The sequence below is a fragment of the Pelodiscus sinensis genome, chromosome 3, assembly GCF_049634645.1.
Source record: "Pelodiscus sinensis isolate JC-2024 chromosome 3, ASM4963464v1, whole genome shotgun sequence".
In the NCBI taxonomy this organism is placed as follows: domain Eukaryota; kingdom Metazoa; phylum Chordata; order Testudines; family Trionychidae; genus Pelodiscus; species Pelodiscus sinensis.
The window spans coordinates 165,562,407-165,634,495 of NC_134713.1; the positions used below are offsets into that span (position 1 = coordinate 165,562,407).

Below are 72,089 nucleotides of genomic sequence, written 5' to 3' on the forward strand. Positions count from 1 at the left end.
CCAAAACTGCATCTGGTGGTTATAGGCTTGTGTTGCCAGTGTCCCATAATTCACTTATCTAGTCCCTCCCCGCTTTCATGAAATAAAGGGGAGGGAGTGTGCTTGCACCTTTTGGTGCCCTGATCGCCTGCACAGATGCTATAGCAGTGTGAGCATAGAGCCTGGTTTGCAGCAAACCATTGTGATGGTGATGGGTGTAGTGGAGTGCCTAATGGTGCAGTACTTGAAGAGCGTATGCATGTCACTCCTCCAGGAAGAGGACGAGGATGAAGCTCAGTGTGGCATGGAGGCGCTGCTCATGCAAGGCCTAGTGCTGATGCACAGCTGCCAGTCAATTCTTTGGACATAGCGCAACACTATTTCTGGTGCTGTGAGACAAGCGTGGTCTGGTGAGACCTCACTGTGATGCAGACATGGGATGGTCAGCAATGGCTGCAGAACTTCTGAATGCACAAGGCCATGTTCTTGGAACTTTGTGAATGGCTTGCCCCTGTGCTGAGCTGCCAGAATACCCGAATGACCTGCTCTGACCATGGAGCAGCATGTGGCGATTGTCCTATAGAATCTTGCAATGCCAGACAACTACTGTTCAGTGATGAATCAGTTCACAGTAGGAGCTGCTGTAATGCAAGTAGCCCAGGTGATCAATAACATTCTGCTATGGAGGATTGTGACTCTAGGGGTGTATCTAGACTACAGAGAGATGTAGATTAGGCACAGTGAAATTGCTAATGAAGCAGAGATTTAAATATCCCACACTTCATTAGCATAAACATGGCCACTGCTTTTTTCTAAATGGAGTTTTTTTCAAAAAAAAGTCAGTCTAGATGTGACTCTGTTGAAAATAAAGCCTTTTTCGACAGATCTTGTATTCCTCAAAAAATGAAGTTTACAGGATCTGTCAAAAAAGGGTTTACTTTCAACAGATCCATGTCTAGGCTGCCGGGTTTTTTTTTCAAAAAATTCAGTTTCGAAAAAAGTGGCAGCCATGTTTATGCTAATGAACCATAGGATATTTAAATCCCTGATTCATTAGCAATTTTGATGTGCTTGATTTGCATCCCTCTGTCGACAGAGGGATGCAGTCTAGACGTAGCCTAGGAAACAAGGACACCATAGTGAATGGCTTTGCCAGGATGGGCTTCCCTAACTATGGTGGAACAATAGACAAAACACACGTCCCCATCTTGGCTCCCAACCACCTTACCTCAAAGTCCATCAATCTCAAGGGGTAATTCCCCATAATATTGCAGACATGATCTGCAGACATGTTACCAAGCCGTTCCACGCCTCCCGTGCTGTGTAGGCACAGAGTGCACCGCACATTACACCCCATTGCCTGTAAAGTCTTAGTGTAGACCAGGCTTTAGTGACATTAGGGATCTGGGAATGTCAACTAACAACTAATTTCTTCCTTTATCTGCATCAAGGATACTGGATGTAGGAAATGGGTGGTTCACTTCCTCTTCAGTGGTATTCATATGCTGCCATTGTCAGGGGTGCTTTATGAAGAATCGAACTCAAGAACTCTTTTAAACTTCACCAGAATAACTGAACAAAACTACAGTTCCATTCCAGCATAATTCAGAGGCTAGTAGCAAAGCTAGCTGTTCATGACATTTTCTCAAAATGGCCATTTTCACATCATATATGTGATAGCTTGGGAGATTACCTCCTTCAGCAAGATTACCTCTGACAGCAAGATGAACAGATTACATCGGGGTGCCCAAACTTTTTTCAAAGAGGGCCAGATTTGATGACGGGAACAAGCGTGAGGGCCGACCATTTTGCCTGACATTCTTTGAACCATTAAAATTAAATGCAAATTAACTATTTTATGCAAAGTTTATTGCAAACGGCATACTTTTCATTTCGTCACATGGATGACAAATCTAAACAGGTGTTAAATCACTCTGCCTTTCATATCTGAAGGCCAGATGAAAAAAAAATCCAGGAAGCTGAAATATATGTCAGGAACATTGTAAAGTACATTACATATTATTGGTAATAAAGGTTGTCTGTCAACTTTTAAGTTCAAAAAATATGAACAGGAACATAACACCAAGTATACATGTTGTGTCCAAATATATTTATAACTGATTTAGACCAACTGACATTAACTGAGATTTTACAATGTATTCATCTCAATACATATGGATTCGTTGGGGGCCATAAAAGATAGATATTGCCAAATTAGCTGTGGGGCCGTATTAAACCGGAACACGGGCCGCAATTGGCCCGCGGGCCGGACTTTGGACATGCCTGGATTACATTATTTGTGTAAGCCAAGTAGCACTGGCAGTCACAATGGCCGGGATCAGCAACTTCAACTCAAGCCCTAGCTCAGAATTTCTAGGATCACTATATATATTAAGAGGCATTATTTCCCCTTTTGCAATGAAAGAGCTTGTGTATGAAGTCAGACAAATTTTATTAGGAGGAAAGGGAACACAGCATCAACTTCAGGGAAACACAGCAGTTATATAGCCCTATGAATGATGAGAAAAATGCTTCTTCATAATAACTTTGAAGCAGGCTGTTATCTTGATTCCCTAATTGATTGTATGTATGTCCCATAGCCAAATGCCCTTTGTACCACATTGCTTCCCCATCTGCTAAACTGTATCCACAGTTTGGTGTCAGTGAGTAATGTAGTCTCACAGTGATAGGTACACTTTGCAGGCTTGTCTCCATCCCCTTGGGAAGTGCTGCCTGATTCTGCTCAGAAGCTCTGTCACTGAACCCAGCTGTAGTGATTTCAGTTTTAGTAAATGGTTGGGTAGAGGTGTCCTCCTTCTGCTGCCGCCCTCCTAGATGGGATGAAGTGCCTCTTTGCATTATCTCTAACTGAAGGGTTGCTTCTGCATCATTTCTCATAGGGACAAGCTCTTCAATGGAGAAGAAATAGTAGTATAGGACCCTTAAGCCCACTCCTTGGCACACAATAGCCTCCCCCTCCCCCCACCTACCAATCAATTCTGTTCCACTACCAATCAATTCTAAATTTGCGAGCACTTATGATGATTCCCAACATGTCGCTGAGGGAATTCTGTGTAGAAAGATTATATAGAAGTAGTTCTCTCTGTAGCCATACTGCTCTTTATTCCCCAGTAGTTGGGGAAGAAAGCTTCTGTCCATCTGAAGTTATGAGTAAACTGCTTATTCGGGTGAAACAGCTTTGTGAGTATTTAGCTTTTTTCCCCCTGCAGATGGGAGCAGAGAGGTCCTTCCCTTTTAGAGCTTCAAGCCATAAGCTTTACATTTAAGTAGGCTGAGTAGGATTTTTTTAACGTATTTATTTGGTATTTGAGGAATCCCAGCCATAGACCAGGACTAGGGGAAGGTGCTAGGTGTTCTACAAACACACAATTATTTTGTGCATTATGCACATATTACAGTGCAAAGAACTATTTTTCACTCTTTTGTGCTATATCCCTAATGTTGCTTCAATGCACAGTAATTCTGAAATCTCTAGTACCTTAAAAGAGAACGCATGCAATGTTAGTAGTTTAGGATGATTGAATAAGTCCTTGAAATATTTATACCAAAATCAAGGTGAAAACCATGATGGGTCATATTTATACTTACCAACTTTCCATACAACCTTTTATGGATGGTATGTCTGAAAAATAACTTTTTGTTATAGCCTGATGTGAAGCAGACATCACAGAGATTAGTTGAAACAAAAACATAGTGGTGAAAACTAGCTTTATTTTATGTATCTGCATTAAATGGTAGTTTGGGGGCGGGGGGGTTAGGCTGAAGGGTGCAACATAGATTTTCTTCCAGCTTACATTACTTCAAACACAGAATCTGATACATAAAAACATAAAATTTACAAGTCCTAGAGAGGTAGCCATGTTAATCTGTATCTGCAAAAACAACAAGAAGTCCTGTGGCACTTTATAGATTAACAGATTTATTTGTACATAAGTGTTCATGGGTAAAAACCATTTTGTTTGATGCATTGGAGTGGAAATAGTGTGAAAATTTACAAAATAGTATGTGAAAATTTACAAATTGATAGGAAACTACTGCCGATTTTCAATCAAGCAGTCAAAAGAAGATGACAAACCCGTTGGGCCTATGTAATGACAGGCAAGGGAATGTTCCCATGTACAGAAATATATTTGATGTGATAATACTGCATTTGTGCAAACCCAGTTGTGTTCAATTTTCAAAGGAAGTCAGGAGCAGAACCCTATGGTTTGGTTCTGTTCCTGAGTCCCTTCTGCCCAGACAGGGCTGAAAGTGAACCATCCTCTGGGGGTTGCTTTGAAGTTTGATTCTGATTTCTCAGACCAGCTGGATCCTCCTTATAGCCTCAATACATCTCTGTTCCCCAATAATTCCTGGAACCTTGCCTTTGCACTCTAGTTATCTTGAAGGGGGAAGGAGTCTCACTCAAAAAGAGGGTGCAGCTGCTGAGGGAAGAGAGTGGTTGAATAGAAAAGATGTCTCCCAACTCTAGTCCTGATTAATCAAAGCACTAGAATGTGTGCTTCACTTTGAATTCAACAGGACTACTTTGAATTAAGCACATGCTTTAGTGCTTTGTTGAATCAGGGCTGATGCAACAAAGCATCAGCCCTGTCTTCACCAAACTGTTGAAAATGTGAAAGTAGTTTGAATGTGAACCAAGACATGCAGATATCACAATGATGAAAACTCTAGAAATGCTGAGGCTAATGTATGTACCTTTATGATCTGGGTTATGTATTCTGAACAGTTTTCTGGTACTGAACTCTGTAATTATAGCTCATTATTCAATTTTTGATGTGTTGCTTGGACTATGAGTTTTGTTTATTTTATTAACTATATTTTCAAATCTCTGACAGCTTTCTGGTATATAATAAGCTGTGCAATGGTTTGTAAAATGAGAACTTATTATACGTTGGTGTAGACACAAAAAATACCCCAAGGACCACATTTTCTAACCCAAACCCTAGAATGGCTTGCAAGAATTGCATACACAAAATTGAAAGAATTCTCTATCTGCTTTTGTCTGAATAAACAGATAATTGGTATGCACTGAGCAAACAATTACATATGAAATAGACTGGTACTCATTTATAAACATAAATACTGTGCCCATTTTTATATAACTGTGTTGCTTGTGCAAAGAGTTTTAGTAAGCTGTAAGAAAAAACTTAAAAGACAATAAGCAAAGGTTGGCATATAAAATACAGAGAAATGTTTTGTACAGCCTCTTTAGAGTCAACTATAGTAATATATTAAAATATTGCATTAAAATGTATGCAATTTAAAATATATTTATTATCTGGTATTAATGCAACCTTAGTCATATTTGGTTAATCTACAGAGATCTGTATAGATTTTAAATTAATCACAGCAGGATTATGATTTAATAAAAACACATAAAATGAGTCACTTACAAAAATAAATTAGGATCTTAAAGAATTTATCAAGTTTATTATAATTAAAATATTGACAGTCTTTAAACTGTTGGTCTCAAAGACTAATACAGATATTAATTAATTAATCCTCATTGCTATCTTTGTGGGTTATTTTTTATTAATGATACTTAGCTCTTTTTAAAATGATTTTTCATCCACTGTGTTCAGAGCATTGCACAACAGGGAGTAATTAGTATTAGCTCCATTTTATAGATCGTGAAACTGAGGTATAGAATGGTAAAGTGATGTGCCTATAGTTTATAACCAGTTTGTGTCAGAACTGGGCATTTAGCCCAGGTCTCCTGACTCTTACTTCAGTATTCTACTCATACAACCTCTATTCAACTTTTGTTAAGAGTTAAATAGAGGCACAAGTATGTTAAAGAACTAATTTAGTTTTGAGTTCTAAATGATAGAATCCTAGAAGATTCGTGTTGGAAAAGCGGGTCACCTAGTCCAACCCCCGCTCAAAGCAGGATCAACCTCAGCTAAATTATCCTAGCCAGGGATTTGTCAAAACAGGGCTTAAAACCCTCTAGGGATGGAGATTCTATCATCTCCGTAGGTAACCCATTCCAATGCTTCACAACCCTCCTAGTGAAATAGCTTTTCCTAAAATCCAACTTAGACCTCTCCCGCTGCAGTTGAGATCATTGCTCCTTGTTCCGTAATCTGCCACTTGCTATGATTGAGAACAGCCTCTCTCCATCCTCTTTGGCATTCCTCCTTAGGAAGTTAAAGGCTGCTATCAAATCCCCCCTCACTCTTCTCTTCTCTTCTGTAGACTAAATAAGCCCAAATCCGTCAGCCCTTGCTCATAAATCATTTATTTCTCTTACACTTAAGTTTAATTTCTTGAGTAGTAAGTTCTAAAACATCTAACTTGTCCTGGCTGGAGTAATTATTCTGATGATTTTTAATATATATATATATGTTTTTGTTTTTGTTTCTACTGGTGATGCAAATCTCTGCCTCAGTGCACAAAACAAAATGTATTGCTCACATAGATAGAAAAAAAAAGGAAACGTGCAACAGTGCAGGCACAGCACCACCCAAATGTCAGGCAAACCATCTTGTAGGGGGCCCATTGTCTAGTCTGCCCCAGGGCCTGGAATTGCTGTCAGTAGGCCTGTTCTGAAGCTAGAGAAGAGACATCCTAACTCAAGCTCACTCCAAGGCAGACACACACACGCTACATTGACACACACACAAAATATAACACTCTAGAATTAGTTTCTAGGGCCCTGGTTGTCATATGGTTTGTGATCCTGGGGGTAAAAAATAAGAATGAATTCAAGCCAAGCTCTTGTATGTATCTATGTCTCTGAATTACTTTCCTAAGATACTGGCATACACTAGCAGAGAGTGGAATATTTGTCAGTCCCTGGACACAATGTATTTGCTGAAGCTCAAATTTAAAGAGAATTAGAAAGTCTCTTCATGTTTAATATTAAAAGAGAGACTGTTAGAGTTAATGTAATGTTAACAGAGACCACCTCACACACACACACACACACCCCACCCCGTCACCATCGTAGGCTCTAACTTGGGAATTCTGGAAATAAATACATGATCCTCTTCTTCATGATCTGAAAGCCTTCTACTTCATGATCTGCCAATGCTGTAGAAGAACCCTCAATCTCTAGAACAGGGTTTCCCAACCAATGGGTCAGGACCCAAATATGGGTCGCTATTAAATTTCAAAAGGGTCACCAAGTGTCTCCCCAGGTGGCTCTGCCCCCCCCCCCTCTGTTTTTGAATTGCCTTGGGTCACCAAGTCTTCCTGAATTGTCAAAACGGGTCTCCATCTGGAAAAGGTTGGGAACCACTGCTCTAGAAGGTCTAGGTGCCACTAGAGGGGGACAGAGTACCACACTAGGCAGGCACGGGCTACATTAACGTCATGAAAAAAATTACTCACGGATAGCTTATCCACTGAAAATATAGCTCTGGGAATCTGGCCAAACCATTCAGAACTTTCTTATTCAAGTACTGTTCACATATGTGAAAGTTGTCTGCAAGACGCTTGGATTTACATAATGAATTTTCCCAATTTAAAAAAAAAGTTTGAGGAAAAATAAAAAGGTAATTTGTTCATTTAAAAAAATCCATAATTATATGGAATTTATATGGAGTTATAATTCTCCAGCAAGAACCATCTTTTACAATGTAATTAAGAATAACTCCCACACACAGGCTGAGCACTATATAATTAGTAACATTACTTCAGAAAACCTCTGTTACAATTCTGGTCGAGACGTTGGTGTCCTTGGTGTAAAGTTTTGTAGCAAGGAGATTGTTAATGCCTCTTACAAGAGGGAGAGTGTTCTACAGAATATGCAGTGTTTTATTAGATTGTTGTCAAGAGAAGGAAATTGATTACAGTTATCATAGAGTCACAGAACTGGAAAGGGACCTCAAGAGGTCATCGATTCTAGTCCCCTGTCCTCACGGCAGGACCAAGCACTGTTTAGATGATCCCTGACAGGTGTCTGTTTAACCTGCTTTTGACTATCTCCAGTGATGGAGATTCCACAACCTCCCTAGGCAATTTATTCCACTGCTTAACTACCCTGACAGTTAGGAAGGCCTCATTGATAACACAGCCATATGTGTGATAGCTCATTTTTGGAAAAGGATAGCTCCCCCAACATTAATAAATGGAGAAATAAAATATGGGTAATTCTTTCAATGGAAAAAATGACAATCCTTACATTAGGATCAAAGAGGTTATGTAATGTATGACTGCCATTTTTGAGAACACAAGTCTTTAAGGTAACAAGTATAAATTAGAAATAAGGTTTATTCATATTTTTGAAAGTTCATGCATGTTAATGATAAAATAATAATCAGGAAACAGGGGAAAAATTACCTTGGCCCAGAGGGTACTTACTTTTATCAGTTGCCTGATCTGGAACCATTCAAACCAGGCCCCCATGCAGATAAACGTTTTCATTCTTTAGATGTCAAGGAAGGCTTAAAGTCCATTTGGGATGGGACAAAATTCTTTAGGAAAATTAAAGGTAGGTTTGTTTTGTTTGTTTGTTTGTTTGTTTGTTTGTTTGTTTGTTATGCAGGTTCCATTCAGGGCAAGAAGGAAGGAAAGGCAACCCCTTCACTCTGATTAAAATATGGTTTAGAGCATGCCTATCGGAGTGCTTTGCAGAACGGTGACATATACCAAGTAAGGGTCACTTATTAGGTAGAGCCATTATTGAGTACAGAGTTTCCCAAATTCTGGCCATTGGATCAGTGGTGGTCACAAAAGCACTTGATAATCATCATATGATGCTTCTCTCCTTGTTTTCAGTTGCTAAATTGCATTGAAAGAAGAAAAAGTAGTTGTACTTTCCTGATGTTATTTATAAAGCAAGCATTTGCATTAGTTGCTAGGGGGATGTCAAATGACTATAGATGAGTGGGAATGTGGTTCATGAATGGGAGGGCAGATGTTCCATATGCATATCTAGTTTTTGAGATACACGCCTTTATGGAAATATTTGAGAACTTCCATTTAATGATTTGAGCACAAGACTAGGAAGCCAGATTACTTGAGTTTTAACACTGGCTCTGAGTGGCTCTCTGTGGCCTTGGATATGTCACATTGCTTCAGTTTCTTCACCTTTAAAATAGGAATACTCCTATTTACCTACTTTAAAGGTGTTACTGAGAATGAATTAATGTGTGCAAAATACATTGAATATACATTGCTCTGTCCTATGAAAGCATTGTATATGATTATTCATAAAGAGGAATAGTTGCATCTATCCAGTGGGCACTTGAATATCTGCTCTGTATGTCTATGTAAGTATTGTTTCTGTGCCTAAAAATTATATGGACCAAGCTATGTTCTTCAGGGCTGTGAAAGATTTCACATCCTGACCATTGTAGTTAGGTTGATCTACAGATGTGAGTTCCCTCAATCTCACTACCACTGTCAGAGATATAAACCCCTTCCATCAGTGTAGGAAGCTTTGTCACTGTAGCTTCCTACAATGTAGTTCCACTGTAGCTTGGATTTGCTCTCCACTTACTGAAGATTTTGCTCTCCGCTTTCTTTCTTTTTTTGGGGGGGGGGAGAAAATATTGAGTAAAACTCACTTATTGGACAGATTTCTCTGCTGGTGCAAGTGCTAGATCATCAGCTGGTATAAATCCATGTAGCTCCATTGATTTCAGTGAACTATTCTAGTGACTTGGCCTAATGGGCATAGCTCCACTGACTTCAGCACTATTTTGCCCCTTCATTTCGCTAGAGAAATTGGCTTACATTTTAATTGCTAGCTTGGTAATTTAAGAGCAAAGTGTCCATGGAAGAGAGTAAAAAGGGAATAATGTACAACAAGGTACATACTTTTAATTTTGCTTGTCAGTTTCATTTTGCCTTATCCCTTCCATACTTATTTTAATTTCTGTTGAAGATAGTGTGTAAAAAAGATTTATTTGCAACGCTTTTCACTAATCTGAAGAGAATAGAGCAGCATCTCATATTGGTGGATGAATTATTGTCTTTTTGTCTCCATTTAAATTGGTGGGACAGTAAGAATAAGCAGTCTGTAGAAAAGGGATACATTAGTTCAGTGGTCTCCAATCTTTTTAAGTACAAGATCACTTTTTGAATTTGAGTCAGTTCAGGATCTACCTCAAACCCAAATACTCCTACCCCACCCCTTTGCCAAAGCCCCGCCCTCCTCATTCTGAGAAGATGGGGTACAGAGGAGGGAGTCAGAGTGACATCAGCACCCCTGGCCTCTGTCTCCCCCAACCTGCGCAACAAGCAGGAGGTTCCCAGAGAGCAGCTCTGAGGCTCTGGGCAGGAGCAGTGTGGGGAGGCGCAGCTGAAGTGCTGGCACTTGATAGCCTTCCAGCCAAACGAGTCAGGGTCACCTGTCAGAGGCTCCAAGATCTACTGGTAGATCCCGATCTACTGGTTGGTGACCACTGCATTAGTTCATATAGTATGTTATTGCTGGTCCATAGTAACATGGAAATAATTGTCAGTGAATTATTTCTTAGACAATTTTCTCCTTTTTCTGTTATGTGAATGTTTATGAACAACTACAATAATATTTATTATAAATTATTTGGTTAATGATTTTGGAAATAATTCTTGGTCTGTAGATTGTTAGCAAGCAAGTCATTGCTAATAATCAAAATCTGAAATATGCATCCAATGAAAATTAATCTATATATGTTACATGTATTTTATTCTGTTCTCTATTGGATGAACATAACTTGGTTTCTGGTGTAAATGGTTATATTTAAGAATTCAGAAAACACTTTCTGCCAGTATTCTTCAAAATTTGCTTAATATGTGATGTTTCTACAAACTTGCTTGCCAGTAAATGTAATAACCATATTGGTTGTTTATAAGGAACGCAAAGGGAATTGAATCAGTTCATAGGAAACTCATTTAAAAATTTAACAAACATTCAAAGAACTCTTTTATTTTTCCTCCTCCACTAATTGTTCACTTCTTCTTTTAGAAGGAAACAGTAGTTAACTCTGATTGCAGGCAAGGAAACCTCTTCAAAATTCCTGTATATGCAATTTCACTCACAGAGAAGAAAAATTGTGTAAAAAGTTGTACCTGACATTGTCAGTCAGCAGGAAACCTGAAAAGAGATATCACGATTAGGCTGTGAAAAGTGACAATACTGGAACATTTTTATATGACAGATAGAGCTATAAGGCACAGGTCATTCCAGCATTCAAGGGGCAAACTTTATGTTACTGATATCCCCAGGGCTGCAAAGTCTAAGCACTGAGCTTTGAAAACTGACAGGCAATTTGCTAATGCAGCTTTCTGACAACAAGAGGTGGGAGCAGAAATTTTAGGATCACAATGTAAAATGCAATATATCTATAACTGATCTCTCTATGTATCCTGTATGAACATATTGCATTTTGAATTGTGTGTCTATAAAACTTGTAAAATATAGTGTGTATCTATAAAAGTGAGGGAAGGAGGTGTTATATAAATGTCAAAGGCCCTAATGTGATTCTAAATCAGAAAGTTTGACTAGTAAAAACCAGTACTACAGTAATGTTAAGCTTATATTTCACTGGATATTACTATGTGGAATTCCAAATAGGCAATATTTTAGCCACCTAATTTTATGAGTCATTTTATGTGTCTTAGAAGACATTTTACTCATGTTGACCATCCATAGGCACAGTTCCTCACAGGTCCTAGTGTCTGTGGTTCAACATTCCTGGCCAATGAGCACTCTGGAAAGTGTCAGACAGCATTTTCCTGCAGCCTGCACCACTTCCTGCAGCTCCCATTGGCTCAGAACAGCAGATCTTGGCTACTGGGAACTGTCGGGGGGCGGGGGGAGGGATTCGTGTGGACAGTCAACATCAGCAAAATGTCTTGTGGCCCACCAGCACCTTATCCTGTAGGCTGAGAGCCCCTGCCCTATGCTGAACTTGCAATTCTGTCCTTATAACATCAAGATCTGTCATCATGGGGTTGATTTTATTGAAATGATCATCTGCAATTATTTTTTTAAAAAGTTCCGTTATCAAGAATGTCAACTTTTTTATTTCACTTTGATTCTAAACAATGCCACATTTTGAAATTTCAGAATCCTTCAAAAATGGATTTTCCCACCGCAGCCAGATCTAGAGTCTGGTACAACTTTTGGAATATTTCCAAAGAGGGTGATGTATGTTAGGGATGTGAACATGTATCCAAGTACATGATTAACCAATGAGCCTGGGCTCATCAATTAACCGTCATGGTTACATGCACTGTATCAGCTGTATCAGAGGCAGCAGCAAAGGGGGCAGGGGAGTTGGGACCTGGTGTGCATGGGGAGCTAGCTTTTAAGCCAGCTCCCCACGCATGCCAGCTACAGCAGAACCATTCTCCCCTACCCTCTGAGTTGCTGCCTCTTGCAGGTGGGGGAGCTGAGCTGGTGTATGCGGAGAGCCATGGATACAGAGGCAGCAGCGGGCGGGGGGGGGGGGGGGATGAGTGCCAATGCTAGCAGGGAGTCAGCTTAAAAGCTGGCTTCCTGCGAGCACCAGGTCCTGTCATTCCTGCTTTTCCGCCCCCCTCCCACCATGTGTAAACGTGTAACTGCTGAAAAATTCAGCGGTTACACGTTTACACAAATAAATGCATTTTAACACCGCTAATGTATGTCATAAGCTTCTTTGGCATCTTGTTCCATAAATATTCTTATAGCTCTACATTTCCCCTTAATATTTAACTTACACTGTCCATGCAATATCTCAGCACATTTTCTTCAGTACTTAGTGAAACTATTAGCATAAAATTAATATAATAAGAATAATCATTCTTTTAAATTATCACATTGTCTAACCCAAATAGCCCTTTTTATTGCCTCATGAATATTGTTTTCCAAACTACTTCTCATTTTTGTTGTTTTCTTTTGAGTTCTCCAATGAGTGTGTGTGCATGTGTGTGTGTGTATTTAAATGTGGCATTCATAACAGCATTCAGTGTTCCAAATGAGGCTTGTCCAGTAAAGTACATCAGAATAATTACCTTATTTCTTTTGCATGTGACATTCCTATTAATACAACTTAATATTGAGCATTTTGCCGTAATGTTACATTGTTGGGTCATATTCACTTTATTAGCCATGTAAATCTCAAGATCCCAGTCTGTGCTAGTATGCTGCTAGGATTTATTATCCTACAAATACAATACGATACAATATAAATGTATTACAGTAGAGCCCAAGGGCCAAAATCAGCATGTTAGACATTGTATCGATATATAACAATCCTGTTAAGCAATATTTTTGATAAGCTCAAGGAGAGGATGCCAAGTATTGTTCTATCTGTGGTAACAGTAAAAAGAAAAATCAGAACTGTTGTTATTTATTTTTAAAGCAGCAGTGTCCAAGAGCTCAGTTTTGATTGCGGTTTTACAGGGACAAGTGTTATGCAAACACAAAAGATGTGAATACTATGATTTATGGTTAATCAGGCATAGCATTTGAAAGTTTTTATCTATACAAATATTCCTCTTTAAGGCTCATGAGATCATGGCCATGATAGACACAACTATAGAGATGTTGCTGGCTATGTTCTAGCCCTGTTTCTTTGTGCAATGAGAAGAAGGGTTGTTGTTTTTCTATGGTGTGTCCTTAGATCATCTGTAACACGGTTTTTTAATATGGACCTTAGGCAAAATAATCTTGTTGAACACAAGACAGGGAAAACATGTTAGAACCTTCTCAGCCACATCTGTGTTTAAATGTCATTGTAGCAATCATAGTTCTGATTACATGGTTGTCCAGGACTCAGAACCTGTACATTCCTCAAATGGGATAGCCAATACCTGCCTGAAATAACATTTTGCCCTACTTTTCTCATAATGTACCATATGCAAGAAAACCAATACCACAGATGATAAATTATCTAGTTTTTGTCTAAAACATATCTGGGACTTAAGTTCAGAGCATCAGTTCAGAGATTTTGAAAAGATTTTATCTGTGTGACTTTTGCCATATGGCATTAAAATCGACTTAATTTTATTGGCAGTAGCCTGACACCAGGTATGTGACATGGCTTCCAATCTCACCCACATAAACATGTTTTGAACTTTTACTCAGTTCTTCTGATATTGTCTAACCAATGGATATGAAAATATGTATTTTCACCTCTGAAAGCTCAGATTTAACTTCTTGGATTTTTAATGATGCACGCAGAGAAAGAGGCAGTTATCCAGCCTAATTCACCCTTCTGGTGGAAACAGGTATAACTTGCTATCCCACACTTGTGGAATCAGTATATCTCCCTCCTCAGCAATTTGCACACAGCTAACTGGATTGTGGACAATTTGTTGTGACATTACACTCACATCTGGGGAGGACTTCCCATTGCCTTGATTTTTCGGGAATTTTGCCTATTCATTTTCAGAGTCCAATAAATCAGTGACATATACATACCATACCAGCAAAGTATTGCCAACTCCAGATGTAAGGAGTTGCAAGGAGGTTGAATTTACTCCATCTTTGAAAGAAGATATGCAAATTCGGTGTGAATATCTTCTTCCAATTGCTTTTTCGAAAGAGGTTCTTTTGAAAAAGAAAGTAGTCTAGACACGGTTCTTTCGAGAAAAAAAGCCTTTTTTGAAAGAACCGCATAAACCTCATTTTTTAAAGAAGAACGATTCTTTCAAAAAAGGGATTTTTTTCTTGAAAGTCCCACATCTAGACTATTTTCTTTTTCAAAAGAATAACTTTTGAAAAAGCGATCGGAAGAAGATATGCAAATTCACACTGAATTTGCATATCTTCTTTCAAAAGTGAAAGCAAGTCTAGATGTGCCCTGTGAGTAATAGTAGGTTTGACCGTGCATGGTCAACATTAAGGTAGTGCAGATATAGTGCTGTGAAAGTTGTGGTTCTTGGCCTCTGGGAGGTGTCCAACAGTGCACCTGTGTGACTGCTCTGGCCAGCACTTTCAACTCTACTGCTCTCCAGGTGCACAAGAAAAGGCCTGGGAAAATTTGAATGCAATTTCCTGTGTGGCCATTGTGGTGAACAGACCTCAGAGCAGGCAGCATACTTCAGCAGCACACCTGACCATGAGTGCCCAGGGTCATAAACAAGCATCAGCTTGGAGCATGCAGGAGATCCTAGACCTGATTGCTATGTGGGGAGAAGAATCTGTGCAAGCAAAACTATGCTGGTATCTCTGCTAATATCGCTGAGGCACCCAACAGTGCCACATGAAAATAAAGGAGCACAGGCAGGTGTACCAGAAGACAAAGGAAGCAAATGGATGGTCTGAGTCATTGCTGCAAACACGTCACTTCTATGAGCAGCTGCATAGGACCCTAGGGTGGGACCCAACCAGTATCCCAACCTGTCTGTGGATTCCTCCTAAGAGACTCCTCAGGTAACAATCTTATGCATCAATAGGAGAAGGAGAATAGTCAGCAGATGAGCAGAGACTTTGGAGACAATCTTCTCCTCCTAGGACATCTCGTTGCTGGGCTCTGATGCCAAGGAGGGCACTTCTGGTGTGTTCACATTTTCAATCATGCTACAAGTGTGTTAAGGCAGCTAGGTATGATCTGTGATGGCCACTCTGCCTACACAGTGGACATTCCCTGGAACAGTTTGTTAACATGTCTGGAGACAGAGCACATCTCCATAAAGCTCTCACAGAGGTACTCTTTCATCCTTCTCACAGGGTTTCTAGTGAGGCCAGCCTTCTTCTGTCCTCTAAGGAGGGACACCTTTCCATGCCAAGCCAGCGTAAGTGATCTGGTATTATTGTAGCACAAAGCATTGCAGCATGAGTTCCAGGCTTCTGGCCACAGTCAGTCAGCATCTGCTCTCTATCACTCTGGGTGTGAGATTCAGAGAAGACCGATATTGTGAATAGGAACCTGGATGATACCCCTGGTAGTGCACTTCTGGTTGCTTATCCCCAACAAAGCATGGTTTGAGACGCTGCTGTGTCTCACACCTGGATCCACTCTCCATCCCACCCATAGGCTGCACAGTGTCTGTACGAGCTCCTGCCCTGCTACCAGTCCAAGACTGCAGGGTCCTCCTGCCTGCAGGCTCCTGTGGGAAGGGGACGTTGCATTCTCCTGGCAAACGGGAGGTGACAAACGCATGGTCACCACCTGACTCCCTGCCATCAGCTAACACAGATATGAAGGCAGAAAAGTCATTAGGATGGCATGTTCAATGAACAAATGCAATCAAACCCTTTGGACATAGCACAATTAAATGAGTGGAGGGGAATGCTGATGCAGGAGATGAAAGCAGAGCATGCGGAAAATGTGAGGTGAGGACCCAGGAGAACACCTTGAGGATCAAGGCAGAGCTGATGGCATAGCTGGTAGACTAACCGGATTGTCAGATGGACAGAGACTCCCTCTCCCTGGCCCATGCTGAACCACATTCCCTCCTCACCAAGTTCCATAATCTCCTCTCCTAGGCACTCTAAAACCCATAGGGGAAATCAAGGGCAGCCTCACATTCAACCCCCAGAGATGTGTTTCAGGAAAAAAAGGTGTCATTCTCACCCGTGTGAGTGCTGAACAGGGGGATTGCAATACACGCCTCCCATCCCCCATCCCGAAGCTCCCGCTCTGAATTCCGTCCTTGCTTTCTTTTGTTCCCTAAATAAAAGTGCATTATTTCTCAACAACAGTATCTTTATTGCTTCTGTTGTATGGGGAGGGGAGAGGTTTAACAGAGGTTACAGACAAGCACACTTAATGCAGGGGGCCTATCGTTAAGGGCAGCATTCGTTACAGTCATATCCCTCTTGGGCCATTCACAAAGCTGTTTTTCAAAGCCTCTCTGATTTACAGTGCCCCTTGAGGTGCCCTCCTTATTGCCATGGTGTCTGATTGCTCATAATTATCGGATAGGTGTTGTGCTTCGATTCCCCACGCTGGTATAACATTTTCTCCTTTACTGTTACAGATATTATGGAGCACACAGCAGGCTGCCACAACAATGGGAATATTGCTTTTGCTGAGATCTAATCTAGTCAATAAACTGTGAAACCTTCCCTTTAAATGCCCAAAAGCACATACTACCACTATTATGCACTTGCTCAGCCTGTAATTGAATCTCTCCTTACTGGGGTTCAGGCTGCCCATGTACAGCTTTATGGATTACTTTTGACATTTCAATGCCTCTGATATTAATTTTCTGGTCCGGGAAGAAAGTTCCATCTTGCAGATTTCCGAAGAGACCAGAGTTCCTAAAGATGTATGCGTCATGCATCTTTCCCAACCATTCTACATTGATGTCAATGAAAAGGTTCTTGTGATCCACCAGTGCTTGCAACATTATCAAGAAATATCCCCTTGCGCTGCTGCTAGGATGGGGATGTGCGTTCCATCTATCGTTCCACCAGAATTAGGGAACCCATTGTGACAAAGTCCTCCACTATATCCTGCACATTTCCCAAAGTCACTGTCCTTCATAGTAGAAAGATATTGATGGCCGTGGCTACTTGGATTGCAACAGCCACAACTGTAGATTTTCCCATTCTAAAGTGATTCCCAACTGACCCATAGCTGTGTGTACCATTGCAAGCTTGCACCGGGCTATTGCCACTCACTTCTCAATGGTCAGAGTGGGTCTCATTCTGGTTTTGCTGTGCTTCAGGGTGGGGAAAAGCAATTTGCAAACTTCCTTAAAAGTGACCTTATGCATATGAAAGTTTTGCAACCACTGCTGATCATTCCATAGCTGTATCACAATGTGGTCCCACAATTTTGTGCTTATCTCATGATACCAGAACCAGCATCTCACTGGGTCAAGAGGATCATCTGCCAATTGCTCAACTCAAGAGCTTCACACAAGTGTCTGTTCATGGCATCCTCAAGTTCTTCCTCACTTCAGTGGGCCCTGGCTAGGCTCTGGACATACTGCAGCATAAGGTAAAAGATGTTTGGTATGATTGACATAGTACTTTGCTGCTGAACAGGGTCTATGGTTGCCCAGCTATGACATCTGCAACCAGGGAAAAAAGGGAGTAGAAAAGATTGTTCATTTCTTCGAAGCCGGGGGGGGGAGGGGAGAGGGCAGTGCAAGGAGAAGGGGAAAGAGATGGGTGAATTATGGATGCTGGCAACATGTATCAAGAACCACCTGCTCCACTGTTTTGGTCCCATTGGGCACTGGGAGCATAACCGAGAATGCAAAGGAGTGGCAGGAACTGTGATATAGCTACCCACAGTGCATCATTGTCAAAGTCGATGGTAGTGACCCCACTGGGGACACACTACATCAAACTATGTCAAACTTTTGCACACAGCAGTAACATGCACATTCGACTTTACAAAATCAAGTGCTAAAGAATCAACCTTAATAAATTCAGTCTTATCTCGTAGTTTAGACAAGGCCTGATTGGCAGTAACTCACCATTAACACTGTGACATATTCAATGTTTCCCCAAGTGGTACCTAATGCTATCTTTTTGAAAACTGCATTAAAAGGAATTCATGAAAAGCCTCAAAACAGTGCAGTGCAATATTTGAAATATTAATTACACTACCAACTATTAAAAATACATGAATGCAGGAACTATAAGGTCTTCATGGACTGAAGAAAACCTGAAATTTTTCTACCATTTATGCATATTTTACAAAATTTGAAGACATTTGCCTAGCTTGAATGATATGATTAACTACATTTCACAGAGCTACAAATGCATTAGCATTAATCTATATTTATACACAGCTTATTCACAAGGTAGTACTCAAAAGCAACTAACTTTGCTTTTACTTAAATAATTGATCAATAAACTACCCAATTAAAACTCTATTAACTTGGATATATTATCCCACTCAGATTTTCAAGAGTCAACAATCTAAGTACTAGGTGACTAATGATTTAAAATTCAGTATACTCTGTAAAACCGGTGGAGTTTTGTTCCTGTCTACCTCCTCAATTCATTCAGTGTGAATGGCAGATTCCTACATAGTGTCAAGTTTCAGATTGCCATGGAAACAAACTAGGAGGCAGTTTCATTAATCATTTAGAGCACAAGAAGGCTAGGTCAGTCTGATTGCAGCATATAGAGTATCATCCTAGCGCCACATGGGACTCAGTTGATTTGAATTAAAAAAGATTAAACTGCCCCTACGACGCCCAACATCATCAGTTTAAGTTCTCATGTAACAGTGGTCTCTGGAGCCACATGGATTAGGAGACTGAAGCTATGCATTTATTTTTCAGGACTCAGTGAAACATTAGATGAGTGCAGGTGTCTGAGGGGAGAAAAGGACAAAGATCACATACAGTTTTTTTATACTTGTTGCTGTTCTTTTGAAACTGGAAACAATAACTCAGTTTTATTTCTCCAGTGGCAGTTACCACTCTTTCTGGCCATGAAATGGGACATTTGTTACCAAATGGTTACAACTTGGTATGAAATATTTGTATGAATCTATTAATCCAAATTTTAGCGCAGAGCTGTAGTGCATAGAAGGGCTTATGTGAATGCTGATGATGTGTTTGTTTGTTTGTTTTTTTCCTGGTGGGGTAAAAATGCATCAAATGAACACTGATGACATTTTAGTTTTACTTGAATTAAGATTTATAGCTCCTGAGAAACTGACTTACAGGCAGCAACAAATCAACATGACTATGAAATAGTTGTATATGTGTACCACAAAACGAGCCCCCCTCCAAAGTACTCGCCTTATTTATGGGTCTCTCCAGTACTTCAAAGAACTTCAGTAACTTAGTCCAGACTGTTTTATTGCTTCATGGAACTAAGACATTTCAAGGGAAAAGTTGTAGGTTACAGTATATTAGGAACTCTTTCTCTTGGGCGGTTAGGAATCCCTTGATGCTATATGAACTGTTGATCTAAAGCTTATTATAGTCTGACTTCCTACAGTATAATTCTTAAATCTTTTAAGTTTTACAGTTTTGTCTTAAATCCCAAATGCTAACCATAAAGTAGAATTATTTGTTCTCAGTAATGGAAAAATATCTGTGACCAGACATAATTAGGCATCATTTAAAGGATTTTCTTGATTTGAAAATTAATTTCAAATTAATTGCTTATTTTAATTTTTAATCATCTGCTTTACACAGCAGTAACTATGCATAATAGAAGGAAAACAAGACAGGTCTAGATTGAAATATCCCAACAGTCTCCTTTAAAACTGCTATTCCACGAGGAGTACAGCTAGTTCGGATTAGAAGCCTAATCCGAACTAGCTACTCCGTGCCGCGCGGCTACATGCGGCACGGGGTTCGAACTAGCCGGCATTTTAAAATGGCGCCAGCCGGCTTTATGCAAATGAAGCCCAGGAAATTCAAATCCCGGGCTTCATTTGCAATTGCGGATGACTACAATTGGGGTTCGAACTAGCGGGGTAGTGTAGACATACCCCATATGAACGTGAACTATTTCCATGTTGGTGTCAGAGTTGTGAAAACACAGAGGCAACTCAAGTTTTCCAACCATTGAAAGATCTAGATTTGCTAATAATTTCTTTCTGCCTTCTTCAGCTTTCAAGATTATGTTGCATCTCTCCCTGTCATTTTTTTCTCTCAACTTTTGATATTTAGGTTCCTTCGTAAGTAAATGCTCTTTTAAAAAAAAGAATAAATGATCCTTTCTCATACACTCCAGGTCAGGGATCATAATAAAAGTCTGGAATAGGACTTTCTCCTCGTGCCACTCCTATTAAGAACAGAATAGGCTTCCTAGGGAAGTCATAACCACAACAGCTATACTGCCATAGCAACAAGGCTTGCTCCTCAGACAACAGAAATGTTTGGTTTCCTTTAGCTGGGCCAAAAGCCAGTCTCCAAAAGGAACCTGATCGCAGCAGCAGATTGCTATGAGTCATATCTTCAATGTGTAATGTTATAACACTCATGTATTTTCTAATAATCTTTGTAATCACTCGTGATTTAAGTCCAAATCTTCTCCCTAGTATACAGCTAGGCTACGTCTAGACTGGCATGATTTTCCGGAAATGCTTTTAACGGAAAAGTTTTCCATTAAAAGCATTTTCGGAACAGAGCGTCTAGATTGGCACGGACGCTTTTCCACAAAAGCACTTTTTGTGGAAAAGCGTCCGTGCCAATCTATATGCGCTTTTCCACAAAAAAGCCCCGATCACCATTTTCACGATCGGGGCTTTTTTGCAGAAAACAAATCTGGGCTGTCTACACTGGCCCTTTTGCGCAAAAGCTTTGCGCAAAAGGACTTTTGCCCAAATGGGAGCGCATAGTATTTCTGCAAGAAGCACTGATTTCTTACAGTAGGAAGTCAGTGCTTTTGCGGAAATTCAAGTGGCAAGTGTAGACAGCTGCCAAGTTTTTCCGGAAAAGCGGCTGATTTTCCGGAAAAACTGGCCAGTCTAGACACAGCCCTAAAGTATATTAGCTGTGTGCAAGGAGGTAAGGGGATGGAAACTTCAGGACTTGCCCTAATATCTACCGTACAAATATCTTTCCATGGGGATTGGTGGAAGCAGGCATTGCACATGGCCTATCTGTAGCCTCCTTCTATCCTAGAGAAGAAGGATGTCTTTGTGCTGTGCTGTGTGTAGGAATTGTGGATGCTTTGCAAGGGCTCCACAAATTATGCTTGCTCCCCAGTCCCAGTCCCTGGCATGGCTCTAGTTCTGCAGAGTGCATACCTTCTCCCACCAGGTAGAGATGGCAGGATTTTCCTCAAAAGTTCAATTGCCCTTTGATTTGTCTTGGCCTCTATTTCCTCTAGATCAGAAGGTTATGGTAAAGGTCATCAGAAGATGCATTTGTTCTTAAATTGGAGTTCTATTTTGAAAAGTGAATATTCTTACTTATCAGAGCAGCTGACTTTCTATAGCATATCTGCTAACTTCAATGGTAAAAATATGTTTTTGCTGCCCTTTTATTCCTTTTAGCATTGCAGAGCAAACAAAGCCAAGAGGAAATGAGCTGCGTGGATTCTATGCTTTTTTGTGAATGATCAACAGAATTATTTAATAGGCTCCAATTAGTCACATCTGTGCAAAACCACTGACAGTAATATGATTGTGCTAGTGTTGCTGAAGCAATAATTTGAAGGCAGCAGAGTTCCAGGCATATCACTGAGAACATAAATTGTCCTTCACATCCTTTAATAATTGAGATATTGCACAAGAAGGATGATATTTAGGTTAAAGTTTGAAAAGCTAGAAGTTAGAAAATTAGAAAGAAAAGAATAATTTTCATTGTAAACTGAACAAATTTGACAGAAATTATTGAGAGGAAATAGATATGCAAATGTCATTTTATAGAATTATTTCAGAGCACAGGCATTGTGTATAGTCAGATGTGTGTATAATCATATTACATATAGGGTGTGTTATTCTACAAACTACAGTCATATTACCCCCAAGAATTAATACAGACAGTATACAGGCAGTCCCCGACTTACGCGGATGCGACTTATGTCGGATCCGCAGTTACGAACCGGGCTTTTCTCGCCCCGGAGGACATGGACTGTGGGACCTCGCGGTCCCACCGCCTGTGTACTCCGGGGCGAGAAAAGCTGCTCCACGTCTCCCTGGTCTGCAGACCAGGAAGACGCGGAGCAAAGCCGCAGAGGGGCTCAGGCAGCCGGGCAGCCCAGGGAGATGGGGAGCAAAGCCTCGGAGCACGCCAGCAGTGGGACAGCGCGGCGCGCCTGGACAGTCCTGCTGCCCGCATGCTCTGCGGCTTTGCTCCGCGTCTCCCAGGTCAGCAGACCAGGGAGACGGAGCAAAGCCGTGGAGGACTTGGGCGTCCGGCCACCCCCATCTCCCTGGTCTGCTGGGGGGGGCGTGCAGCTAGTGCCCCCCCCCCAGCAGACCAGGCTTTTCTTGTCTACCCCTGAGGTAGAGCAGCTGGGGGCTGCTGGGTTGGTCCCGCAGCGCCGCTCCGGACCAACCCGGCAGCACCCCAGCTGCTCTGCCCCAGGAGTCCTGATTCAGCTGCTGCTGGTCAGTTTCAGCAGCGGCTGAATCAGGACCTGAGGCAGAGCAGCTGGGGTGCTGCTGGGTTGCTCCAGTAGCGCCGAAGAGCCGTGATACTGGAGCAACCCAGCAGCACCCCAGCTGCTCTGCCCCAGGCGTCCCAAGTCAGCCGCTGCTGAAACTGACCAGCGGCTGACTACAGGAAGCCCGAGGCAGAGTTGCTCTGCCCCAGGCTTCCTGGAATCAGCCGCTGATCAGTTTCAGCAGCAGCTGACTTGGGGACGCCTGGGTTTCTTAAGTTGAATCTGTATGTAAGTCAGAACTGGCGTCCAGATTCAGCCATGGTTGAAACTGATCAGTTTCAGCAGCGGCTGACGCCAGTTCCGACTTACATACAGATTCAACTTAAGAACAAACCTACAGTCTCTATCTTGTACGTAACCCGGGGACTGCCCGTATTCCAAATCTTCATGATAGACACAATATTGAAAAGGATTAAATGGCAAGGTTTTAGGTTTTCTGGTGCTTACTGCCTCTCAGCAAAACATTTCAGTAGTAGGAAATTTTATTGTGAGAAATATGCCCACTTGATCCTTTTAGGTCAGTGGTTCTCAAACTTTAACAACCCAGGTATCCTTTCACAAATAGGTCAAATTTTGTGCCCTCACCCCCAAACCAATATTTCCAGGGATTTTCTCCTTTATTTGATCATAATTATAAAATCAGTGATCTTGGAAATATAATTTTTCTGATATGCTTATTATACACTATTCTTCGTTATGATTTATCAGTATTATAGTATTAATTTTATTACATAATGAAAATGGCAACTCTCTTCCAAGGTTTCACTTTTGTAGCTAGTAGAACTTTGAGTAAGCCTATTATAAGACAAGGTTCCTGTGTTTCATCAGGGAGTATCAGATGTGACGGTATTTAAGAAATCATGTCAGACAAAGAGTTGCATGCATTCAGGTCTTGAGGAGACCAAGTAAACAATGCATGACTACAATAAACCTTAAACTTGTTCTTTATCATAATTTTAAAAATAACAACGGTCACCTATTTAGTTTTAAAAACAGAAATAAATAGCCATCTCCGTTTCTCATAAGGAATCTTGAAAATTACATGTCTCAGTGTGATGGACATGCTTGCTTTGATTTGCGTAGCTCTTGGAAGTGTAGAACTATTGGAGGAAGTAGAAATCTCAGGTCTGATTCAGCATTGCGTCTGCTTCTGCTTTGGCTTTCAGATGTGCATACGAGGAAAATGCTTTATAGAAAATGGTAACAAAACTGTAGTAAGGTTTTTTGTCAGAAGGGGGTACTTGTTTCTTTAAACTCAGCCAAAAGTTGATCAATAACAGATTTCTGAAATGCCTTTGCAGCTCATAATCACAGGAGCTCTCAATCAATTTCTCTTTTTTTCTCGGTGCTCAGTATCTGTGTTGAGAAAGTCATTATCACCTAGTATAGCTGGGAAGTATTTCCTGAACATTGTGCAAAGTCCTTTTAGGTGTGCAGTTATATTGGTTTTAGTTTATGTTCTGACAGAAAATCATGAACAGAACTGAAACACACAGTTTTGATGGTTTTCCAAACACTTTTTGCAAAAGTGCAACTTCTTTATCATGGATTCAGCTCAGTTTTGCACATTGAAAACTGTTATATTGAATCCTTGAAGAGATAAATTTAGTTAACTATTCCTTGAGAACAGGTCTGCAAAATAAACTAGGCTTTGGAGCCAGACAGGATTTACCAGACAGCTGGTGAGGTGGAAAGGATGGCCGTTGCAAAAACTAGTTTTTCTGTTCTAAGCTCAGACAAGTGCACAATGATTTTGCCCCATGAGAGCCATCTACCTTCGGTTTGGGTCAACAGACAATTGTGTAGGCTACTCATTTCTTCACAAAGCATGTGAAATATTGTGGAATTTGTTGGCTGTGATTTTATGAAATTCACCATTTTCACTTCATGGTCCAGAACTTCAGTCCCTCAGACATGCATTTTTCCACAAGGGTTTGTCGACGGATACTGCAAAGAGACCAAGAGATGTTTGATGCAACCTTTTTGTTAGAGCTACAAATCCAGTTTATTTCCCCATCATTGATGTGACCCCATCAGTGGAAATATCTAGGCAATGAGACCAATCTATTTCCTTTTCCTGAAAATATGTATTAGCCTGATTGAAGATATCCTCTCGATTGTACATTCTTTCAAAATTCTGCAAAACATACCTTCATTCACATTATGTACAAACAGTAGCAAAATAGATTGATTAGCAACATCATTTGATTAACATCATATGCTATCCAACTGTATAGCATAATATGGACTATTTTTATGTACCGTATTTTCCGGTGTATAAGGCGACTGGGCGTATAAGACGACCCCCTAGTTTTCTAGTTAAAACATAGGTTTTCGCCTATACTCGCCGTATAAGACTACCCCCCCTTAAGAGGCCAACCGGCAGCGCCCCAGCTGCTCTGCCCCAGGGTCCACAACAAAAGCCTGGTCTGCTGCGGGGGGGGGGGTGCACTAGCTGCGCCCCCCCCCCCCCCCAAGCAGACCAGGGACACGGGGAGCAAAGCCGCAGCGGCAGCAGGGTGCCGCGCCTCTGAGGCTTTGCTCTGGCAGACCAGGAAGATGGAGCAAAGCCACGGAGGGGCTCCGGCAGCGGGGCAGCCCAGGTGCACCTGGGCTGCCCCGCTGCCCGAGCCCCTCCGTGGCTTTGCAAAGCCTTGGGGGAAGCCGGCAGCGGGACAGCCCAGACGTGCCGCGGCTGTCCCGCTGCCGGCGTCCTCAGAGGCTTTGCTCCCGGTGTCCCTGGTCTGCTGGAGACAGTCCCCAGCAGACCAGGGGCACCGGTAGCAAAGCCGCAGCCGCGGCGGGGTCCCACCAGAGCAAAGCCTCAGAGGTGCGGGACCCCGCCGCGGCTGCAGCTTTGCTACCGGTGCCCCTGGTCTGCTGGGGACCGTCTCCAGCCAACCAGGGACACCGAGGGCAAAGCCTCTGAGGACGCCGGCAGCGGGACAGCCCCTCTGTGGCTTTGCTCCGCGTCTTCCTGGTCTGCAGACCAGGGAGACACGGAGCAGCTTGTACTCCGGGGCAAGAAAAGACCCGTTCGTACCTGCAAGTCGGGGACTGCCTGTATGTTTATACCCGGCGTATAAGACGACCCCCGATTTTTGGGGGATGTTTTTTAGTATAAAAATTCGTCTTATACGCCGGAAAATACGGTAGTTTCTGCATTACATGTCATTCATTCTTCGCAACAATGCATTTTTGGATAAAGGTACCTATATCAATCCTTTTTTGCAGACTTTTTTCTGAGCATTGAACAATGAACTATGTCTTTTATATGTGACCCAATCAAGCTCTCAGCTATGGTATGAGTTTCTGTTGCTCTTACTACTTGATAGCTCATTCCATATGACTCGTGAAGTGCATTTTTATCATCAGTATTGGCTTTCCACTCCTCTGACTTTTGCTTAAAAAAATCAACAGGTTTGTTGCATTATGTGGGATGCCTAGTTTGTAAGTGGTGCCAGAGCAGAGGTTTGAGGTTGCTGTTTGCTGGAACGTTACCACAAATTATGCACTGTGGTTTTGAACAGTCTTGATCACCAATACATGGAAAGCCATGTTATATATGATGGTTCTCATATTTTCTTTTCTTTATAAGTGACTTTCCAGGACCATCATGATCATTTGACTTAGATTTTCCACACTTTGGACTTGACAAAACGTTAGCTGAAGTGGAACATTCATTTGTGTCTTTCCACTTTCTGTTTTCAGCCTCTTGTCCATTATGGGTGTACAATAGTTTAAACAAAAATAACACATTCAGAACACTAACAAATGAACAAACTAGTAAATGAGAAGCCCCAGACAAAATTCAGCATTGTTAATTATATCCTACCCAACTAAAATTCTGCCATGCTTTCTCTTCATTTGCTATGCTGAATTGTCGTGTACAGTAGAATGTCTATGTGCTGTTTAAAGGCTATTAGCTTCTACATCCAAAGGAGCTGTATATAAGTCATAGTTAAATTAGTTGTCGTCTCCTGAAGCTTGCTGATTACTTTCAAATCATCAGATGAATGCTGCAGTTATCATCACCAGTAGAGTTTTACACTAATCTGATCAAAAGATAGGCATAGGAAGTTAAGTCGTCAAAACTTTAACACTGCTTCCACAGTTACAGGGAGTCACTTAAAAATGATGGTAATGACCAAACAAAATCCATCATATTTGGTTATCTGTTCTTTTGCCTGAAAATATACAAATTGGGATTGCTATATTCTGAGTAGGATCTGTTAAAATCTCTTGTGATAATAAACTAACTAAAGACATAATAATAAATCACTCATATACTGATTAATCCTCTTGAGAACTGTAGGATAATTTTTCTCCCAACCGATTTCCTGAGATACCATGTTGGTAGCTGCACTTCAGTTTACATAGTGTCTCAAGACACTTCATAAATCCCTAAAGGTTTTTAAGCCCTGGCTTGACAAAGCCCTGGCTGGGAGGATTTAGTGGGGATTGGGCCTGCTTTTAGCAAGTTAGTCTTGATGACTTCCTGAGGTCTCTTCCAACCCCTATGATTCTATGGTTCTATGATAAATAGCTTATTAATGGCTTATTATTGCAATAGAAAGCTGGCATATGAAATAATGGAAAGGAAATGAGACTACATTTTTATGGAGAAATGCTACTGTGCAAATAGACCCTAGTCTACTGTAATTTATGTCAAGTCTTTACTAAAGTAAAAGTCCCATTGAAGTGAAGGGACGAAACCCTGGGGCATTTTTAGCATATATAAACTGAAAGTAATGTAAAAATGGTGTGTTGGCCATGTGTCATATTCATAAATTCCAAAGCCAGAAGGAACCATTGTGATCATCTAGTCTGGTCTCCTGCATGGTACAGGCCATATAGTGCAGATCTTTTAGAAAAATATCCAACCTTGATTTAAAAATTGTCTGAGATGAAGACTCCACAATCGCCCTTGGTAAATTGTTAATTATTCTCATTGTTAACAATGTGCACATTAATTCTAACCGGAATGTGTCTACCTTCAGCTTTCAGCCACTGGATCATGTTATACATTACTGAGCTAGATTGAAGAGCTCTTTATTAAATATTTGCTCCCCATGTAGGTGCTTACAGACTGTATTCAAGTAACTGCTTAACCTGCTATTTGTTATGCTAAATACATTGAACTCCTTGAGGCCATGTCTACACTAGGAGATTATTTCGAATTTACTAAGTTCAGCTTCTGGGCACCCAGTTTTACAAATTCGAAGTTCCATGTCCTCACTACGGGGAAGAATCGAATGGAGTCCAAGGCAGGCTCTGTTCATGTGGATGCACTACCTTTGACCCAGAGCTCCAGAAAGCACTCTGGGGAGCTATGGGAGGCCTCTTGGAGGCCAATTATTTTGAAATAGTAGCACCAGAGCATCCACACTAACATTATTTTGGACACACAAGTTTGGGAATAGTGTTATTCCTCTGGAGACGTAGGACTACAGAGTTCAAATTCTGAAGTCCCTTATTCTAGAATAATGGGCTTGATAGTATGGATGCATCACTTTACATTTGACCTTAGGGGGCTAACTTTGGACTAAGGTCCTAGTGTAGACGAGCCCTGAGTCTATCACTATAAGACATAACTTCTAATCATTCTCACAGCTCTTCTCTGAATCCTTTCCCACTTATCAACATCCTTCTTAAATTGTGGACAGCACCCAGTATTCCAGCGGCAGTTGCACCCATGCCAAATACAGAAGTAAAATAACCTCTACTTGATATTCTCCTGGTTATGCCTCCAAGAACTGAATTGCCCCTTTTGGCTATAGCATCACACTGGCAGCTCACAATCAGCTGATTATCCAGGGGTTAGGGTGGGGGAGTGCAGAAGTCAGGGTGGGGGCTGGGAGTGTGTAGGGGTAAGTGCGGGGCAGTGTTCCCACTAAGCTGCGTGGCAGCACAGCTTCACAGGTGATTAATTAGCCCGGCCCAGTCAGAGGTTCAGTGCTGGGTGCATGGAGCTGACTGACTGGGTGGGGCTGTTTAATCACTGTGAAGCTGTGCTGCCACTCAGTTCAGAGGAAACACTGTTGCGGGGGCAAGAGCAGCATATCAGGGGATGAGGAGGCAGCAGCTGCACATACCAGGTCCATGTTGTTTTTCTTCTCCTTCCTCTGATGATTAAGGAGTAAGGGGAAAAGTCCAGAGCATGCTGTACTCCTCTCCCCACTGGCTGCCCAGGGGAGGGGCAGAGGAAGAATGCAGCATGCTGTGCATTTTTCCCTCCCTCCCTAATCATCAGAGGAAGGAGAAGAAGAGGAACAGGGACCTGGTATGTGCAACTGACCCCCCCCTCACCCCCCAATGGGGGTGGAGAGACTCAGAGCTGCAGCAGTCCCAGCCAGCCTCCAGCCAGCCCTTTTAACCTACTTGTCTGCCTGTTTCTGGGCATGGCAACCTACAGGAAGCCCTGGGAGATGGGGCAGGATGCTCCCAGCCTTCCCATTTCAGTTTAGTGCTCCAGCCATCCAGCTTCTTGCTAAAGTATCACACCGGGGTGCACCACCTCACTTTCACTGCTGGGCACAACGTTAGTTTTCTTCTACTCTTCAGTGTTTTGACTTATTGAGTCCCACAAGCTCCTCAACCAGATTTTTTAAAACTCTTGAAAGCAAGTTATTCAGCCCTGCTGATTTTAAAATGTCTAACCTTAGTAGCTGTTGAGATACTAGTGGAATGGAAAGTGTGTTATTAGATTATATGACTGCATCATCTGCTTTTTCTCAAACATAGAACACAAATTATTTATTGAAGATTTCTGTCTTTTCTGCATCATTATTGATAATTTTGTCATTTCTATTTAGTAATGGAACATTACCATTGTTAGGATCCATTTATTCCTAATATACTTAAAAAACTCACCTTGTTGCCATTAACTTTGCTAATCAGAGAGTTCTTCTTGTATTTCTTTGCTTCCCTTATTGATTTTCTGTAATTCCCAGCATTTGATTTATATTAATTACTGTTAACTATCCCTTTCTTCCCCTTGTCATATATTAGTTCTTTATTGTTTATAGCTGCTTTTGCTTCCCCTCTAAATCTGGTCAATTTTTGAACCAATATGGCTTTTTTCCACAAATGTGGCTTTTTAGGCATCTAGTATAGTGTTATGAACAAGTCACCATAATTGTTCACATCTTTCTGATTAAACTTTTCCTCATAGCTAATTTGTTTCAAAATTGTTTTCAGCTTTGTGAAACTGGCCCTTTTAAAGCAGTAAGGGTATGTCTAGACTACATGACTCCGTTGATGGAGCCATGTAGATGAGTTTACTAGACATAGGAAAATGAAGTGGTGATTTAAATAATCGCCACTTCATTTACATCAAAATGGCTGCCGTGCTGTGCCGATCAGTTGTTTGGCGGCACAGCGGGGCAGTCTGGATGCTCCACAGTCGATAAGGGAAGCCTTTGTCGAACGCTCTGTTAAACCTCATTTCACGAGGCATGTCGGAGTGGTCACAACTACTGCATCCCTTCTAAAATAGTGGCACCTATTGTCTAGCTGTGTTAGTTGAGGCAAAGGATACCACATGATGGTTTTCATGGAGCAAACCCAATATACCCAGGGTATGCTCAGGTTCCCAGTATTTGGCTCAGTGGGTGCTCTGCCTTTGAAGACTGCAGAATTTGTACTAATGGCACTTTGGCTTGAGTAAAGTGTGCTATCATGACCTTTGAGGGTACACTTGGTACCAAACAGCTCCCACCAAAGTCAGTCAATGGGAGTTTTACTTTGGTGGGAGCAGAGTTAAGGCACGCTGAATGCTTTTGGAAAATCCACTCTCTGTGCTCCAGCGGAATAGTGAAAGGCTCTAAAAGGCACATCAGAGGCAAGAATTTTTATCATGTATGGACATGACAGCTTAGCTTATAGAATACTTTGTCTAAACTAGGTCCAACAACATGACTACAAAATTAGTAAGTACATTTTTGGCAAGTAATAGGTCACATTATCTGCAGATTGTTCATCACAGCATTAAGGCCTATATGAGACATGTTCTTTGTTCTAGAGATTAGTTTTCACTTCTGCTTGGGCAGAGCTTCAGTTTACATATTTGTCTGACAAATGTCACAGTATTTCTCCTGAATGAGTCTGTCCTTTCACCCAAGGGAGGAAACTCCCACAAAATGTAATCCGTTGACCCTAGAAAGGAGTAAAATAACAATTGAGACTGTCTTGGATAATGAGTGTGAGGAGTGCTTTCAAGATAACAAGTATTTATTATCACTCCTCTCAGCAGCCAAGTTTGCTATTGTATTTTAAAGTGCTACTTATGCCTCATGATAAATATTGAAAAGGCCTTTTTTTGTTGATGTCTTTGAAGTCTGGGCAGTCTTTCATAAGCCCTATATCTACATACAATAGACTAACTAAACGAAGGGTTGGCAACCTTTGACTCTCTCAGAGTAATCTGCTGGCCATTTTGCTGATGTTGACCATCCTCAGGCACAGCCCCTGCAGCTCCCAGTGGTTGCAGTTCGATGTTCATGGCCAATGGGAGCTGCAGGAAGCAGTGCAGGCTGCAGGAATGTGGGCAGGCTTTGCACTCCCTGGATTTATGAGGAATCCAGTCTTCTACTTTGATGACTGTTCCTGGACAATGCAGAAAGTGCTCAGGTGTGGAGGGATGCTCCTTCCCCATCTCTCTGTCCTGTCCTTTACTCTCCTAGCTACAGCAGCGTAAGGGCCACACACGATCTAGCCTTTTATTCTTACAGTGATCTTTTTCTTATCATTGCCTGGATTAAAAAGAGTGATTTGTAACATTTTTTGTTTTGCCTCTTACAAAAGTAACTCGAAGCAAAGCCATGTTCTTAATAGTATTTTCTACTTGCTGTCACAATTTAAATAAACAAGATATAAATAGTATTCCTCTTGTCATCACATTTGATTGTATCATCACATTTGCTAATATTTCCTAATTTAAAAAAGAAATTGGCAACTATTGTGTAACACACATCATAACTAAGTGTGTTAGGTCTGACATTAGGACTTATTGAAGCCAATGGAAAGCCTCCCTTTGACTTTGTGATTTAAATCAGGCCCTTAGTACCAGAATAGAAAACACATAAAAAGGGAAAGGCCAAAAGGTTTCCAGACTTTTGGGTTCTATTCCTTTGCCCTTTCCATCTATTTAGTGCTCTGTAATGGCTCCTTCTGTGCCACTGAGCACAATGGAATTTGGAATCCAATGTGCCCATTTGGGCAGGAGGAGTGGGAGAGCTTATTTCTTATATTTTAGGTTTAAAATGATACTTTTTATTGGTCTGGTGAACAAAGTGCTTGATACAAATAGACCAAAAAATGAGTAATTTGTATGTGTATTGCCTTGATCATCGGGCTCATCGGGTAGAGTTCAATGGCTCAATGTCTGGCTGGCAGCTGGTATCGAGCGGAATGCCCCGAGAGTCAGTTTTGGGGCCGGTTTTGTTTCACGTCATTATCAATGACCTGGATGAGAGGATGGATTGAAACCTCAGCAAGTTCACGGATGGCACTAAGATAGGGGGAAAGGAAGATATACTAGAGGGAACAGATAGGGTCCAGAGTGACCTAGACAAATTGGAGGATTGAACCAAAAGAAATTAGATGAGGTTCAACAAAAGAATCTGATGAAGGAACAGAAGAATCACAAGCACTACTTCAGGCTGGGGTCTGACTGGCTGAGCACCAGTTTGGCAGAAAAGGACCTGAGGATTACAGTGGATGAGAAGATGGAGATGAGTCAGCAGTGTGTCTTTGTACCCAGGAAGGCTAACGGCATACAAGTTTGCATTAGTAGGAGCATTGCCAACAGATCTAAGGAAGTGATTATTCCCCTTTATTCAGCACTGGTGAGGTCATATCTGGAGTACTGCATCCAATTCTGGGGCCCCCATTACAGAAAGGGTGCGGACACATTGGAGAAAGTCCAGCGGAGGGCAAAAGAAAATGATTAAGGGTGCCGTGCATATGACTTAAGAGAGGCTGAAGTATTTGATTTTATTTAGTCTACAGAAGAGTGAGGGGAGATTTGATATCAGTCTTGAACTATCTGAAGGGGTGTTCCAAAGAGAACAGAGAGAGGCTGTTCTCGGTGGGGTGACAGATGACAGAACACGGAGCAGTGGTCTCAAGTTGTAGTGGTGGGGGGGAGGGGTCTATGTTGAATATTAGGAAAAACCATTTCATCAGGAGGCTGGTGAAGCACTGGAATGGGTTACCTAGGGAGGTGATGGAATCTCCATTCCTAGACGTTTTTAAGTCCCAGTTTGACAAAGCCCTGCCTGGGATGGCTTAGTTAGGATTGGTCCTGCTTTTAGCATGGGTTTGGACTTGATGACCTCCTGAGGTCTCTTCCAACCCTATGATTCTATGATTTACATCTGAAAAATAACTTATTTATGCCCTTTTTAAAATTGGCAAATTTAGTGTCAACTTTCAGCCAAATGGGATTAAATAGTGCATCTTGTCATAGAGAAGCTATCTGATAGAGTATCACAAAATAAAAGGAACATAAGATGTCACTTTGATTATAATTAATGTAGGTGATAACTAACTATATGTACACTGCCGTTCCTGAACATCTAGCCCATTGTTCACGTGCCACCTATCTTCAACTTGTGAGCCTAAGTACACAATAAATAGAATACTTGTGTCATCAGAACTAAAACCAAGCTGACATTCCTAATACCTCATTTGGTGTAAATCAGGAGTAATTCTGAAATCAATGAAGTTGCATCAGTGTAAAACCTTTATTTTCTCTCACCTCCCCTCTGCCTCAGAAGGAAAGCTGTCTGGTGGAAATAGAGATTGCACATTGTCATTTAAAATGGTAACAGATATTGGAGAGGACAATTGCATTTTTAAATTAAATCAAGTATTTCAATCCTGAGCTAGATCAAGCTTACACTCTGTGCAGATCACAGGATGGAAAGGCAACAAATACATTCCCCCAAACATTAGCCTGACTAAGGGGGCAGTGTGATTTATGATGGCAAGTCATGTTGGCCTGAATGGGCTCCTAATCCTCAACCTACAGGCTGAGGATCAGGCAGATCCTAATGCATTCTCTCCCTGACCCTCCTGCTCACACAGCAGTCTCTTCTGTCTCCCAACATGTCCCAAAAGGTCTGATTTTTAAAAAATATTGGACAGAGAGCTGAATATTTGACTATCCCCTAGTATTTCCACTTTGCACTGGCATTTGTACCTGAAAAGCTCTATTGGACTGAGAATGTTTTGATTATAAAAGACTCCATTGTATCTAAGATATTGTGATGCATTTTCATCTGTTTGCACTTTACTCTGCCATTTTGGCCTTGGTCTTCTGCTAGACAGGTTTGAAATTATGCATGTTCAAGTGAATGGTGAGTGAAGGGGAACTTCAGCTTGAATTCATGAGATCATGGCTGCATGGCCAACAAATTATTCTTCCTTTACCTGTGGGGAAGTGCATGGTAAAGTGTCTCATTACTATGGTGATTAAGTTCTTGTCTCCCCAGACAAGCCCATTCTTCAATTAAGTTCTCTGCTTTAAGATTGCACACTTGTAAGTAAGGAAACAGGATGAGACCAGTCATCATTCAATAGAAGATTCAGAACATCACCTTATTGGTTCCCATCTTCAGACTTCACTTGTGCTGAAAAACAACACCTTGTGCATTTTAGTACAAATCACATAAGCGTATGCATGTTCAGGGCCTTCAAGTTCAGGATTTTTGCACCTTATACTTCTTTCTTTAATTAATAGACTGTGCTTCAGAGATTTCTGAGACTTTCTCCATGGAAAGTAAAGGATTAGAATGAATATAGTATATGTTCATCTCCTTACAAAAGAAAAGCTGATGTGAGCCCTTGCGGGAAATGATATAACTGAATGGTTTACAGAGGAAAATTGCACAACAGTTTTTCCGGATGATGTTCATCATCTTCACAGACATTAAAGTCTGTCCATGCACCTGCTACAGCTAAAATTGCTACTGAAAGGGCACAACAGATGGTATTAAATCCTCTGAATGTTGTGATAACCCCGCTGAAACAATTCAAGATGTTTTATACAATATTTCGGAGGCTGTGTCCCCCAGATTGCCCAGAAAAAGAGAATAAAGGACTCAGAATACATGAGGAATGCTGTCAAAGCCATGTTCAGATAAATTAGTAATTCACACACATCAGACAAAAACAAAACCATAAAAGATTTGTTGTTACTGGCTTCTCAGTTACTAAGGAAAATGTTGCAGTGTTTTATGCAAGATATAACATGCAACATTATGGCTGACATATAGAATATTTAAAACTATGCCAACCATATTTCAATAGATGTATTACAAAGAAATCATGAGAATTGATGGATAATGCCAGTTACTTTTGCCCTGGTACTTTTAAATGCTCAATCTTGCGATGAAAAGTTGGTTCAATAAAAGAATGATGTTATTCCAGAAGAAAGTTGCATCTTAAAAACCACATCTGTGATAATGATTTTCAAAAGAAGATGCCATATTTGCATTCAAATATGTGCACCTGTTAAGAGCACAGCTTGTTTGTTCATTTGTCAAATTTGTTGGCAAAGAATTCAAAGCACTGGATTAGCAACTCTACCAGGCAGTGAATACAGTTTAAAGCTGTAGAATCTTCTTTAGCTTTTGTTGCCCAAAATATTTCAAAAGATTTGATAACATAATGTACCACAAACCTACAGAGGTTCTCAATTTTGATCAGCATTTTGAAAAACATATGGCTAGAATTATAAAATGCACTTACTTGCTTCTTCAACTGAATGTTTTCCATCCACAGCTGTGCTAAATACAGAGTGCACTAGACAATTTCCACACATTTGAAATGCAATGGAAATCATGTGACATCACTGGAAATGCCTAAGGGCCAGATTTTCAAAAGTACATTGGTGGCTAAGGATGCGGATAGACACCTAATGGGATTTTCAAAAGCAGCAGAAACCTAAACTCTATTGAAATCTGATTCTCTTAACTCCTCATCCTCACTGAAATCTGAATCATTTTAATTACTATCTACCTCTTTAGGCATCTAAATACCTTTGAATATTTGCCCCTAGTAGATGGGAGTATCAGGAGATTATTAGACAACTTGCAAAAAGAATGAGTAGAGCTATACATGGAAAGAGTTATGAGAAGGGAACATTGCAGAGAATTTCAGCATTGTGATACAAGTTATGGCCATCACAAAGGACCAGCAAAATCAGTCCACAATGGAATGTTTCAAACCTGTTTCATATAGCATCATAGATTCATAGGCTTTAAAATCAGAATAGACCATTATGATCATCTAGTCTGACACCCTGTACATTACATGATGTTATATTGTGTTATATATAATATAACTACTCCAAATCTCACCCAGGATCAAATCCTGCAGTCCTCATTTGAGCAAAACTCACGGACTTTGCTGTAAATTTGGATTCAGTCCTTAGCTGATGGGTGAGCTCTATGCTGAGGCCTCTTCCTGAGCCCAGTCTTAACTAAGAGCATCCTCATTCTTCTGGCCCTTGGTGGATTGCCACATCATCTTTCCTTCTGCCATGCCCCTGGGCCTGGGAAGAAGCAATAGAAGCTCTCAGCTCCCTGAGGTTGTCTCCTGTGGAACTAAGGCTGCTTTGCCCTCACTACTTACCTGAATTTGATCATGCTGACACTGAAATAATTAATGCTCCATTTTAGGTAGAGACCGTACATCTGAAGCAGATGGAAAGCAAAGGCTCTAACCCGTGTTTATGCCTAGATCCTGCACTAGCTGTGGGGGAGCTGCCCGATGGTGAATTTAGAATAGTCATAGCTTACTCTATCTTATGCAGCCCCTTAGGGACCATTTCCTTGGCTGGGATCAATGAGTGATCAATACATCACTCTCCCTCCCAACCTTAGAATGCTCCTTTCATAGTATATGGAATACTAGACTCTGGCTTTAGTGCTCCTGCACTTTATATACCCTGTCTTCTGACCTTTTTACAAAGGAAATATCAGTGTAGAAACAGTGATCAAACATTGCTGTACCAGTGATTTGATGTGATTTCCTCTATTGAGCTCTCCCCAGCCTTTGCAAGCAGGCATACATACCATGTCCTCCCCACTGCCAGGTTGCCATTGCATGCCCCCTATGCAAAGATGGTTAGGAGGAATGAGTGATGCACAGCTCGCTTTTCATTATCTGGCTTTTAACTACCTGAGTGAGTGAGCATGATCATGATGGTCCCTTCCAGCCCTAAAAGTTTGAGACTCTGAGTTCTAGAGGGACTGATGAGGAATCTCCCAGTGTGGGGGAATCCTCATCAGCCTCTTTAGAGCTCAGAGACTCATAGGCTGTGTCTAGATTGCACCCTTTTTCTGTAAAAGGGATGCAAATTAGACACATCGCAATTGCAAATGAAGCGGGGATTTAAATCTCCCCAGCTTCATTTGCATAAAAATGGCTGCCGCTTTTTTCCGGCTCAGAGCTTTGCCGGAAAAAAGCGCCAGTCTAGATGCGGATCTTTCGGAAAATAAATCCTTTTCCGAAAGATCCCTTATTCCTCTTAAAATAAGGAATAAGGGATCTTTCGGAAAAGGTATTATTTTCCGAAAGATCCGCATCTAGACTGGCGCTTTTTTCCAGCAAAGCTCTGAACTGGAAAAAAGCGGCAGCCATTCTTATGCAAATGAAGCGGGGGGATTTAAATCCCCGCTTCATTTGCAATTGAGATGTCTAATTTGCATCCCTTTTACGGAAAAGGGATGCAGTCTAGACACAGCCATAAACTTTAAAGCCAGAAGAGACCATCATGATCATCTAGTCTGGCCTCCTGCTCATTACAGGCCAACTCCTATAATAGACCCCCTAACCTCTGGCTGAATTACTGACATCCTCACATCATGATTTAAAGACTTCAAGTTAAAATTAATCCACCATTTACAGTAGTTTAAACCTGAAAGTGCTCCATGGTCCATGCTACAGAAGAAAGCAAAAAACTCTCAGAGTGTCTGCCAATCTGATCCGAGGAAAACCTGATCTGGGAGAAATTCCTTCAGTTAGAACCTGAGCATGTTGGCAAAACTCAACAGTCAGTCACCTAGGGACGAATTCTTTGTTATAACCAAAGCCTTCCCCATCTAGTGTGCCATCACTGGCCGCTGAAGATATTTGCTACTAGCTGTTGCAGGTCAACTACATGCCAGAACACCACTTGTCATCATCTACAGCCTCCAACTGAAACCCCTCCACAGCATCATTAACAATCTACAATCTGTCCTAGAAAATGATCACTCATTCTCACAGGCCTTGGGAGATAGGCCAATCCTCGACTACAGACAGCCCCCTAACTTGAAGCAAATTCTTTCCAGCAACCAAGCATCACACCTCAAACTCACATACTCACCTAGAAACCCACCCCCGCAATAAACTCTGTTGCCAACACTGTCCACATATCTATGCAAGTAACACCATCACAGGACTCAACCATATAAGCCATAAGGCTCATACAACTGCACATCCTCTAATGTGATCTATGCCATCAAGTGCCAGCCATGCCCCTCTGCCATGTATATTGGCCAAACTGGACAGTGTCTACAACAAAGGTTAAATGGACACAAGTCAGATATCAGAAATGGTAATACACAAAAACCTGTAGCGGCACTTTTTAACATACCTGGGCACTCATTCTTCTCCAAAAGAATTTCAGAAACCAACTTCAGAGAGAAACTGCAGAACTAGCCTTCAGATGCAAATTTGACACTATCTTTCACGGCCTGAGCAAAGACCTGAACTGAATGGGCTGTTATGTTCAACACCCAAATGACATCAAAAGCTAAGTATGGGACACTTACAGCCCACTCAGCCTCATTAGCACCGACACTACAATTGACAGGGTTTTTTTCTCCCTCTCCCTTCTTTTTCTGTTATAAATTGGGAGGTTTTCCTTTTTTCCCCTCCACTCTCATCTGAGGAAGTGGATTTTTCCCACAAAAGCTCATGATATTAAATATATATATTTTTTAGCCTCTAAGGCTGTGTCTAGACTACATGCCTCTGTCGTCAGAGGCATGTAGATTAGACACATAGGCAAAGTCAAATGAAGCCGCGATTTAAATGATCGCGGCTTCATTTAAATTTACATGGCTGCCGGGCTGAGCCGACAAACAGTTGATCAGCTGTTTGTCCGCTCAGCGCGCTAGTCTGGACGCTCCCCTGCCGACATCAAAGCCCTTTGTCGGCAGCCCCGTTATTCCTCGTGGGATGAGGTTTACCGGGGTTGTCGACAAAGGGCTTTGATGTCGGCAAGGGAGCATCCAGACTAGCACGCTGAGTGGACAAACAGCTAATCAGCTGTTTGTCAGCTCAGTGCGGCAGCCATGTAAATTTAAATGAAGCCACGATCATTTAAATCGCGGCTTCATTTGACTTTGCCAAAACAACAAATCTACATGGCTCCGTCGACGGAGCCATGTAATTTAGACATACCCTAAGATTCTACAGGACTACTCTTTGTTTTGTTAATGGACAGTTTATATTAATGTGTTTCTCTGTCCACATAGGCGCTATAAAGAACTCATCTCCCGCACAGCAGTCATATCTCAAGTCATCCTTGTTTGGGTGATATGAAACAAGCCAAGCTCTTTGAATCTCCTCTTATGAGGTACATTTCCCATTCTTCAGATGATCATGGTAGCACTTCTTAGCCACTGTTCCAGTTTGAATTCATGTTTCTGAAATATGGGAGACCAGAATTGCAACTTACTAATACATCTCCTGTCTCTATTGGAAATACCTTAGAATCATAGGGTTGGAAGAAATCTGAGAAGGTCATTGAATCCAACCCCCATCGAAAAGTAGGATCAATTCCAACTAAATCATCCCAGCCAGAGCTTTGTCAAGATGGGATTTAAAAACTTCTAGGGATGGAGATTTCGCCACCTTCCACCATACCTTGCCTGATGCATCTGAGGACTGTGTTAGTCTTTTTACAGAGCCTCTTCACATTGGCATCTCATAGTTATCCTTTGGTCAACTAATATGCCCAGGTCTTTCTCTTCCTTGGTCAATTCCAACTGATAAATCCCCAGCTTATAGTAAGCATTCTTTTTGGAGTCCTTAAGTGCATGACCTTGAACTTTATACAATTAAATTTTAACCTTCTATTATTCCAATGTTAAGGCTATTGTCCAAATCTCTTATATGAAATTCCAGTATTCCTGTGTATTGGCATTACCTCCCAACTTTGTCTCATCCACAATTTTATTAGCACATTCCCACTTTTTGTGCCAAGATCTGTAATAGAAATATTAAATCAGATTTGTCCCAAGACTAGTCCCTGAGGAGCATCACTAATAATCTCCATCCAGCCTGACAGTTCATCTTTCAGTATGACTTGCTGTTGTTGCCCCTTATCCACCTTTCAATTCTCATTATAATCCCCATTTTCTTCAATTTAATTTATAATTTCCCATGTGGACCTATATCAAATGCCTTATTGAAATCCAGGTACATTAGATCTAGTGCATTTTTTTTTGTCTAAAAAATCTGTTATCTTCTCAAATCGCATTTTCGATGCGCTTTTGCAGAGTGGACATGCTCTTGCGCCAGAAGTTTTTGTGGAAGATCTTTTCCGATAAAAGCTTCTTGCACAAGAAGCCTGCAGTCTAGATGTAGCCTGAGAGAGGCTACTTGAATTATACCAGAATACAGCTCAGTAAGACATAGCAGCAGTGCACGCCCCCAGTGATGCATGTACCTCTCTCCCAAAGCTCGCTGTTAAATAAAACCAAGGACCCTGGAAATGTCCCTAAACCAGCAGCTTACTCTTATTTGTAGCCAGGTTGCTAGCTGGATATCCTAGAGCACTTAAAAAAGCACTATACTGGAAACTCAATCAGCTGCTAAATTGGACTGCTTGACCAAGAATTGGGAGAGTTGTTTTTTTATGTCCTTTTAACCCTCCATATGCATCCCTGCATTCATACAGCAGGGTCTGGCCATAAGTATGTTTTCTTCTGTGGATAATTTGCTAACAGTTTATTGCTCTCTCCACATATTTGTGCCTAGAACATATTAATATACACATCTATTTCTCTGAAGATTTTAGAAATGGAAACCGAGTCAATAAAAATTGCCATGAGCTTTTGAGCAGAAGTTCTCTCTGACAGGCTGATAAAAGCTACATCCATTTGGAATTAAGGGTAAGAAGAGTATAAGTACAAACAAAGTAAACCCGTGATTTAGGTTCAGTTTGATAAGAAATCCAAATGAGTTAAGGTATGGAAATACACAAAGGCACCCAAATGAAGGTGCATACACAGGAACTTCTGTGGGTATGTGTGTGCTTTTTTTTTTGTAAATGTGGTCCGCAAGGGTGTGAATGCACTCCTCATGGTCCCCCAAGAAAGCGGGGAAATCAGCCCCAATCTTCCCCCGGCTGCTCAGAGCATGGGGGAGGGAGGCTCGGGCAGTGTGTCACTCCTGCCTTCTCCTGCCTGGCCAGAGCAAGCTTATTTGGGGGACCATAGGGAGGTGTTTTCACACCCTTCACACACACACCCTGCATATGAGCCTGAAATAAGTAGATGCTGAAGTGCTGTCCTGGATGACAACGTTTTCCTGAAACAAGGCTTCAGTTTATAGATGTGTTTGTGACAGAGCAGATCAGATGCCAGCTCATGCACATGCCCTTTTACTTCACTGAATGCGTACCTGGAAACCAGTCTGGCTCACCTGTGTGCTAGCATTTTTAAACTAGACATTAAGTTTATAAGAATGAATTTTGTGTTTGGACTTTAGGAAATGCTTGTGAGTTGCTGCATATATTAAGCTCACTTATAGTATCTTCATCCTATATTATAATGTAATATTTAAGTGTGTGTTTAATCTATACTATTAGAAAAGGAGAGGCACCTGTCACGCTGTCTGTCAGAGAACATTTCAGAAGACTTGCAAAGTTTCTAGAAAATGCCAGAATGAGTGAGAAGTGATGAGCGTGGCCAGGCCCCTCCCCTTGGGCTGCCATTGGCAGGGACTCGGGGCAGGGCTCAGCGCCTCCCCAGCAAGTAGACGGCAAGTGCAGTGTGGAGCTGGCGGTGGTGATGATACCACGCAGACCTGTGCCCGCTGGACAGGCAGCTCATGGGCTGGGGCCCCACCCTACTCCTGAATCCCGAGGGAGGCCTGTTTGGCAGGTGGGGCAGACGGGGGCAGCAGGGTGTGTCAGGGGCAGTGCTTCACAGTCCATCGAGCAGCTGCTGCCATGACACGATCACTTCTCCATGAGGCACATCAGCCCCGGGACAGAGAGAAGCAGGAGATGATGTGAGCAGTGGGGCTGACAGTAAGTCCCTGCCTGCCGTGCTCTGCCTGTCCCTCCCTCGGCCCCCGAGCCAGTGTCCCCTTGGGTCTTCCCATGTCCTGCCCTCCCACATGGCTGTCCCCCGTGCCACCCGCTCACCTGTCCCACCTCATTGCCACATCCCCCCCATCTCTGCCACCCCTCAGCCTGCTGCACCCCAGACACAAGGCGGGGCTCAGCTAGTAATTATAAAAGTGTTTGCTATGAAACTGGAATATCCCACAGCCAGGAGAAAAGCATTACCACAATATGGGTATGTCTAGACTACATGCCTCTGTTGACAGAGGCATGTAAATTAGACATATCGACATAGTCAATGAAGCGGGGATTTAAATATCCCCATTAGAATAAAAATGGCCGCCGTGTTCTGCCAGCTCAGCTGTTTGTCGGCACAAATCGGCAGTCAAGACGGGGATCGGTCATCAAGGAAAGCCTCTCTCCTGGGAGGGAGTTGTGACTGGGGCAGGAATGCAGGAGGGGGTGCAGGGATTTGGGCTGTGAGTAGGGATAGTGGATTGGGGTGCAAGGTCGGAGAGAGGGTTGTCACCTGAGCTGGAGTGTAGGAGAGGATGCAGTGTCTGGGAAGTTGTATGGGGGCTGGAGCAGGGGTGCAGAAGGCTTGGGTTAAATAGGGTAGGAGGTCAGAAGGGGGCTAGAGGGTTGGGGGAGGGAGAAAGGGGCTGGGGCTCCAAGCCAGTAGCTCAACAGGTTCCTTAGCCAGGGTCCCTGCCTTCCAAGCCCCCACATGCTCAGGGAAATTGCAGGAGCCACGTTTATTGCTCTAAACTGAATGCTATGAGCCTGGGAGATGAGGGAGAAGGGGCACTACACGTGCTGCCTGTCCTCCAAACCGGCAGCTGCTATTGACCTAAATCAGCCAATAGGAGCTACTGGGGGGTAGGTACAGCATGAGAAGCCTGTCTCCCCTTCCTCCAGGCTCTCAATGTTCACAAACACCTGGCCCTGCACTCGGCTTTCCTAAGTGCTGAGTGGGGGTGGGGCAGGCAGGAAGCTGGCTGGGGCTCTCACAGCCAGATCCAGCCCACAGATAATTTTTTCCCAGTCCTGGAGTAGAGGCTGGAGCCAGCTTCTCCATTTTTAGCAGGCTGCAGCAGCTGCTGCTCCTGATCCTCCAAGAGGGCAACTGCCCCACTCCCTTTCCCCAGCCTATCAGCTGAGCTCCCTGCCTGCACGGTGAGCTCTGAACTTCAGTGTGGGACTCAGAAAAGAGCTGTGTGCCTGTGTAGGCATACAGCTTGCAGGGAACCTTGACCAGGACTAAAACACAGACGCCCAACCAAAGGATCGGTTCTTGCAAGAGGTGGCTGCTGACCCTCACCCACTGTTCCACAGTATTTTATTTGTATTTTATGCTTACTGTTCCATGATAATATAAATATATTTAAATCTGAATTTACTTTAATATCGAACTGCTGCTCTTATCACCACCGTAATTATTTTCAAAGGGCACGTCTACACAGCAGGGCTAAAGCCAAAATAAGCTATGCAACTTGAGCTATGTCAATTGCATAGCTTAAATCAAAAGAAGCTTAAATCTGGTTTTGGCACTGTCTACGCAGCAGAAAGTCCAAGAAAGTGCACTCTTCCTACAACTTTCCTTAATCCTCAAAAAATGAGGGTTACAGGAGTCAGAGTAAGAAGTCCTCCAACTCCATGTTATTTTGACATTATGTCAAAATAATTGCTTGTAGCATAGACACGAACTGTGTTATTTTGGAATAACATCACTTAGTCCAAAATAACACTGCTGTGTAGATGTACCCTAAAGCCATGTCTAGACTAAATCCCTTTTTTGGTAAAGGGATGTAAATTAGGCACATCGATATTGTAAATGAAGCCAGGATTTGAATTTCCTGTGCTTCAATTTCATAATGGCAGCTGCCGCTTTTTTTCAAAATGGGGCTTTTTTGAAAAAACCCAGCAGTTTAGACAGGGCATTTTCAACAGGAATGCCCTGTTTCAAAAGATCCTGTACTCCTCATTTTTTGAGGAGTACAGGATCTTTCGAAACGGGGTATCTCTGTCTAAAATGACCCGTTTAAATTGCTGAGGGAGGGGTTTTTCGAAAAAGCCCTGTTTTGAAAAAAAGCAGCAGCCGCCATTATGCAAATGAAGCATGGGAAATCCAAATCCCAGCTTCATTTGCAATAGCAACGTGCCTAATTTATATCCCTTTACCAAAAAAGGGATGTAGTCTAGACGTAGCCTAACAGGTTGCAAGTGAAGAGATACCTGAGAAGGTGCAGAGATCTGGAAAGTTTATTTTCATGTATTAATGGCTAGTATTTTTTTAAAATATACCCATTTCATAGCAACTGCAGCATCCATTAAATAGCCATATGACTATGTTGTATTTCAACAGTATGGAAGTTCAATTTTTCAGCTTTCAGCAATTTGACAGCTTGAACAAACAACCTTAAACTTGTATTAGAAACCCCTTCTCCTTTAAGTAAAACTGTTTTGGTATATGGATTGCCATATCATTTGGTATATGGATTGTTTTGACTGTTAAACAATTACAAATACAAAACCCACCCATCACAATTGTGTTGAAAGAATATGTTCCAGTAGTGCATCATACCCTTTTGAGTAAACTAGAGCAGCAGTCTTTAATCAAGTATGCTCTCTTCCAGAAACAGAAAATGAAAGCATAAGTGCCATATGTATTCCTGAATGATTTATCTACATTCAAAGAACTAAGTTTTTGTAACTGATTATAATCAGACATTTGTACAGCTATGGATAACAGGTTTCTTTTGCATTTTAATATGATATATAACAATATTCCATGCAATGGCCTTCTATTTACACATCTGCCGAGCACTTGTCTGCAATTACTTAGTAAGTTTTTATTATTGCACTTGTCACCATATTAATGTAGCTGTACATTTAAATTGAGTGTAATTGCAAATTTCCTGAAAAGCTTGGTTTCTGCAAGTATTTAATTAAACTAATATCCTAAATTAAAAATAATTATGTAACTATACTCCAGTAAAATAACACATGCATGTCTCTGTCTATGAAGAAATTGGGTGTTTTGCTTAATTCATACAAGATGTGGATTAATATTGCACAATTAAAGGTCAATTTCCACTAGAAAAAGAGGGATAATTAACTTCACTGCTTAGAAATCTGACATATTTCAATTAAGCAAGCAATTTGTCATAAACTACATAAATCAGATTATCAAGAAACATCTTAATGCTTATATTTTATAGATATAATGAAAAATAAGTCTGTTTCCTATTGTATAGTTCAGATTCTGTCTGTGGTTTCATTTGTAGGTAACCAGTTCAAATCAGTAGCAAAAGAAAGTTGCTGCCATCTAACAGCTGTTTGGAGGCCTGTGAAGTGAATGGCTAGTTTCATGTAGTTCTTAGTAAACAGTTTTGTACATCATACATTGAACTTTCTCATCATTTGAGATGACCTGTCTAGTTGAGAGCTGTGGCATACTTTCAAGGTAACACAGAGTTGTTGGTATGGCTGACTAGGAAAGTGAACTTCTACAAAAAAAATTGGTAAGTTTTGCCCAAAAAATGTCATCCTAATTCAGACAGCACAGCTATAAGATGAAATTTCTGTGGAAGTTAAATTCTGCAATATTTCATTTCAGAAACATGGACAACATGTCCCCTCCCTCTCCTACTCTTCCCTCACTCCCCCTCCCCCCCAGAACATTTTGGCATTTCTGAAGAAAAAAATTATATTACCCAAGAGACTGGTTATCCTAGCTCAATGGCTATCTAGCAGATGAGCTATGGAAGAGCCTGGGAGGTTAGGAGCTGGTGCTTCCAGGGCTTCCAGGCTCCCAGCTCCTCAGCATACTGCCAGGTTGGCTGCTCAGTAGCCTGGAGAATTGCATGGCTAAGTGGACTGGCAGGAACCAGGCAGGTCTGTAAGAAATCTGCCTGATTTCCTTTAAAAACGTATTTACACTGTCACGTCTCCCTCAGGTGTGCAGCCACGTCATCATTGGGGGAAAGGGCGTGGCTTCCCGCGTGCTACCAACCCCCCAAGTATCCATGCCCTATCCCTTAGTCTTTCGATCCAATACCGTTCCACCGTCTAACAGCTCTTCAGACCCAGTCACATGCCCCGACTGAGGGGTGGGGGACCTGGGCCCTCCCTCACTCCAGGTCCCGACCCAGGACCCTAAGGACAGGGATAAGGACTCACTGTCCGGTTGGTGGGGCATACCCCATAACTCACCAACCCAGGGGTGCTCCTTCACTCAGTCCTGGGTCTCTTCCTTCCCTTTGTCGCATCTTAGGGCACACCGGCATCCCAATGGGATCCCCGCTTCTGTTGCTCCCGGCCCCTTTGTCTGGCTCCTTCCCTCTCCGTTCCTGCCTCCGCTTCAGTTTCTGCCTCCACTTCCATTTCCATCCTCCTCCTCGGGCCTGCATGGCCCCCTTTTATACCACCTGTGCTAGGCTGCGCCGCACCTGATGTTGGCCAGCTCCACCCCCATCTGCGTCAGCCCTTCGGCATCCGCCTGTGTCCCCCTGCTGCCTCTAGGGGTGGCAACCGAGCACGCCCACATGGCTGCCGGGAAAGCGCGTCTTCCCCGGCGAATGCCTCCTCGGGGGTTCCGCAAGTGCGGGGCTCGGGGAGCTCCACGGCCCCTGCTGTTGCCTCGCCCGATGCCCCGTCACATACACATTCATTTGGAATATTTTGCTTTGATGCAAAACTGTTATCTGATGGGAAAACATTGTATCAGAAATTTGTTAGAGCACCTTCCCTAATACAAATGCACCACACAGAATATATTATCTGGATTTTGAACCTGTATAGTTTGATTATACTAAGATCCTGCTTTTTGATTTGACTTATTATGGAGATAGAAGTCAGGTATAAAATCCAGCTTCAGGTTCCTTTCCAAACATCTCGAAGTTCAGTGATGTTTCTCTCTAATGTTTTCATTTGAACTATAATCTCTAAAATGTATAAAAGCATGAGGATATGTGGTGGTACCAAGATTTTATATCATGAATTGAGATACAACTGTTCGGTCAGAATCACAACTCTGATCTCAATCACAGCGTAGTGTGTGCTACTGCTAAAATGATCAGCAGAAAAATGGTTTAAATTGCATGTAAATCATCATTGTTAGGCTTCAGTGTTGATGCCCACTGAAATTATTATTTAATTATTTGGACCTTCATTTGTACAGGAAGATCCCTGTTTCTGAGCCTCTATTAAGTAATTGGGCTTTCAGCTGACACTGTGGATATCCTTGCAGGATCAGAGCCCTAATGATTAAAAACATTTCTGCAGCACCATAGATGTGTCCACAGAGGTTGAAGTGAGGGGATGGGAAGAAATACAACTCTCCCTCCTGTCCCTAACATGGGTAACCAATTAGCCTGCTTGACCAGTATAGTGAGAACACCCCCTCTGGTTCTAACCACTTTTTTCCCCTGTGTGTATGGTAGATGGCTCAGAATTTTTCATTCTAGCCTATTTTGGGAACAATGACAACTCTATTTTTGAAAAATAAAATGCTCACAAATTTTGTTTTCAAAATTTTCTGTTTTTAATGAAAACATTTAACACTGAACATCTTTTCATGATTTAGTAATCAGATGTTCCCCTTTTCCTCCATTTTTCCCAGTGACAATAAAGAAAAAAAGGAGGGGAAGGAAGAGAGAAGAAAAAAGGATAAGGAAAAAAATTAAAAGAAAAGGAAAACCCCAAACCTGAAAATTCACAAATTGAAGGTTTCGGGAAGGATGAATTTTCTATTTTTTTCAGCATAAAATAAGCAAATTTCAACATTTTTCATGGCATATGTTCACTGTTTTCCAACCAGCTATAGAGAATGACATGTTACAGATGTGGACACAGTCTCAGCCCTGCAGAGTTCATAAGCTAAAGATGAAAGGAAGGCATGAAGATATGTAATTGGCAAAGTCACTGATGTTTCCAACCTAGCGGCTTGGCCTTCTTTCGCCCTCAGCTATCTTTGGCATTTCTTCACATGCAGTCCATACAGCAAGGAGCAAACCAGTCTTCCTCTTAGCCTATCTTGAGGCTGCATTTGACCCTGTTATAATCACTTCCACATGTATTTTCCAATCCATGTAGGGGGTTTTAATCCCATGACCACGCCTCCAAATCCTCCTTCCTGTGCTCCCTCTCCTCAAGTCACATGCTTTACTTACTTTTCGAAAATCCAGAGTAATTTAAGGGTACATCTACACTGCAAAGAAAAACCCACAGCACCAAGTCTGAGTCCACATCAATTGACTTGGGCTAACAGGGCTCAGGTTAGAGCTAAAAACAGCAGTGTAGACATGTGGGCTTGGGTTGGAGACAGCTTTCAGATCTTTTCCCCCTTGCTAAGTTTCAGCATTGAGGTTCCAGCCTGAACCCAAACATCCAACACCATTTTTAATGTATACCTTTAAATGAGCTTGGGATTTTCACATATGCCTGATAATAGTTTTTTGTCATCCCAGAATTTGCACATATTAAAATTGTAATATTTTTTCCTATTTTTGTGCTGCCGTATTTTTGGCAGATATCACAATCTAAACAGTGATGTAGTTAATCAATCAGTCCCACTGGAGAGAGAATGAAGGAAACCTTCGTCATTGTAGAAAAGAAGCAGTGATCAAGAACCCTTTTGTTCACTTTCTGCTGTTGAGAACTGCTTGAAAATTGAGTGATCTCGGATATTATTGTTATAACATTGCCAAGCTGTCTGGAGTAGCTCAGGAACTTGGATGCCAACTTCAGGAGCAGACTGTTCCAAGCCAGGGAACAAACCCCAAACTAGCTGTATATTCTATAATTACACTTTGCCAACCAAGTATCAAGACTGGACACCTTGATATGGAGATAGACAGTCCCTTGGGGCACTCCAGTCTATTTTACTACTGAGCAAGCCTGCCTTATACAAAAAATCACAACAATATTTAGGATACTGCCAGTCCCAAAGGACCAATCACTTACCGCAGGTCAATTGTACCTTAGATTTCTCCCCGAATACAGTGCTTGTAACCAATCCTATATTATATTAACTGTAAGTTTATTAACTATGAACAAGAAATGAGAGTTATTTGCAAGGTTAAAGAAGATTAGGTTTCAAAAAGTAATAGAAGCTGCTGAAGTGTGTGCAAGCTCTATATGTTTTTAGGGCTAACCCAAGGCAGGTTGGGGATTCCTCACGTATGCTTAGAAATACTGCCCTCTCCAAAATTATGATACAGATCCTTCTATTAGGGATTTTTGTTCCCCTCCCCCAGAGTTCAAAATGTGATGGGACAAGGCTCGATACATGAGCCCTCTTCATGAATGGGGTGGGGGAATCAATTCTTTTGTCCACTGATTTCAACATTCTAGAGCGGTCCAATCCATAGAATGGTTTGGGGCAGCTGCTCCAGACCAAATGCTTTGGGGGGCCCCTAAGCGGCTGCCTCAGCCATTCTATGGACAGGTCCCAGGGTGGCCGAGGGGTTTAGCTGGGGGGAGGGGAGAGCCTGGCACAAGGTGTAGCAGGCTGGGAGAGGACAGCAGGGTGTAATGCAGAAGGCTGCCTGGCCATTCCAGCTCCTGCCACTGTGGTGAGTGCGTTCCACACAAGGCCCTCGTAAACTTCTGACTCGTCTTGCTCAGGGGAGAGGGTAGGAAGGGCAGGGTGGAGCAGGAATGAGGCTTGAGGAAGAGATGGTGTGGGGATGGGGCCTGCAGTGGAACGGTTGCTTTGGGCACCTAACCTGGGACACTGGGAGTATGTCTACACTACAGCGTTTTTTTCGGAAAAACGGTTTCCGAAAAAACCTTCAATTACGTCCACATTGCAATCTTTCAAAAGAAAATGAAAAGAATAGAGCGGGGGTTTCTGACATTGGTAATCCTCTTTTCCGGAAGAGCTTTTCTGGAAAAAGGCATGTGTGGATGGGGAAGAGGGTTTTCTTTTGAAAGAAGAGGACTCTAGGAAAAAGTACAGGTGCCATGGGGGCCACTCAGTCTAAAGTAATCACAACTCTATAGTTCCTGTCTCCTGGCCCCTCTTAAAGCTGTAGGCACCCAGGAAAAGCCTTGTGGCAGGAAGCTGGCCCTGAGAGTAGCACCTGACAACGTGTCTTTCCCTGCTACCCAGAAAATTAGCAATGGCCAAGCCACAAGCCCCCCGCGATCTCATTGGCCCTTACAGGAAGCAGCCCCAAGGTTCCCAGGACATACCCAGGGGGACCAAGAGGTGAGCACCCTACTGGTCTGGAGTGGAGATCCTGTCCCTCCTGGAGCTATGGGGTGAGGAGGAGACATTGCAGGATCTCTGCTCCAAGCGGCGTAATGCAGATATTTTTGAGCACATGGCTGAGTACCTGGTGGAACACGGTCACCCACCCAGACCTTGGAACAGGTCCAGAGTAAGGTGAAAGACTCCAGCCAGGGATACATGAGGGCCAGAAAGCACAGCTCCAGGGCAGGACCCCAAACCTGCCCCTATTACCAGGAGCTTCACCAAATCCTGGGGGCTGGGAAAGCCATTTCCCCACCCGTCGTTGTGGACTGCAGCCTCAACATGCCTGTTGTCACCCAGCCGGAGGTCATGGCGGAGGAGGATCAGAGACAGCAGCAGGAGGAGGTGGCAGACAATGCAGCCACTGTCACACTCTCCTTAGAGCTGGTTCCTATCATCCTGGACGTCTCCCAGGCCTCCTCTGACGCAAGGGAGGGATCTTCAGGTGCATGCTCTCAGTTTGTCACACGCAAAGGGCAGGGAGGCAGGCACAAGGAGGAGGGGTGCGAGCCTCATTCGGTCTGCTCAGGCTGGACATTGTGCTGTAGTCCATGAACATGGAACCATGTGCAGCATTACTGTGTGCCATGCGGACTCAGCAGGCAGTCCCTGAGCATGGCCGCGATCTTGCTCCTAGGCTCGGGAAGGCAACACGCATGTCTGCCCCAGGGCGGGAGGAACGGCCTCCCACCACCATGGCTGGAAGCAGGCTAGCCACAAGGGCGCAGGTACAACCCCAGACACGCCGAGGAGTGCCCCACACAGCACACGGGCATGCCTACATGTGTGAGGCACCACCCACTCCCGTAGGCAGCGTTGCTAGGTACGTGTGGGCCCCGAGAGGAACAGGCTGTTTCCAGCTCCTCTACCACCCATAGGGGAATCCCATTGTGTCTGGACACTTCCTTGCTTGTCCATGGGCCAGGAAGGGGCGAAGCGGGTAGCATGGTTCCTTGGGCACCTTGGAGCCCCTGTGAGGCAGGGCCAGCTGTGCAGCCCACAAATGGCCTTGCTCCTGGGACATCCCCCTCCTCTGGCCCGAGGACTGTTGGTCGCTGCTCACAGAAGAGGGAACGGCCTCAGGGACAATGTCTGCATGGATGACTGACCACCTCTCCCTCTTTGTGTTCTCCCCAGCCAGACTAGTTGGGACTGAGGGGCAAGCCACATCAGCCAAGCCAGCCACCAGATCCAGGGGGACCCGAAAGCACGCCAGTGTCCATGAAGACCTGATGCAGCAGCATGTCAGCGTTCTGCATGACTTGCAGCAGACCCTGGCACAGAAGATCCAGGAGGACGCAGGGTGGTGGAACCGCGCCTGGGACCAGCTCATGCAGCAGTGCAATAGCATGTGTGCCATCATGAGGGAAATGATGGCACTTCCAGATGCTGTCACTGCTCCTGCCTACCACCAGGAGACTGGAACCATAGAGCTGTGATTACTTTAGACTGAGTGGCCACCAGGGCACCTGTGCTTTTTCCTGTAAACCTCGTTTCACGAGACATAAGGGATCGGTCGGCAAAGGCTTTCCTTGTGGACCGATCCCCGTCTTGACTGCCGATTTGTGCCGACAAACAGCTGAGCCGGCACAACGCGGCAGTCATTTTAATTCTAATGAAGCAGGGGATATTTAAATCCCCGCTTCATTGACTATGTCGGTATGTCTAATTTACATGCCTCTGTTGGCAGAGGCATGTAGTCTAGACATACCCATATTGTAGTAATGCTTTTCTCGTGGCTGTGGGATATTCCAGTTTCATAGCAAACACTTTTATAATTACTAGCTGAGCCCCGCCTTGTGTCTGGGGTGCAGCAGGCAGAGGGGGGGCAGATATGAGGGGTATGTGGCAATGAGGTGGGGCAGGCGAGCGGGTGGCACGGGGGACAGGCATGTGGGAGGGCAGGACATGGGAAGAGCCAGGGGGACACTGGCTCGGAGGCCGAGGGAGGGACAGGCAGAGCAAGGCAGGCAGGGAATTATTGTCAGCCCCACTGCTCACATCATCTCCTGCTTCTCTCTGTCCTGGGCCTGATGTGCCTCTTGGAGAAGTGATCGTGTAATGGCACCAGCTGCTTGATGGACTGCGAAGCACTGCCCCCGACACACCTTGCTGCCCCCGTCTGCCCCACCTGCCAAACAGACCTCCCTCAGGGTGCAGGAGTAGGGCGGGGCCCTGGCCCATGAGCTGCCAGCCCAGCGGGCACAGGTCTGCGTGGTATCACCACCACCGCCAGCTCCCCACTGCACTTGCCGTCTACTTGCTGGGGAGGTGCTGAGCCCTGCCCCGAGCCCCTGCCAATGGGCTGTTTTTCTGAAAAAACTCTGTAGTGTCGACATTGCCTCAGTTACTACTGCTCCACTCCTCCCCACTCCTCATATGGCTCAGTAAGGACAGAATTTTGCCCTCAGTGGAGGATTTATTATATGGCAGCATTTAGACAAGAGCCCAACCTGTCCGTGGCCATTACATGCTGTCAGTTTTTTGTTAGTATTATTATTTATTTATTTATTTGTTTATTTGTTTATTTGTTTATGTATTGCTTAATAATAAATAATATTCTGCAAGTTTGGATGAATGTTGAGGTTATAGCTAATTATTTGCCTTCATGTGTGTTTTTAGAGAAGTCATTGTCAAAAATCCCTTGGTACTTAGACACATTTCAAAATATACTATGACAGTTTTAAATGAGTTAAAGCATATAGGAATTACAATGTATGATCATTTTTGTACATCCTCAAATTATTTCAGTCTTTTTATTCACTACAGCCATAACAAAAACCAGGATGTGGGGTTTAGTTTTGTTCTGGTGTGTTTCAGAGCTCATTAAAGGTGCCACACTGACAGCTTTGTAAACTCAAAGCCTCTCTGTTTCCACAGACAGGTACATCATGAGGGACTTGACAGTGCAATCTTGCTTGCACACCTCAAGCTGTGTGTCTCAGTCTTAAACAGGTGGCAGCACCTCTAATGGTGAGAAGATTGTTTATTTTCTATGCCCATTTAGGGCCTGATTTTGCATCAATGAACTTTGGGCATTTACTTCACAGGATCCAGTTCTGAATCCTTAGCCTCCCTAATGCCATGAGTTGTCTGAGGCCTCTTGTTTTAAGGATGAAATTCATTCTGTGCAAAGGTTCTGAAAAAGATCTATGCACTACCTAACTCCCACTGAAGCTCTCAAAATACAGATGCATAAGCCAGGGTGACTTTTTATCCTAAAAACTGGAGCAAGGCATGTAGGCTATTGTCCAGCTACCAGTTATTAACCATTTCAGATCATTGTTAACCTGGTTTGATTCAAATCAGTGACCTGGAGGTAAAAACTCCTGTTATCATTAGTAATTCTCAGAGAGCTAGCCTTGCTTCAAGCAAAGGAAACTTTGCCACTGTTGAGTTTTTGGGCAGGCAGTATGCTTAATGTGCTTTTTACTGTACTACAATCCACAAGCCTTGTTAGTACTTAGAAACATTATTTGTATTATGAGAAATGCCAGACCTTGCAATGTGGTGATATAATATACCAATATAGCAGATTTTCTGAAATGTTCAATAGGAAAGAATTTTTATTTAATGTATTTTTCTTAAAGGCAAAGACACTATATCACCCATAATAAATCATTCTTGACATTCATTAATGACACTGTTATCCACTTCCACCATCTCTGTTTCTAAACTATGGAAACAAGGGTTTCAGATTAGTATTAGACAGCTGAACACTACAGTTTTCAACCTGTGAGTCCAAAGGATTTTGTTCCATTTCCAAAATATTAAAAATTGTTTTCTAGCAACAAAATACAAGAGGCTGTTTTTTTATAATAAACTTTAAACACACACACACACTTTCCTTCCTGATTTTCTACATGTGTGTCAAAGTTAATCATCAATTTTGTAGCACTTAGTTCTTTTTGCTACAGAAATGACTGCCAAATGAATGGTTTATACTGGAATATCTCATTATTTATACAAGTATGCTACAATATGAGCATTTAATTTAGTCCTCATTCCAAACTCATGACAAGTCATTTTGACACCTTTAAGAAATGTTTCACATATGGTAAGATGCAGCATTTCTAAACTGTACAAAAAAAATATACAAGACAAATTAAAATAGATTTTAATCTCTCAAAGGAAACAAAGTTGAGCTTGTGATAATACATCTTAGCCACTTAATGTGACCAGTTTCTTAAAAAGTGAAACAATTTTAACAATGGATGTTACTGTTCAGGGAGAATTGGTGGGACAGAAGTTTAGGGTGCTGGCTCTTTTTGGCTTTGGAGACCTGGGCTAAAATGCTGCATGCTTTAGTGGAAATAACATTTTGGGTCTACTAAGAGGAAGCTTTCATCTCAGCCTATAGGAGAGATTTAGGTATGTCACAAAGCTGTGGTAGAATTGGTCATGACTGAGTCCATGCTGAGGAGGACTCTGGAACAATAGTCCATAAGACAGATGCCTGGGCAAACTTGCTCTCCCTAAGCTTGGCTGTTGTTGTGTTTAACCTGTCATTTCATTAAGACAAAATTTTCCTGTTCTTCCAACATCGTATAAAAAATTGATGTTCTGGCTAAAGTATATCTGTATCATAAGACATATGAATTATGTACTAGTTTAGAAATAGCTGCATGGAGCATAACTCCACAGATCTGATTTACTAATTATGTTAGCCATGTTTTAAGTATTTGGTTTCAAAGTAATCCCGATATTTTGAGTGTTTTTATACTAAGGGCAGGTCCAAGCCATGGAGTCTGCACCTGGAACAGTATCTGCACTTCCTAGACTATGATGTGGTCATGCTCAGGGTTCTGATTTAGCCCGTTATGAGCTTGATCCTGCAGGTCTTTATGCTGTACACAGCAAGGAGTGCAAAGTGGTGCTCTGGTGCAAGTGCAAGAAAAGGCTACTTATGAGCACAAGTAAGGTTAAGCACTAGGTATAGTCCTCCATGTGGAGTGTACATAAATCTAAAACTTCCTGTAGTATAAGGGGAGGTGGAGTGTTGGTAGAGAACCAGTGTGTCTGAGAAATGGATATAGATGCAATCCTCAGCGTGCAAATGAGGCACTCAATTACATGATTCCTTCTTTGGCCATACCACTGCAACTAGGCCAGCAACCATACAGCACCGCTCGCATGCATGCAGAATTGTGTTTCCCTGCACACCATGTCCAGGGCATCACTTTTTACCTTGGGCACGCACATCTACACTACAAGATAAGGTTGAATCTACAATGGTTGATTTCTGGGCATCGAATTTTGAGAAGTTGAAGGTTCATGTCCTCACTACAGGGAAGAATCAAATGTTGTCCGTAGTGAAGCATTCCCATTAAGGAGCCTGCTGTGAACTCAGAGAGCGAGGCACCGCAGGCAGCTTTGCAGCCTGAGCTAAGTTTCCAGTGCCTGCTGGGTCCAAAACTCTGCAGCAGGTGGTTACAGAGGCTCATGTCGGCTGCGTCCCTTAAGACACTGCTCTAGTCCCTACTCCCCTTTGTGCGATATGAAGGGGACGCAGTGTGCTCATGCCTTTTTGTGCCCTAGTTGGCCGCGTGGATGCCAGAGCACTGCAAGCATGGAGCCAGTGTGCTGGAAAGCATCGTCATGCTCCTGGGTGTTGTGGTGTGCCTCATGGTGCTGTGTTTCAGGAGCATATGCATAGTGCTCTACCAGGGATAGCATGAGGACGAAACTCTGTGTTCATGGAGGCGCTGTTCTGACAAGGCCTGGCACTCATACTAGTGTACCTACCAGTCAATGCTCTGGACACAGTGGAACGCCAGTTCTGGCACCATAAGATGAGCTCAGACTGGTGGGACTTTATTGTGATACAGAGATGGGACAATCAGCCGTGTCTGCAGAACTTCCGCATGCAGAAAGCTATATTCCTGGAACTCTGCAAATGGTTTTTCCCTACCCTGCCTGAGACCCACTCTGACATTGGAGAAGTGTGTGGCAATTGCCTTATGGAAGCTTGCCACACCAGACAGCTACCAGTCAGTGGGGAACCAGTTTGGGGTGGGGAAATCTATAGTCGGGGCTGTTCTCAGACAAATAGCCAAGGATATTAATAACATCCTGCTATGGATGGATGTGACTCTGGGGAACATGGACAACATAGTGAACGGCTTTGCTGCCAGGGGCTTTCCTAACTGCAATGGTGCCATAGACAGAACATAGACATGTATCCCCATCTTGGCCCCCAAACACCATACCTCAGAGCACATCAGTTAAAAGAGGTACTTCTCCATGGTGCTGCAGGCACTGGTGGATCACACAGGGGCCACTTCACTGACATCAACATGGGATGGTTGGGAAAGGTACATGATACCAGCATCTTTTGGAAATCCCACCTCTTCCAAAAGATGAACACCACAACTTTTCCCCTCAGACTGGACAATCAGCTTCGGAGAGGTGGAAATGCCAACAGTGATCCTGGGCGACCCAGCCTACCTCTTGTTCCCGTCTCATGAAGCTCTCTACCCGGGCAGCCAGGACCCAAGCAAGGAGGAGTTCGATAATAGGCTGACCAGGTGAAGAAGGAAGGTGGAATGTGCATTTGGATGTTTAAAGGGGAGAATTAGGAGTCTCTTGACCCGCTTGGACCTCTGCAAATGCAACATTCCCTTTGTGGTGACGGCCTGTTGTGTGCTCCATAACCTTTGTGAGAACAAGGGGGAAACTCTTCTGGCAGAGTGGGGGGCTGAGGCAAAGCGCCTGGCCTGAGAGTTTGAGCAGCCTGACATCAGTGCCATAAGGCGAGCACAGCAAGGAGCAGTGCGAATCAGAGACGCCTTGAAGGACAGTTTTATGCAAAGCCTCTTTTGAGACTCTTCCCTGTGGCTCTCCACAAAGTTGCCTCCATATTCCCTGTGTTTCCCTTTAATCCTTCACCCCACCCCACCCCACCCCTGCAGTTCAACCAGTAAAGAGTCTTTTGCTCAAAGACTAGGACTTTTTATGTGGGGGGAAACATCTGGTAAAAGACAGAACTAGGAACCAGAAGTGGGGGAGAGTGGGACTCAGGAACATGAGTTGGACTGCCTCCTGCCTCCCAAGAGCCTAGAGGCTCCAGCTCCCCTTGAGTTCCTCCCCAACCCACCCCCATCCCTCATGTCCTGGGGCCCCAGAGACCCATGGGAACCCTGTGGGTAGATGCAATGCGGCTGCTTGAGGAGGAACCAGGGGCATGTCATTAGGGTGGGTGGAGCTCTGGGGGGTAATCCATTTGAGGCAGCTAGCCACGTGCTCCATGACAGTGGTCAGGGTGGAGAACACAGTCTCATGCTTCCACTCCTGGTGGCCGTCCTCTCCTGCCTCTCGACAACCCAGTCCTGCCACTGTGCCTGGATCTCCACCACAAGGGTGTGCATACAGTCCATCTGCTCATGGAACATCTCCTGCCTTGTATTTGAAGCTGCAGATCAGAGCCAGGCAGGCAGATGCAGTAGGAGGCAGAGGACACACCGAGCTGGCTGCTATTTTAGCTTCAAAGAAAAGTTACAAGGGCAGACATTACAGTGGATACATTGTGTGTAGCCTAACCCAAATCTCTTAGGGTATGTCTACACTACCCTCCTAGTTCAAACTAGGAGGGTAATGTAGGCATACCGCACTTGCAAATGAAGCCCGGGATTTGAATTTCCCGGGCTTCATTTGCATAAGCGGGGAGCCGCCATTTTTAAATCCTCGCTGGTTCGAACCCCGTGCAGCGCGGCTACACGGGGCTCGAACTAGGTAGTTCGGACTACGTTCCTATTCCAAACTACCGTTACTCCTCGTGAAACGAGGTGTACCTGTAGTTCGGAATAGGCACCCTAGTCCGAACTACCTAGTTCGAGCCCCGTGTAGCCGCGCTGCACGGGGTTCGAACCAGCGGGGATTTAAAAATGGCGGCTCCCCGCTTATGAAAATGAAGCCCGGGAAATTCAAATCCCAGGCTTCATTTGCAAGTGCGGTATGCCTACATTACCCCGCTAGTTCGAACTAGCGGGGTAGTGTAGACATACCCTTAGTGTACACCAAAGGTCTCTGTAAAGACAACAAAGAAGTGTTCTGTGCAAGGCCAAATGTTTGCTTTAATGTGGGCACTTTACAGCAGATCCTCAGACATCTCAGGGCAGCATTGGGACATACTTGGTCTGGAGGCAGGTAGGCATGATAAATGGCCTGAAGGTGGGAGGGGTTTGGCAACAGATGGCAGCTTCCTGCTGTGTCCGGAACACACTGGGTCCAACACACAGGATCTCCCAGGGACACTGCTACTATCCCAACCAGGGCAGGAGCCTGCGGTGGGGTGGGTGGGATGGGATGGGGCAGATTCCTGCTGGGTCCAGCACACACACCCTCCCGGGGAGAGGGCTAATAGGTTCCGCTCCTCCTCTCTCCAGGTTGACATGTAAGATCTCAGTCTTCTGAATCACATCGAATGATCAGGAGCATATTAAATATCGGTTAATTTACTAGTGGAGTAGACGATGGAATTTCCATTGACTATTCGACTAGTTCATAGGCACTTCCACATTCCTCCTTTGAAATGTACAAGAGCCCCCACTTGCAGGTTGTGATCCTGCTATAAATCTTGGCATTATGCTTGCTGGTTCTGAGCTCTATCAGGATGGCTTCATCTCCCCATACCTTGATGAGATCCAAGATTTCCTGAACACACCAGGCTGGTGATCTTCTGTGTCTCTGGGAACTGGAGCCCATGGGAGCAGAAATCCTCACAGTTGTCACAGTGTCCGATGGAATGTTAGAGTAACTCTTCTCCATGTGTGCGGCGGTGTGCTGCTCACTCGCAATGCTGGCCACATGAGACAGGCCATTTTACTATTCCTGGGGCTTTTTGAGCTTAACAGGAGAGCAGTAGAGGCAGAAGTTCTGGCCAAATCAGTCAGAGTGGACAGCTGCAGAGGGCCTCCTGGAGGCCAATAGCATCAAATTTCCAGCAATGTTGTGTCTACACTAGTGTAACTTCCATCATGCAAGATCGAGAATAGCATTATTCCTGGTGTAAAGCAGGAGAACAGAAATTGACTTCCTTTGCCCCTAAGGGTATGTCTGCACTTGCACCCTCTTTCAAGAGAGGGATTCAAATGCAGCTGAGCGAAATTGCTAATGAAGTGTGGATTTGAATTTCCTGTGCTTCATTTGTATAATCACGGACTGCCGCTATTTCAAAATACCCTATTTTGAAATAACAAACGCTTTGTAAATGCGTTTTTTTTAAAGAAACCTCTTCTTTTGAAATAACCGGTAAACCTCATTTTTGAGGAGTAAGAGTTAGCTCAGCTGCATTTGCATCCCTCTCTTGAAAGAGGGTACAAGTGTAGACATACCCTTCAAGGATGATGCAACAGGTTTGGTGGTGTGGAAGCATCACTTAGAATATCGAGCATATAGAAAAAACATGAAGTTTATATCCAAATCTAGAGAGGCATTTTTTCAAAGGGCAAGGTGAGGATGGAATCCTGGAATCATGCTGCATGCCTTCTTTTCTGTATACGTATTTAAAAGAGTTACATTTCCAAAAAAGGATTTTTATTTTAATTATAAACAACCCTTGAAACACGATTAGTCCTGTGGCATCTTTCAAACATCTCCCAATTTTCCCTTTTTCCTTTTTTCTCCATTCATCTGAAAAAGTGGGTCTTGCCCAGGAAAACTCATGATATTATATATATATTTTTGTTAGTCTCTAAGGTGCTACAGGACTACTGGTTGTTTTTTTTAAAGTTACGTACTAACAGGGCTACCCCTCTGAAACCCTTGAAACATTTACTTGAAGACATAGATCCCATTCAATCAGGCTACATCTACACTACGAGTTTTCTTGGCAAAAATATGCTAAAGAGGTATTCATTTGCATGTCATGATCTCATTTGCATATTTTCTGCCAATCCATTTATTTGTTAGGATTTTTGCACAAAAACAAGCAGTGTGGACATTTTCTTTTTGCACCAAAAAAAAACTCTTTTCCGCAAAGATTGGTAAAACTCCTTTTTTGGGGCATAAGGATCTTGTGGGAAAAGAGGGTTTTGCGCAAAAAGAAAGCATACCGACTGCTTGTTTTTGCACAAAAACCCTAGCCAAAAAAATGGATCAACAATATATGCAAATTAGATCATGACTCATGCAAATGAGTCCCTCATTTGCATATTTTTGCTGAGAAAATGCATAGTGTAGACGTAGCCTCAATGTATTAATATTATTAATAAATCATTGTATTAATATTTAATACTGTTGGTAAATAATATTTAGAGCTTAGAGCACCAGTCAGGGCCTCATCGTACTAGATACTGTCCATCTATATCAAAGAGCTTGCAAACTAAATAAGTTCTGGCATAAGCAGATGCAACTTCACTAAGGTCAAAGCAGTTAGGGTATGTCTACACTACCACCCTAGTTCGAACTAGGGTGGTTAATGTAGGCAACCGGAGTTGCAAATGAAGCCCAGGATTTGAATTTCCCGGGCTTCATTTGCATGTTGCCGGGCGCCGCCATTTTTAAATGTCTGCTAATTCAGACTCTGTGCCTGCGGCTACATGCGGCATGAACTAGGTAGTACTCGAGGTAGTACAGGTAGTTCGGAATAGGAAGCCTAATCCGAACTACCTAGTTCGTGCCACGTGTAGCCGCGGGCATGAGTTCGAACTAGCGGACATTTAAAAATGGCAGCGCCCGGCAACATGCAAATGAAGCCCGGGAAATTCAAAGCCCGGGCTTCATTTGCAACTCCGGTTGCCTACAATAACCACCCTAGTTCAAACTAGGGTGGTAGTGTAGACATACCCTTACTTATTCAAATCCGGGTATTGTAACCATACTGTACCCATCTAACCCAGTATCCTGTCCTCTGACAGTTGCCAATGCCAGATACTTCAAAAGAAATGAACAGAACAGGGCAATCATCAAGTGATCTCTGTCATCCAGTCCCAGCATTAGGCAGTCAGAGGTTTAGGGACACCCAGACCATGGGGTGCATCTCTCACCATCTTGCCTAATAGTCACTGATAGATGTATCTTCCATGAATACATTTTTGAATACTACTTTTTGTCTTCACAACATCACCTGTCAATGAGTTCCACAGGTAGTCTGTGCATTGTATGAAGAAGTACTTCCTTTTGTTTGTTTTAAATCTTCTGCTTATTAATTCCATTGGGTGATCCTTAGTTCTTGTATTATGGGAAGCGGTAAATAACACTTCCCTGTACACTTTCTCCACACTATACATGATTTTATAGACTTTTATCATCTCCCCCTTAGTCACCTTTTTTTTTTCCAAGCTGAGCATTCCCAGTCTTTATCTCTCCTCATATGAAAATGTTCAATACCCATAATAATTTTTTGTTTCCCTTCTTAGTATCTTTTCCTTTTCTAATGTGTCTTTTTAAGGATGGTTCAAGATAGTATTTCAAAGTGGGGGCAGTCTGTGGATTCATATAGAGGTATTATAGTATTTAGCTATTTTATTTCTGCCCCTTTCCTAATGATTCCTAACCTTCTGTTAGCTTTTTTGACTGTTGCTGCACTTAAGTGGATCTTTCAGAGAACTATTCACAGTGACTCCAAGATTTTTTTTCTTGATTGTTAGAAGTTAATTTAGACCCCATCATTTCATATAGGGATTTTGTTGGGATTTTGTTTTCCAATAGACATTACAGTGCATTTAACACATTGAATTTTATCTGCATTTTGTTGCCCAGACACCAAATTTTGTGAGATAGTATTGTAACTCTTTGCCATCTGCTTTGGATTTAACTCTCTTGAGTAATTTTGTGTCATCCGCAAACTTTTCCATCTCACTGTTTACCCCTTTGTGAAGACCATTTATGAACATGTTGGATAATATTAGTTCCAGTATAGAACCCTGAAATCAGTGGCAAAACTCTGAAAATTCCCAATTTATTCCTAGCCTTTGTTTCCTGTCTTATAACCAATTACTGATGCATGAGAGTACCTTCCCTCTTATCCCATGACTGCTTTCTTTGCTTAAGAGCCTTTGGTGAGGGAACTTGTCAAAGGCTTTCTGAAAGTCCAAGTACCTGGCAAGACACAAAGAAAAACTGTCCCATCTGAGCCTCAAGAAAGAGAGCCTTGTATTGATTCTCTAATACCATTTCCTACTACATCTTGGTATTATTTGGAGGTCATCCATATACTAACCAAGCCTGACTCTGTTCAACTCAAATAAACAATGAAAACAATGAATGAAGATATAATACCTGTACATTGCTGACTGCAACTGATTAACTGAAACTGCTTTGATAATCATTTAGTAATTGCTAGACGTGCCAAAGGAGTTGAGCTAATTATACTAGAAATCACATTGTGTCTGATTTATAAATATCTTGGACAATCTAAACTTGGTTTCCAGATAAACATTTTTAAATATACCAGTCATCTGGGTTTATAATTTATTCCTATGAATTCTATGTAAATTTCACAGATACATTTTTGAGCAGAACTTCAATAATTCTACGGAAAACACAGGAGAAATGGAAAGACATACTGGCAAAAAAAAAAGTTTGGTGAAGTGCTTTCAGGATTTTCACCAGAAAGTTTTAACATGAAAATACAGTTGTGTAAAAAGTTAGTAAGAATCAACAATGAAATTAGTGTAGTTGTCATCTAAAAACAAAAACTTTAGAGCTGAACGGTGAAATATAGACACTTAATGTAGACTACACTTTTTAAATATTTCAACAACAAAATACTGAAGTGATTTAGTGTATTTTCATTTCAGAGTACTTTATGTGCAATCTTAAGATAAATTAAGCAGGCTGATAGTATGTGTACCTGTGCCAAATGTCATTGTTAGATATTACTGTTTTGTTTCATCACCAAGATGAATTTACAGAGAATCATTGAGTGGATCCCTATATTTGAAAATAGCATGTCAAATTAGTAGACAGAATATTATGGGAGATAAACTACCTGATGAAAGATTTAAATTCTGAATCACTTGTCTTTTGTTTCATTAAATGTTAAATAACAGGTTTTTTTCATTTTCTATTTAGAATTAACATTCACTGACTCCATTAGTATGGTAGCCTTATAGTAAGATAGCTGGCTGTGGATATTAATGAGTTCTCTTGGAAAATTTCAAACAAAGCAATTTTGATTTTTAGCCTCTCCTTTCATCCTGTGACAATTTGCACCAACCTCCTACTTCACCTTCTACTCCCCCCTTCCTGCTACTAAGCTGAGAAAGAACTACAGGTAACATTTAATATTTGCCATCCTTCCCCACAATAATTCAGGAAAGAAAGGAGTAAACATGTCCTTGGTGTTTGTTTTCACATTGACTTCAATGGATCTTCATCCATTTATACCTGTTGAGGTTCTGGTACTGACTTTCAAACACTAGTAAGGAATGTCTATCTCATTATAAAGAGTATTTTTCCAGAAAATTAAGGAAAACAACATACTATTGTTTTATAAATATGTTGGATTAGAATGCAAATGAAAAGGGCAGAGCACTTTCCTAAATAGCCACATGGTCTAGTCTCTTCATGTGCTCAATCTCCCTTTCCAGGAACTTCTTTAGAGATCTGATATTGCAGTCCATAGCTTGAGGAAAGTAACACATGGTGTATAAAAAGTTGTTACTGGAATTCATCAAAAGCAGCTTCCATAATCTGTTTCACTGTAAAAATGTTACCATTTTAATATGCCAAGTGAGTTTTAGAGTGATACCTGCAACAAATGCAAAGCACATGGAGTATTAAATTTGCTTCCTTTAACATCCGTAATTTAGCTTTGGAGAATACATATAAATAGAAAATCCAGGCATCAACTGCCCAGGTTAAAGAGGCAGGGCCTTTTTCTGCATGACTGAAGGGAAGGATCACATAAAATAAATGGGCTTGGCAGCTTTCCCTTGCTCTTTTTTGTTTGTAAGTTTGGCTAGCAGTCAGAAAAGACCAGAAAGTAATGTGATCAGCCAGTGGTCATCTGTCCATGAAAAAATAAATGTTGTGTGAATGAAATGAGTAAAAGGGGATATAAGGCAGATATATTACTGCAAGAGGTTCTATGGCCTGTGTAATGCAGAAGGCCAAGCTAGATGATCATAATGGTCCCCTCTGACTTTAAAGTATATGAATATAGGATAGTCAGGCAGAAGTACTAACAGCCTACTGAAAATCCACTGTGTAAGGATTTGTAAGCTAAGAATTTTAGATCTGGGTTTGAATTTCTGATTGGGATCAATTCTAGATCATATACTCAAGTTTCAGAGTTCCAGCTCTGGCTCTGAATATAAGCTTCCCAAAAGTTCTGGGGTGTTTCAACAAGTGTCTCTATTCAGGCTGTTTTGTAGTATTATTGAGTGGTCAAGAGACTGAATCTTTTTTCTGAAAAGTTATAATCAAATTTTGATCTGCCATAAGGAGAGAAAAGTGATGGTGATATACATTCCTGTGTCTTAGTTCACACACAGCTTTTGCCTTATTTCAGCTAGCAGTTCACCTCACTGAGACAGGGATGTACAGAAGGGGGCTATCCCCCAAACTGGGCCTCATGCTGTGGGGCCCTTAATATTAAAATTTCCTGTTGAAATCATTTAACCTTTCATGGTCAGAAGCTTTCTACAATCAGGTTCTCTTGAGAAAAAGTTTGATACTGGTATAAGGAGAAATGTAACAGACTCTCTGGCAGAGAGATCCTGGTTAGTGAATGTGAGAACAAAGTAATAAATGATTATGTGGAATGGAATTCTTTGTCACTCCTGTCAAGACTAGTGTATTATTCCTAGAGAGTAGGAGGCTCACATTTTTTTGCATTTGAAAGTGAGTATTTGGGAAGTGAGAGCCATCACCATGTGGAAAGTCTACTCACAGGGAGTATTTTGCACACTTTGATATACTTTAACTTTCTACTGGGTAAATAAAGCTGCTTTCTATATCTGCCAATAACAATGTGATGTCAGATTAATGTAAAAGGAACAATTCTATTCTATAGAGAAAGAATAAAGAAAAACTAACCTCCTTTAAGGAGTTAACTTGCATGAAGATTTATGATGCCCCACTTATTTGCTACAGAAGCTCTGTTTTGTGGTGGATAGGCCTTGTGCTAGCCCTCTACAGAAGGGCAAATTTTACACCAGATGTATAAAATAAGATGATTCCTTCATGAAAGTATTTCAGAAAGTCTAAACAACATTTTCTCAGCTGATAACCCTTGCAGATACTGGGAGGGGAAGAGCTTACCCATGTAAGGGAGCAGGACATTATACGGGCAGGTCTTCTCCCAGTCTCTGTTTCCTGGTTGAAAATGTTCAATGACTTCCCAGCCAGAGAATGTATTTTCTTTCCCTCTGTAATATGTTTCATCATTTGTTAAATATGGCTTCAACTCTTCACTCCAGCATGAGTCCTGTTGACTTTATGCCCAATAAAGGTGCAGGGCCAGGCCATATTTTGCAAAGTATAATGTAAAGCTCAGAAATATAGACATAGGAGGAGAAGTCCAAATTAACTGGCTGAGATGATGTTGACTTCAGTAGGAGTTTTGCAAAGAATGAAGGCTTGCACTCTTGTAACTATGTACTTTAGTCTGCAGTGTTAAGTTTCTCTGTGATTTTGACCTTCTTCCCACTGTATTCTAAAATAAATCACTGAGGATAAATTGTCTTCAATATTATCTTTATATATTAGATGCAATCAGGTTGACTATTATCAAAAGTGTTCCCAGCTATTGTTTATCTTCATTTTACACATATACTAAAGTCAGTGACAGGAAACTCCCATTTTTTACTTATATCTGAGCTTTGCCATGTTTCTGTCTGTTAAACTTCTGGCATATCAGCTATTTTTTGATAATATCATTCACAAGGCTCAATCATTTAAGAAGAAGAAACACCTTGACTCATTGTTATGACTAATTTTTATGATTTTATGGTGCTGTGTATTATAAAAATAGCAACATAATTATGGCTAGTACACTGAAGACAAATGGAAGACATAGGATGAAATTCTAGCTTCACTGAAGTCCATGAGAGTTTTGCTGCTGATTTCAATGGTACCAAAATATGGCCCTGTCCCAAAGAGTTTATGGACCCAATCCAGAAATTTGATTCCAGTGGGTGGACTTTTATGTCTGTGCATAAAAATCAAAGGGATTCAGCAGAGATCCACCCACCTGGATCAGATTGCAAAATGGGGTCCTAAAATTAGATGTGATACAACAAATGTTAATCTTCTATGGGGTTTGGAGGAAGGGGAAGGCCATGAAAACCTACAGTAAGGTCATGCCGGTCCTTTGATTTGTTATTCATGCAGTAAGGATGGTCCTGCTGGTTGTTATAGAAATCTATGTTTATTTCCACTTTGTACACGAATGTAAACTTTTCAGAAAGATATATTGAGAGTCCTGTACTTAATACAGATTTCATATAACTGTAAATTCTTGACACATACTTTTAACTTATATGTGCATAATCTAAATTTTTATAAGATTTCTCTATTGAAGAACTGTGCTGGCTACAGATTGTTTCACAGACAAAAAACATGCATCTGTATGTTAGCATCTGGGTAAGATCTGACTGGCGCATGTTTGGCTGTGAATTTCAGATGTGTGGGCCAAAAAAATACCATTTGTTGGGGTTGTATAAGGCAACCAGGGCAGCAGTGACCATAAGATGGTTGAGTTCAGGATCTGGACAAAAGTAAGAAAGGAGAGCAGAAAAATAAGGATTCTAGATTTCAGAACAGCAGACTTTTGACTTGCTTGGGGAACTGATAGGTATTATGCCCTGGGAGGCTAAAATAAGAAGGAACGGATTCCAGGAGAGCTGACTATATTTTCAATAAGCCTTATTAAGGGCACAGAAACAAACCATGCCAATGTGTGAAAGGAATACAGATATGGCAGGCAACTGGCTTGGCTTAATAGAGAAATCTTCAGTGAGCTTAAAGAAAAAAAAGGAAGTTTATAAGAAGTGGAAACTTGGACAGATGACTAGGGAGGTGTATAAAATATTGCTCAAGCATGTAGAGGTGTGGTGATTAGGAAAGCACATGTGGAGATGCAGCTAGCAAAGGATGTGAAGGACAACAAGAAAGGTTTCTACAAGTATGTTAGCAATAAGAAGGTCAGGGAAAGTGTAAGACCCTTACTGAATGGCAACTTAGTGACAGATGATGCAACTTAGTGACAGGTGATTTGGAAGGGAGGCAACTTAGTGACAGATAATGTGGGAAAAAATGAAGTACTCAATGCTTTTTTTTTTTTTTGCCTTGGTATTCACAGACAAGTTCAGTTCCCAGATTGCTGCACTGAACAGCACAGTATGGGGAGAGAGTGACTTGTGAAAGAATAGATTAAGAACTATTTAGAAAAGATGGACATACGCAAGTCCATGAGGCTGGATATAATGCTTCCAAGAATGTTGAAACAGTTGCCTGATACGATTGCAGAGCCATTGGCCATTATGCGTTAAAACTCATAATGATCGGGGGAGGTCCTGGATGACTGGAAAAAAGCAAATGCCCTGCTCATCTTTAAAAAAACAGAGAAAGGAGAATGCAGGGACCTACAGTCTCATCAGCCTCACCTCAGTCCTGGAAGAAATCATGAAGCAGGACCTCAAAGAATCTATTTTCAAACACATGGAGAAGAAGGTGATCGGGATGAGTCAACATGGATCCAACAAGGTCAAGTCATGTCTGATGAACCTAAATGCCTTCTGTGATGAGATAACTGACTCTGTTGATATAGGGAAAGTGATGATGTGATATACTTTGACTCTAGCAAAGCTTTTCATACGGTGTCCCGCAGTATTCTTGTCCACAAGTTTAAAAGTATGGCTTGGATGAATGGACTATAAGGTGGATAGAAAGCTGGCTAGATTGTCAGGATCAAGCGGTAGTGATCAATGGTTCAATGTCTAGATGGCAGGTAGTATTGAGTGGAATGCCCAGGTGTTGGTCCTGGGGCTGGTTTTGTTCAACATCTTCATTAATGATCTGGGATGAGGGAATGGATTGCATCCTCAGCAAGTTCGCAGAATGCACTAAGCTGGAGAGAGAGGTAGATATGCTGGAGGGTAGGGATAGGGCCGAGAGTGACCTAAACCAATTGGAGGATTGTGCCAAAAGAAAACTGATGAGGTTCAATGAGGACAAGTGCAGAGTCCTGCACTTAGGAAGGAAGAATCTCATACACGGCTATAGGCTGGGGACTGACTGGTTAGCAGAAGGACCTAGGGATTACAGTAGATGAGAAACTGGATGCGAATCAACAACATGCCTTTGTTGCCAAGAAGGCTAATGAGATATTGGGCAACATTAGTAACAATATTGCCAGCAGACCAAGGGAAGTGATTGTTCCCCTCTATTCAGCACTGGTGAGGCCACATCTGGAGTAGTGTATGGGATCCCCACTATAGAAAGGATGTTGACAAATTGGAGAGAGTCTAGTGGAGGGCAACAAAAATGATTAGGATCTGGGATACATGACTTATGAGGTGATACTGAGGGAACTGGGCTTATTTAGTCTACAGTAGAGAAGACTGAGGGGGAATTTGATAGCAGCCTTCAACTACCTAAAAGGGCGTTCCAAAGAGGATGGAGATAGGCTGTTCTCAGGAGTGATGGATGGCAGAACAAGGATCTCAAGTTTCAGTGAGGGAGGTCTAGGTTGGGTATTAGGAAAAACTACTTCACTAAGAGGGTGGTAGCACTGAAATGGGTTGCCTAAGGAAGGGGTGGAATTTCCATCCTTAGAGGTTTTTAAGACCAGGCTTGACAAATCCCTAGCTGGAATGATTTACTTGGGTTTGGTCCTTCTTTGAGCAGGGGGTTGGACTTAATAACTTCCTGAGGTCTCTTCCAACCCTAATCTTCTATCATTCGCTGAACAGATCAAAACTTTACATGACAGCAGCAGTGAATCAGCCATCATTACCATGCTGTGCAAAAGAACTGGCTGTTTTTTTAGCAAATGGAATGAAAAATGTCTGCATATACTGACTTTTCTAATATTGACATTTCTCTGATGTCCTGAATGATTCTTCTTTCGTGGTCAAAGTGACTGAACAAAGAATGTATTTCAAGTCTCATTTATTAAAATAGGGAAATTAAAATGAAGATGAATACTGGTATAGAAGATCACTTAATTCTGTCAATAGCCCAACACCATTAGAGAAGAGAAATAAACATGGGACAAAATCTTGCAGTCTCTCAGCACTCTTAGGATACTGTAAGAAAATGATCAGACAAAAACTGAGAAGGAAATGTTCATGTTATTGGCCTCAAGAAATTGATTTGTTGAATTAAATGTAATAATTGATTGATTGATCGATTGATTAATATTCCTTGCCTGCCTAAAACGCCTGCTTGGTATTGACAGCAAAACTGTTTGTGCAACTGTTCAAGAATAGTTCATCCCTGTGAAAATATTACTTCTGTAAAGCTGCCAAGATCAGTGTCTGTGTAGCTTATCTGCCACAAAATGTGCCAGATGCTTAATTTAAAGATGCCTGAGGGAAGTTTTGAGATGAGCACTATCAAAAGAATTCTAAGTCTTACTTTCATAAGTCCCCTGTGCTTGTTCTTTCATGCCAAATCCTTGGTTTCCCCCACCTCCCATATTCTCTGCTATTTTGGAACTTGTGTATCATTCTTCAGTTCCAACTTGCCCCAGGTCTTGAACCAAAGCCCATTAAATCAATGGGATTCCCTTCATTAACATCAATGGACTTTGGGTCAGGCCCAGATTCACAGCTAGGATTTATGGCAGAGGAAGATAGCTTCTGAAATCCCTCCTCTTCCCTTTTTCATTCCTGCACAATTCACACTTAAAGGTACTTGTGCAATTTTTCTTCCAGGTGAAGACGAAAGAACAAATTCCTTCTGTGGCCCACGACTGATGGCTAGCCCAAAGAGGTAGCAAGGAAAACAAAGGTAATGCATATTGATTTTGTGTAAGAGTGAAGCTTTTCTCAACTTTCTTCATTCTGTGCTTTGCTGGGATTTTAATTTGTCCATGAGCAGCCTGACATTAAGCTGAAGGATCTGTCTATTTCCATTTCTAAAGAGCTTCTATGGACTCTTACTTTGATCTGTGTGTGTCAGAATCTTCAAAATCAATGTGATCTTCAATATTCAAAATAATATCCTGTGGTACATTAGAGACTAACAGAATTATTAGGGCATAAGCTTTTGTGGGTAAAACCCAATTCATCAAATGAATTTGAATGGAAATTATAGAGACAGGACTGTGTGTGTATATAATATAATATAATATAATATAATATAATATAATATAATATAATATAATATAATATAATATAATATAATATAATATAATATAATATAAAAGAAGGAAGTTACTTATCAAGTGTAGGATCAGAGTTAATGAAGCTAATTCAGGGAGGGTGGCCATTGCTCACTCAAGCAGCTGATGGGGAGGTGCCAATACCAAGAAAGGGGAAATTGCCTTTGAAATCCTTATTCAGTCCTAATTTGATTGTATTGAATTTGAAAATTAATTTCAGTTCTGCTGTTTCTCTTTGTAATCTGGTTTTGAATGGGTTTTGGGTTGGGTTTTTTTTAGTTTGGTTGTGTTTTTGTTGTTGTTATTGTTGTTTTGTTTTGGTAGAAGGATGACTACTTTTAAATCCATTACTGAATATCCAGAGAGGTTAAAGTGTTCTACGGGTTTATGTATGTTACCTTTTTTGATGTCTGACTTGTGTCCATTTGTCATTTGGCACAGAGACTCTCTGGTTTGGCCAATGTACATGGCAGAGGGGCATGGCTGGCACTAATATCACATTAGTGGATGTGCAGGTGGATGAGCCCCTGATGTGGTGACTTATGTGGTTAGGTCCTGTGATGGTATCACTTGTATAGATGTGTGGACAGAGTTGGCAGTGGGGTTTGTTGCAGGGGCAGGTTCCTGGGTGAGTGTTTCTGTGTTGTGGTGTATGGCTGCTGATGAGTATTTGTTTCAGGTTCGGTGGGCTGTCAGTAGGCAAGGACTGGCCTATCTCCTAAGGCCTGTGAGAGTGAGGGATTGTTTTCCAGAATAAGTTGTAGATTGTCAATGATGCACTGGAGGGGTTTTAGTGGTGGGCTGTAGGTGATGACTAGTGGTGTCCTGTTATTTTCCTTGTTGGGCTTGTCCTGTACTAGGTGACTTCTAGGTACTCATCTGGCTCTGTCAATCTTTCTTCACTTTCCCAGGTGGGTATTTTAGGTTTAAGAATGCCTAATAAAAATCTTGTGGGTGTTTGTCTCTAACAGTATGTCTAGACTGCATCCCTCTGTCAGACAATGCAAATGAAGTGGAGATTTAAATATCCTGTGCTTTATTTGCATTAAATGGCCACTGTTTTTGCTGACTCAGCACTTTGTCGGCAAAAAGCGTTATTCTAGAGGGGGATCTGTCGAGAAATAAAGCCTTTTTCAACAGATCCTGTAAACCTCCTTGCAGGAGGCATAAGGGATCTGTCGAAAAAGGCTTTCTTTCTTGACAGATCCCCCTCTAGACTACCGCTTTTTGCGGACAAAGTGCTGAGTCAGCAAAAAATGGCAGCCATTTTTATGCAAATTAAGCACGG

General features: G+C 42.2%; 1 long non-coding RNA gene across 1 annotated transcript; it reads left to right on the top strand.

Moving 5' to 3' along the window:
• Window positions 1-4,610: 4,610 nt before the first annotated feature.
• On the top strand, window positions 4,611-45,821 carry LOC142828043 (uncharacterized). Its single transcript, XR_012902966.1, has 3 exons — window positions 4,611-4,690; window positions 17,678-17,819; window positions 45,554-45,821. It is a non-coding gene; the product is annotated as an uncharacterized LOC142828043 (long non-coding RNA).
• The last annotated feature ends 26,268 nt before the right edge of the window (window positions 45,822-72,089 follow it).